The sequence below is a fragment of the Lithobates pipiens genome, unplaced genomic scaffold (assembly GCF_037356315.1).
Source record: "Lithobates pipiens isolate NorthernLeopardFrog02 unplaced genomic scaffold, aLitPip1_a1.2 Scaffold_19, whole genome shotgun sequence".
In the NCBI taxonomy this organism is placed as follows: domain Eukaryota; kingdom Metazoa; phylum Chordata; class Amphibia; order Anura; family Ranidae; genus Lithobates; species Lithobates pipiens.
In genome coordinates, this window is record NW_027507764.1 from 451,776,906 (window position 1) to 451,848,994 (window position 72,089).

General features: G+C 45.6%; 1 protein-coding gene across 1 annotated transcript; it reads right to left on the minus strand.

Annotated features, from left to right (window-relative positions):
* Positions 1 to 3,058: 3,058 nt before the first annotated feature.
* On the minus strand, positions 3,059 to 40,353 carry BPNT2 (3'(2'), 5'-bisphosphate nucleotidase 2). Its single transcript, XM_077492728.1, has 5 exons — positions 39,861 to 40,353; positions 25,030 to 25,186; positions 11,759 to 11,854; positions 9,738 to 9,899; positions 3,059 to 3,702 (listed from the first exon to the last, which is right to left on the minus strand). The coding sequence occupies exons 1-5, from the start codon at positions 40,233 to 40,235 to the stop codon at positions 3,422 to 3,424; spliced, it is 1,071 nt and encodes a 356-aa protein (XP_077348854.1). The 5' UTR covers positions 40,236 to 40,353; the 3' UTR covers positions 3,059 to 3,421.
* Between the last annotated feature and the right edge of the window lie 31,736 nt (positions 40,354 to 72,089).

The window sequence follows — 72,089 nt, forward strand, 5'->3', positions numbered from 1 at the left end:
GAAAGTCCCTTTCAAACTACATTTAGAAAGGTTTTTATTTTATTTTATTTTATTTTTTTAAAGCCACTGCCATATAGCTGGGTAAGGAAAGGTAAAAGCCATCTGAAAGACAGCTGATAGCAAAATTACGTAGGTAGCCAACATGGATAAAACAAACTTGAAGTTCAACAAAACTGTGTTCAAGAGTATGTCCAGGCATAAAAAATAAAAACATTGTAGTTGAGTTATGAGCGTGCACTTTTTTTGTCAAAGTGTAATTGAACAAATTAGAAGATGATTGGCTATCATGCACAGCTGAACCAGATTTTGCACTCTCCAGTTTTAGAGAATCAACCCCAATGTATGCAACTCTTTAAAACATGCACATTTCCTTGGGATTTAACCCTTTAAAGTGGAACTACACTCTCTTAATCATCACTGATTGCTACTAGCGTTAGTAGCTAGGAATATATTATACTTACTTGTTTTAAACGTGTATTTTTTTTTTTACATTTCTTCACTTACTTCCTGGTTTCCAGCAAAGCAAACCCTCCTGCCTGATCTAAGAGCGCATGGATTCTAGCAGGTAAATGCTACATGAATCATCTGCACTTGCTCAAATTGAACAGAGCCATAAGTGCTAGGGGGCAGAGGTGCTCAACCTGTGGCTCTCCAGCTGTTGGAGAGCCACAGGTTGAGCACCCCTGCTAGGGGGTATTCTCAAAGTGATTTTGCAGCAAAATAAAGCAGACACGGATAGATGGGTAAATGTGCTTAAAATATTTAAAATTAAATCGTGTTTTTGGTTTGTAGTGTTCAGATGCAGTTTAGTTCTATTTTAGGAAGAAGTTTCACATCACCAGGAGATAAAGTACATATAATGATTTGTCTTTTTTTCCTGTCCAAGGCTAGCTGTGGGGGAAGATTTGCTGTTGGGAAAAGCACCCTTCCTTAGCCAGCCAACCAACAACACAACTAGCAAAGAGATGGCTGCATTAACCACTTCCCACCCGCCCTATAACAGACTGACGTGCGCAAAGTGGTTAAGTTATCCTGACTGGACATCATATGACGTCCAGCAGGATAAGCTGCGCCCGCGGATCATTGGTGTGGTGTCAGTCTGACACATCACTGATCTCGGTAAGGAGCCTCTGATGTAGGCTGTTTACCAGGTAATTAGCGGTGTTCAATCACAGCGTAAACAGGAAAAGCCGTGTAGCGGCTTTTCTTCCACTCACGCTGACAGATACGAGTAGAGGAGAGCCGATCGGCTGCTCTCCTGACTGGGGGGGGCGGGGGTCTGCACTGATTATCAGCATAGCCCCCCCCCCCCCTCCTTAGTTTGGCCACATAGGGCCACCAGGGTTGTCAATCAGTGCCCATTAGAGGTGCCAAACAGTGCCCAGCAGTAATGCCTGCAAGTGCCTCCTCATCAGAGCCGCCTATCAGTGCCCATCAATGCCACCCATCAGTGCTGCATATCAGGGCAACCTATCTGTGCTGCATATTAATGCCTCTTAGTGCAGCCTCATCAGCGCCCATCAATGAAGGAAAAAAATGTACTTATTTACAAAATTTTACAGTCGAAACTCAAATACCACCAAAAGAAGGCTCTATTTGTTGGAAACAAAATGATAAAAAAAAAAAAAAAAAAAAAAAATATTGTTTGGGTGCAGTGTTGCAATTATCAAAGTGCAACAGCGCTAAAAGTTGAACATTTTTCTGGGCAAGAAGGGGGAATAGTGCCTGGTATTGAAGCGGTTAAACATACACAGCACTTTTCTCCATTTACAAGCACTTGCCTAGAACATTTTAATCTACAAGCCCCACTCCCCATGCATTCTTTGGGAGAAGATCATCTAGGGAAAGTGCTTGGAAACGGATGAAATTTGTCAAAGCAGCAGTCTCTTTGCTAGCTGTGTTGCTGGGGAGACCATGGAGGGAGGAGTGGTGCCATGTTTGACTTAACAGCTAGCCTTAGACAGCACATAGAAAGAAGTGAGAAAGTCCAACATGTACGTTGCCTCTTGGGGAATAGAACATTTGAATAATTTAAGTCAGACATATTAAAAAATGGTGCCAGCATAGACAAATGCAGATTTGCCAGAAAAAGCAGTGTACTCCTAACGTCCTACTGTGACAACTGAAAACTGCCTCTGTTAACCTCCCTGGCGGTATGATTCATTCTGGTTTTAGGTGCTGAAAGCGGTACAATTATTTTGCATGGAAATTTGGCATTTTATATTGTAGTTCTGTAATTCTTAGGAATAACTCTCTTAAATCTGTTCAAACCAGAGTCTAGCAGACATCCCGGGTATGATAAAGTTTATAATATAATAAAGAATAAAAATTATTCAATAATGTAATCAAATCCTAAAACACTGAAAAAAGGGACACTTTTTGGTTGCTATGGACAATCTCCAAATTCCAGGCAGAAAAAAAACTATAATATAAAAGTGCATTCAGCACTGTGTGAATCGAGCAGAGGACAGCGCTGGATCCAGGGGACAAGTTAAGTAACTTCTCCGTGTCCTCCCTGTATCCAGCGATGCGATCCCGAGTCTGGCTCGGGGTTACCGCTTATGATAGTAAAATCCCAACCCGAGCCAGACTTGGGATCACCGCCAGGGAGGTTAAGCAGAGCCACCTTTTAAGCCTCCAATAATTTAGACAAGAAAAGGTGCCAGAGAATACAGTTACATGTATACCCACACCTTCTTGAGAGCCCTGCTGGAGCCAAGTGTTCCAAGAAAATACAGATTTGCCCTTTTTATGTAATATCACCAATTCGAGAATTTAGAAAACAAAATCTTTACAAAAGAGATGACCCTAGCCGACTGCTGTTGCATTGGTTGGCAGAAGAGGTATGCCTACAGGTTTCAGCTCCGACATCTGCTGAATAATATAGGCAGCACTACAAAGCTTTTTTTTTTATTTTATTTTAAGAACACTTTTGAAATCCTTTTCTTATCCTAGCATTCTTCTATATCTCATGGAATTTCCTAAATATAGGATTTATTGAAAATTAATTTACAGTTGAGATACATGATTTGCTGTGGCAAAAAGCAGCAACGCACTGTGCTTTTTATTATTCTTTTTAATAATGTTACCGAGAAGGCTGGAGTGAAAAAAAGGTAATGTTTTACTTAAAATAAGATTTTAGCTTCCACCAATAGATCTTCAAAGCAGAATCTTAATAGATGAACACTTTGTTAAATCACACAATCTTCAAAATCAATACTACTTTTAAACACAGTCAATATTACAGTCTCTTGAACCAATTGTGGTCCTTTTGGCTTCTGAGCTGCACAAACTCAGAATTATACAGCAGAAAAATACTCAAGTCACCCGGTTTGGATACACCAAACTGTACCAAAAGTCAAACCATAGGACTCAAATTTCAGTTTTTGTAAACAAGTCTTAAAATATAGTGTTTGATCTGTTAGATTTTCTTTTCTTTATCATAGATTTTTGAAGCTAACTTTTCAACAAGTGCATTATGGTCCATCCCCATGCTAGCTAGTAATCCTCCTTCATTTCCATCTTGTCCAGTATAAATTATTTCTTCTCCTTTAAGGTTAGTCATCTGACCACCAAGTGCATTGAGTATAGCATTTCCTGCACAAATGTCCCACTTCTTGATATAGGTGACATGAATATACACATCAGCTGTTTCTTGTTTTTCATTCCCAGTTGCATCAAGCAAAGAGAGAACTTTATAACCTTGGAGGGGGGAAAAAAAAAGGGAGACAAATTATTCAAAATGCCAACATCTGTAAAAACAAACTAGACTGTTGAAGCGATCTTACCAGTGATGGATGGGACTTCAGAGATGACAATATGACTAACAAAAATTGAACTTACTTTTGTTAATATATAACCTCTTGCACTTGTTTTGTAGCTGCTCAGGCTACTCCATCACGTTTGGGGCATCAAAATTCTAAAAGGAACATATCAATGGCTTTAAAAGTTAAATAGGACTCTAACTTTGGTTCTCGAATTAACGATATCCAAAAGTTTTTAATAGCTTTCATAAATGCATCTTTATGTAAAGTCTTGGGGAAGACTAGAATGTTTGTCTGTATATGAAACTAAGGCTAGGAATTAAAATCCCTATAGAGCATCCTTCCTGGGTCCAGAGATCAGAACTGTAATTTTTTTCTTTTTTGCCCTTCGTGCATTCTATATGCACGATAGGTTAAAAACAAAAAAACACCTACGCAGCAGAGCTCCCGGCCCCACTAAAACTGACCTGGGCATCATCTCAATACAGCAATGTGCACAAGAGCCTCGGCTTTCTTAGGCCTCTTCCTTGTCATTCCTAGCCATTGGGTCCTGCTACTGTCAATCACAGCCAGTGAGCCCACGAGGAGGGGGCGAGGCCGAGCCGTGCTCAATGTGTGAATGGACACATGAAGCAGCAGCTCATGAGTCAGCCTGCTCAGGCGCTCCTATAGCAAGCTGCTTGTGTAACACTAAGAAAGGATAGGATAAGGCTTCAAACTCAATCTCCATGCAATAGTGATAGCAACAAGAAAGGACAGACCGGAATATACCTGAAAACAAAAAGGCAGTTTCTGCACAGCCAAGAGGACTAGGCAGAGGTCCCTAGGGCAGGGCTTGACAAATTTGCTTGGAATATATGAGCGGTCTTTGGAAACCCATTTATTACTGATTGAGTAAGTATAACTTTGGGGTAGCACCTATATTTTTTCTATAAAACTTTGCACATCCACGGCCTTCTCTAGGGGGCTTTGGATTTGTAGGGCAGCAGCAACCAAGTTTATAACCTTAGCACGGCTATTTATAGTATTTTTTATCAGTAAAGTTTAACAGTCATGAATGGGTTAACCATCCATGATAGCTGTGATCACTACTGATCTGTGATTGGCTACAGCTAATCAAATGGTACAGGGTGCTCCGATTGGCCCAGGTACCATGTGATCGCTGTGGGCTAATCACACCATAGGCAACACAGCTGTTATGAATGGAGAGAAAGCAATCATGTGATTGCATAGCGATCAGGATTACTGAGCCCTGGGGAATGTGATCCATGATCCACTGTGTCCGGCAGACACAGCAGTCTCAGCACATGATGTACATGATGTACATGATTGTGCCTGCACATGCCGACCCGCTACAATAGATGGTGGGTCAGCAAGTTTTTAAAGGGCCTGTTCCTTGTATTGTACCTCTAGGAAAGAGGAATGTTAATGCTTAAACCTTGACACTTCCTGCAACAACAAATACTGCTCTGTTCAAGAGAAATCACCCGCTAAAGTCCCCCACCCTTCACTGGTTCATGCTACTGACCTCCCACATCACTGGATTCCTGAGGAAATCCTAATGGTCTGACTCGCTTTAAGTTCTTCCTGAACCGCCACACTGCATCAGATCACGTACTAGTTATGTGATCTGGCACTTCAGGGTCTAGGGACGGCAATCCACTCCCGCTGTGTCAAATCAGGGGGAGCTGCAGAAGCAATGTCTGCCAGGACCCACCGATCATTCGGAAGACAGACAGAACATTCTGTGACAAGAGAAGGCAGTGATCTTGTCTTTCTGCCAAGCATCTCTGCCTTCCCACAGTACAAGCACCCCCCCCAGTTAGAAAAGCAATTGCAGGGAATACAGTTAGCCCTTTGATTGCCCCTGTTAACACCTTCAAAGCCAGTGTCATTAGTACAGTGACAGTGTATATTTTTTAGCACCGGTCGCTGTATTGGTGTCACTGAGCCCCAAAAAGTGTCAGGTGTCCGATTTGTCTGCTGGGCGTTTTATGGTCCTGCTCCCAAAACGGCCCTGCCCATTGAAATGAATGGAAAATGATGCCAAAGCACCTGCAAAGCGTTTCAGAGCGCCCAAACACAGGCGCTTTTAACCTTTTCTTCATCTGCAAGCGGGGGTTAAAAGTGCCCCGCTAGCGGCCAAAAAGCTTTGCAAAAACTAAGGTAAATTATCGCTAAAACTAGCGGCTCTCGTACGGTTCTCTTTTGTTTATTAATGTTAGAATAGAACTGTTGACAGTTTGCTCCCCTAGGGGTGAATAGGGTTCTTCTTGGAGGTTTACTAGCTAGAAACTGAATTTAAAGATATGAATTTGAAGGATTATTCACGATTATTGTACTGACTTAATGTATCAAAAATGCATTCGCTATACTATGTAACAGTAATGGTGTGAATCCTGTCATACTTTTCTTAATGTCTTTGTTATTTTATGTTCTGATAACAAAAAAAAAAACCTAGCGGCACTTTACTGCTAATGGGGCAGCTCTACAGTGTGAAAGGGGCCTTATGCTACAAAAAGTTTAACCACTTAACCGCTCATTGCCGATTAACGGCTTCAGGGTGGTTGTTTAACTCTGAGAGGCCGTTAATTAACAGCCTCCCAGAATTCTGCTTTTATGCGCCCCCTGGGGCGTGCACACGAGAGCATCCGTGACGGACGGGTCCAGTGGACCCGGCGCATCACGGTAAACGGCCGCTCATCACCGCCTTTTACCACGTGATCGATCCGTCAAATGACGGAGTGATCACTTGTAAACAAACAGGCATCATATTATGACGCCGGTTCCTCCCTCCCCCTCTCTGTACCGATCGGAGGGGAAAGATCGGTGTCAGCAGCGCTGTGGGCTGCATCTGCAGTGCCCACATCGCTGCTGACCGAATTGAACCCATCCATACCCCGCCAATACCCTGCAATACCCAGCCAGACGCGACCCCCCCCGCCCCCCACACCCTCCGGTGCGTCTACCAACTCACCAATACGATCAAAGTAAGAATCTTTTTCTTCTTATTTCAGGCTTCCCAGCCTAGAGGTGAGATGTGGGGTCCTATTTGCCCTCTCCAGATCTCACTGCAAAGAGGACCTGTCATCCCATATTCCTATTACAAGGGATGTTTACATTTCTTGTAATAGGAATAAAAGCGATCAAAAATGTATTTTTGGGAAAAAAAAAAAAAAGTAAAAAAAAAACAAAACAATTTAAAGCACCCCTGTCCCCATGTGCTCGCATGCAGAAGCGAACGCATACGTAAGCACCGCCCACATATGAAAACGGTGTTCAAACCACGCATGTGAGGTATCGCCGTGAACGCAAGAGCAATAATTATAACCCTAGACCTCCTCTGTAACTCAAAACATGTAACCAGTAAAAAAAATTTAAAGCGTCGCCTATGGGGATTTTTAAGTAGGGACGTTTGGCGCCATTCCACGGGCATGTGCAATTTTGAAGAGTGACATGTTCGATATCCATTTACTCAGCATAACTTCATCTTTCACTTTATGCAAAAATTGGGCTTCTGCAGAACCCGTACTTCCCCCATTCATTGGCCAACCTGGCATTAACGTGGAAACAGTTGATTTTACGCCACTTGATTTTTACTCACTGTTTTTCACCAAAGATCTCTATAGATATATTGTGGACCAAAGCAATTTGTACACTGGTCAACACATCGCCACTATTCCCCGGTCCGCCCTTGCCAGACATTGGAAACCAATTACGGTTTCCGAATTTAAGATCTTTGTGGGCCTCTCCCTCAACATGGGCATAACCAAAAAGAGTGGGTTGCGGTCATATTGGTCCACTGACCCAATTCACCATATGCACGTGTTCTCTGCTTCCATGTACAGGGCACGATACGAGCAGATTTTGCGGTTCATGCACTTCAGCGACAATGAACTCTGTCGTCCTCGTGGAGACCCTGCATACGACCTTAGAAAGCCTGAAGGCGGTGCTTGGTTTTCGGGGTCCTGTACGCAGCTAGGCTCCCAAAAAAAATCCCACATATGTGGTATCCCCGTACTCAGGAGAAGCAGCAGAATTTATTTTGGGATGTCATTTCACATATGCCCATGGCATGTGTGAGCAATATATCATTTAGTGACAACTTTGTGTAAAAAAAAAAAATAATAATAATAATAAGTTTGTAATTTTCCCGCAACTTGTGGCAAAATAGGAAATATTCCATGGACTCAACATGCCTCTCAGCAAATAGCTTGGGGTGTCTACTTTCTAAAATGGGGTCATTTGTGGAGGTTTTGTGCCATCTTGGCATTTTATGGCCTTCAAAACTTGAGGAGTGAAATCACAAATGTATGCCCTTAGAAATCCTGAAGGCGGTGCTTGGCTTTCGGGGCCCCGTACACGGCTAGGCTTCCAAAAAGTTGACCACATGTGGTATCCCCGTACTCAGGAGAAGCAGCAGAATGTATTTTGGGGTACAATGCCACATATAACCATGGCATGTGTGAGCAATATATCATTTAGTGTCATTATGCAATCGCTTGAGGCAAAAAAATAAAATATTCAATGGGCTCAACATGCCTCTTATCAATTTCCTTAGGGTGTCTACTTTCCAAAATGGGGTCACCTTAATGCATAGGATGCATTAAGGTGAACATGAGGGTTTACAACCCCTTTAAGTAAAAAAAAAAAAAAAAAGTATTTTTGGTATCTTGTGGTGGCTGTTTAGAGGATGCTTACTTTTGAATCTTAAATGGGAAGGAAGATTCGTTAAAAATTATACTGTATAAATGACTTCATTCCTTCATTTACTGGTCTTCTTCAACTATCTCAATGTTATGCTGGGCATAACTCACTTAGTGAAAGGGGCTCCTAAACAAAAAAAAAAAAAAAAAAAAAAAAATGGAAAAAACCCTAAAAACCATAGTGTCAAGGTGGTAGAACAAAAATCCTGAAAAATAAATAAATGTAAAAAAAAATTAAAAAAAAAAAAATATTCAGAAGAGTGCGGGAAAAGATCAAACCATTGTCAATGTTTGATACATTGTTAATACAATCATCAAGATAAGGTTAACAATAAGGCTTCCTTTTACACAATGGTGTTCCGGGTTGCAGGCGGAATAGCCGTGAATCACAGGACGCACTTGCAATCCCTGTTATTTTCACTGGCACTCGAATTGAGGTGCCGTTTTGCCGTGATTGACGTACAAATCGCAGTAAAATCATGCAGAACAGACTTGCGGGATGCCCCCCGAAAAAAAAGTTCCCCAGGCAACAGGCGGCCCGCAATTCTGTTCGAGCAATTTTACCACGATTGGTTGGGGTGTTGTGTGCCATTAAAAATAAACGGGGATCACAAGGGCGTCCCATGATTTGAGGCAATTCGGAATAGTGTGCAGAATTGCTGCGATTCCGCCTGCAATCCGGAACTTTATAGTGTGAACAGAGCTTACCAATTGCCGACCACTCGCCGCAGTTATACTGCTACAAGGTGGCTCAGCTGTGCAAATCCACTGCTATCCATCCCATTGGCCAGCCATCGGGGGAGTCAATCAGCGTGCCTGGCGGACTCGATGTCCGCCAGCCACCCACAATCGTTCCCGCAGTGACAGAACAGGGATCTGCCTGTGTAAACCAAGCAGATCTCCATTCTGACAGGGGAGATCACACAGATCCTGTCTTTCTGCTATGCAGGAAGACTGATCTGTGCGATGTCCTAGCGAGCCCTTCCTCCAAACAGTTAGAACACACAGTAAGGGAACACAGTTAACTCGTTGATCGCCCCTGATGTTAACCCCTTCCCTGCCAGTGTCATTAGTACAATAACAGTGCATATTTTTAGCACTGATTACTGTAGTAATGTCACTGGTTCCCAAAAAAAAAAAAAAAGTGTCCGATCTGTCCACCGCAATGTCGCAGTCCCGCTAAAAATCTGATTTTGTTTGGGTACAGCGTCGCACGACTGCACAATTTGTCAGTTTAAGCAGTTTAATGCAAGAGTTCTCTACAAACCTGATCCACCAGCAGATATGATTTTAGTATGGTTGCCAAAAGTTTGGAGAGTAACTTCTTTGACTTTTCCAGAATGGCTTCGAGACACAATGATTGTTGGACTTTTCTCATCATAACTTGCCCGCCTCTTCACATTTGATCCTCCATCTACCATTGCCCATGCTATGAAGGGAAAATAAAACCTTAATATTGAATGTTACTCTACAATGGTTGAGATGTACAGTAGAGCTGCACGATTCTGGCTAAAATAAGAATCAAGATTTTCTTTGCTTAGATCACGATTCTCTCAGAATTCACGCGGCGTATTATCTTTCACATTAAAACACACACACTATATATATATATATATATATATATATATATATATATATATATATATATACACACACACACACATACATACATACACATATATACATATTTATATATTATGTTTGGGGGTTCCAAGTAATTTTCTAGCAAAAAATATTGATTTTAACTTTTTTATTTTTCTATTTTAACAAGAAAGAAGTGTCAGAAAAAGATTTAGACTTTAAGTGGTTAAAATTCCTGCATTTGCAAGTGGTTGAAAGCTTGGCAGACTGCCCAGATTATTTGTTTACACAAGAAGTTCTTTCCCTTTGATCTTAAAAGTAAGTGTTAGTTACAATGTTTCAAGTTCTAAAATTGGCAGATTGCCCAGGATGCTTTCTTTTGACAGCTGAGTGAGCAGATAATCTCTCCACTTGTTTATATGAAAGAATCTCAGTTGAAGAGATCCTAAGGGGGGGATGAATCGAGATTGCGTTTTTTTAACGATTAATCATGCAGCTCTAATGTACAGATAGAGACAATAAATATAGCAATAACAGAAAAAGCGTATTTTTAATAAAACTCACATAATTACTTTTATATTATATTCTCCCGCGATGACGAGAGTGACGTCATTGGGGCTCCCATAGAATATAAAAAACAGTATTTAAAGCGGTAGTAAAATGATGAGCAGTTTTTATTTTTTGTACCCTGAAAGGGAACATCGTAATGTGCTAGTATCCATCGGATACTAGCACATTATGTTACACTTACCTTAAAACTAAGCCTTGCAGCACCACACTGTCATGGCTTCATTCTTCCTTCCAGGTTTGCGGACTCTGGCTGTGCGACTTACTGGAGCTGCGATGATGTCACTCTCATGCATGCGCGCAGGAGCCTGTACGCCTGCCAACCTTGACTCACTCAAGTGAATGGGGGTGCTTGTGCAGGGTCCAAGATGTTAAGCAGGTGGTCAGGAGAAGATACAATGCCTTCTCACTGGTGTCAAATGCTCTCTGAAGGACTCTTCATAGAGCATCACATGTGAACAAGTCCTTTGATTAGGGTCAATGTGACTGTGGCACTGATATACAGTAATATCAGAGCAGCCAGTCATTGTACATCATCTTTGCCACGGGGGGGGTAATTATTTTTACACTAGGATTGCATATACAGTCTAGATCACTGTATAAATAATCATATCTGACTATATTGTCTTTATCCATCCATTGAGTACTACTGTGGTGGCTATAAATGGCCACAGATATATGGCAGAATGCTGCTGTGATTGGACCTGTACCATGTGATAGCTGTGACCAATCACAGATAACAGTAGTAAAACAATGGCGCCATGAATGAGAGCTGCTGTTTACTACTGGTAATGTGATCGCTGGCATTGGTTACAGTGATTAAAAAAAAAAAAAAAAAAAACAGTACCAGGGCCAATCACAGCGGCCCCATACCACGATCTGTGCTGTGCCCAGTGGGCACAGCAATCACAAATCATGCCAATGCACACCCCCAAAGACGCGCATGACGTGAGCTCTGAGAACGTACCAGTACATTCTCCCAGAACGACACTTGTCCCGCCCAACAGGAAGCCGTTAAACATGTGAAGTGTACCATTTATTCAAATTATACCTACACTTGTACAATGCACAAAAGCATAGGTACATCTTGCTAGCTTTATATATGAAGGCAGAAAATAAATAAAAACACAAAAAACTTACCAGTATAACGTGTGAAAGGTTTATGTATTACTCCTATAACAGGCTTTCCATCCACAGCAACACATACCATAGTTGTAACATAGTTAACAAGGTTCTCTGGGGAAAAAAATAAAATAAAAAGTTAAAAAAAAAACTTTACCTAGAACTGTGAGCATGGTAAACTGTAATAGAAAAAAAAAAAAAAGCATTTATTTTTCTTCTTACTTTCACAAAAGCAGCTAAACTAAAAGGCATTGTAAAGTGATGATAATTACCTGTATCAAAATCCAGTTACACACGAGCAGAAAGAGACAATGAACTAAACTATCTAGTAATAGCACTCTAGCTATAAGCACAGCTTAATTCTGAATGTCAAGTTAAAAATGAGATATTTGCTTCAGTGACACAGATTAGAAAAATTTAAAGCAACACCCAAAGAAAACTAGACAATTATCGGTACCCAGTCTGCCATAGTCGGATGGCAGGAGGAGCCAGGAATGCTGGTGTGGGACTCCAGAAGACGAGGATCGGGGCTGCTCTGTGCAAATCCATTGCACAGAGCAGGTAAGTAGAATATATTCTGTTATATATAAAATAAAAATTGGTTTAAAAATCACATTAAAGTGTCATTAAACCAATTTTGTTGTTGTACTGGTTTATATTTAAATTAGTATATAAAGATTAGCAAATGCTCAACTTTATTACAATTCTATAAAAGTTATAAAAACCTGGATGATCCAGCCATTTCATTTCACTTTCCGATTTTCAGTGTTTTTGGATTGCCATTAGAAATATTAAAGAGGAACTGCAATCTGCTCACATAATTTGTAATAATAACATCTTTGCCATTTTGAAGCTTTCCTCCGACCACTTTGCATATTTTATATATGCTGCGATTCTATACTTGTCAAAATATTCTGCAAAAATCTCCCTCCACTAAGTCTGTCTGCATCCATTTTAACTGTGGGCAGCTGCCTGTTCACTTTATGCAGTGGTATAGTGGTTAGAACAATAGGGTCGCCGGTACAAGTTTGCATGTTCTCCCTGTGCCCGAGTGGGTTTCCTCCGGTTACTCCGGTTTCCTCCCACACTCCAAAGACATGCTGGTAAGTTAATTAGACCCAGTTTAAAAAAAATTGGGCCAAAAAAAAAAAAAATGTGTGTTTGTAAGCGCGTCGGGACCCTATGGGGCCAAGGACCGTGCTATGTCACAGATAGACACCGGCAGAAAAAAGCGCCCGAGTCGATTCAGTTCGCATAGGTAGCGCTATACAAGTCACTCATTCATTCCTGGATTTACAGACACACAGGAGGCCCATCTTCAGCTCTCATTGGCCCTCTAATGGCTCATCCTCCCTCCCTGCCTAGCAATCTCTCACGAGAGTGAGAGAGCTGTGCATAATGTCATAAGCCTAGGCGAATGACCAGACAAGAAAGAGGAAGTAGGCTGTATAAGGTATTTACAGGCAGAAAAATAAAATAAAAAAAAAGGTTTTACTATGCAAAGTTAAAACAACAAGGGCAGAAGATATACAGTGCCTTGCGAAAGTATTCGGCCCCCTTAAACTTTTCAATCTTTTGCCACATTTCAAGCTTCAAACATAAAGATATAAAATTTTAATTTTTTGTGAAGAATCACCAACAAGTGGGACACAATTGTGAAGTGGAACGAAATCTATTGGACAATTTAAACTTATTTAGCAAATAAAAAATGAAAAGTGGGGCATGCAAAATTATTCGGCCCCCTTGCGTTAATACTTTGTAGAGCCACCTTTTGCTGCGATTACAGCTGCAAGTCGCTTGGGGTATGTCTCTATCAGTTTTGCACACGAGAGACTAAAATTCTTGCCCATTCTTCCTTGCAAAACAGCTCGAGCTCAGTGAGGTTGGATGGAGAGCGTTTGTGAACAGCAGTTTTCAGCTCTTTCCACAGATTCTCGATTGGATTCAGGTCTGGACTTTGACTTGGCCATTCTAAAACCTTGATACGTTTATTTGTGAACCATTCCTTTGTAGATTTTGCTGTATGTTTGGGATCATTGTCTTATTGGAAGATAAATCTCCGTCCCAGTTTCAGGTCTTTTGCAGGCTCCAACAGGTTTTCATCCAGAATGGTCCTGTATTTGGCTGCATCCATCTTCCCCTCAATTTTAACCATCTTCCCTGCTGAAGAAAAGCAGGCCCAAACCATGATGCTGCCCCCACCATGTTTGACAGTGGGGATGGTGTGTTGAGGGTCATGAGCTGTGTTGCTTTTACGCCAAACATATCGTTTTGCATTGTGGGCAAAAAGTTGGATTTTGGTTTCATCTGACCAGAGCACCTTCTTCCACTTGTTTGGTGTGTCTCCCAGGTGGCTTGTGGCAAACTTTAGACGAGGCTTTTTATAGATATCTTTGAGAAATGGCTTTCTTCTTGCCACTCTTCCATAAAGGCCAGATTTGTGCAGTGTACGACTGATTGTTGTCCTATGGACTGACTCTCCCACCTCAGCTGTAGTTCTCTGCAGTTCATCCAGAGTGATCATGGGCCTCTTGGCTGCATCTCTGATCAGTCTTCTCCTTGTCTGAGCTGAAAGTTTAGAGGGACGGCCAGGTCTTGGTAGATTTGCAGTGGTCTGATACTCCTTCCATTTCAAAATGATCACTTGCACAGTGCTCCTTGGGATGTTTAAAGCTTGGGAAATCTTTTTGTATCCAAATCCAACTTTAAACTTCTCCACAAAAGTATTACGGACCTGCCTGGTGTGTTCCTTGGTCTTCATGATGCTCTCTGCGCTTTCAACAGAGCCCTGAGACTATCACAGAGCAGGTGCATTTATACAGAGACTTGATTACACACAGGTGGATTCTATTTATTACCATCAGTCATTTAGGACAACATTGGATCATTCAGAGATCCTCGCTGAACTTCTGGAGTGAGTTTGCTGCACTGAAAGTAAAGGGGCCGAATAATTTTGCACGCACCACTTTTCAGTTTTTTATTAGCTAAAAAAAGTTTAAAATATCCAATAGATTTCGTTCCACTTCATAATTGTGTCCCACTTGTTGGTGATTATTCACAAAAAAATTAAAATTTTATATCTGTGTTTGAAGCCTGAAATGTGGCAAAAGGTTGAAAAGTTCAAGGGGGCCGAATACTTTCGCAAGGCACTGTAATAGATGGAAAGATGAAAAAAATAAAAAAAATAAAAAATAGAAAAAAATACTGAAGGTCTGCTTCAATTATGTGAGTATTTAGAATGGTATGTGTAATTGTGTATGCAAGTTTAATGTCTCCTTAACCACTTGCCAACCGTGCTATAGCCGAAAGAAGGCCACAGCGCGGTCATCCAGTTTTGGGAGGGAGTCAATAGATATCCGCCCAGAACCCTGCCGCTTGCGACATGCCTCAGGCACGCTCTGACTGCTGAGTCCTACGGACACAGTTGATCGCAGATTAGGGTAAAGGGCCAATAACGACCCTTTACCATGTGATCAGCTGTATCCAATCACAGCTGATCACATGTAAAAAGACTTGCTGGTTATGGGCAGTCCTTCCCTCCCGTGCTGTTTCTGTGGGAGGAAAGGATAGACGTTAACCGGTAAGCCTGTCAGCCCTTATAAAATTTTACAAATAAAAGAAACTGAAGAAAAAAACGTTTTTTTTTGTTTGTTTGTTTAGCAAAAAATAACAAAAACCAATGGTGATTAAAAACCATCAAAAGAAAACTATTTGTATGAAAAAAAAAATGATAAAAATGTAATTTGGGTGTTGCATGACTGCGCAATTGTCAAAGGGCGACAGCGCTGAATGCTGAAAACTGGCCTGGGCAGGAAGGGGACGAAAGTGCCTGGTGTTGAAGTGGTTAACTGCTTGCCAACCAGCCGCCGCAGTTTTACTGAGGCAGAATGACACAGCAGGACGAAACGACGTTATGTTAAGTGGCTTTGCCTTTTGGCCACTAGGCGCCCGACCCTGATGCGAGTGCCTGGTGGGCGTGATGATCGCCGGTCTCCCGCGATTGCTCGTGACAGAGCGAGATCAGGGATCTGTGTGTGAAAACACAAAGATCCCGGTTCTTTCAGGGGAGAGGAGACAGATCGTGTGTTCATACTACGTATGAACACCGATCACGGTCTCCTCCTAGTCAGTCCCATCCCCCCCACAGTTAAAACACAGACTAGGGAACACAATTAACCCCTTCCCTGCCAGTGACATTTACACAGTAATCAGTGCATTTTTATAGCACTGATCGCTGTATAATTGTCAACGGTTTCAAAAATGTGTCTGCCATAATCTCGCAGTCCCGATAAAAACCGCCATTACAAGTGGAAAAAAAATAATAAAATAAAAATGCAATAAATCTATCCCCTATTTTGTAAACGCTATAACTTTTGTGCAAACCATCAATATTATTGTGATTATTTTTACCAAAAATATGTAGAATACACATCGGTCTAAACTGAGGAACAAATTAGTTTTTTGATAAAAAATGTGAGATATTTATTATAAATTAATGTGGCAAAAAGTAAAAGATAATAGAATTTTCATAACAGCTTACCTGTAAAATCCTTTTCTTTAGAAGTACATCACGGACACATGTGGGTTATAGCCAACCTTTAGGAAGTTGCCTTCCTATATAACCCCTCCCATAACGGGAGCATCTCAGTTTTGTAGCAAAGCAATATACGTGTATACTATAAAGAGGGGCGGGATCACTGTGTCCCCTGATGTACTTCAAAAGAAAAGGCTTTTACAGTTAAGCTGTTATAAAAATCCTATTTTCTTTAATCGTATATCACGGGACACAGAGCCATAGTAATTACTATGTGGGATGTCCCAGAGCAATGCCAATTGAGGGGAGGGAGACGCAACAAAAGTAGGGCAGCATGAAATCAGAGGACTTATACTGCTGCCTGCAGTACACTGCGCCCAAAGGCGACATCCTCATGTCTTTTTAAATCCACCTGATAGAACCTGATAAATGTATGGATAGAAGGCCAAAGTTGCGGCCTTGCAGATTTGAGCCACGGAGGCTTGGCGATGCGCTGCCCACGAAGCACTAACAGCCCTAGAGGAGTGCGTTTTGATTTGAGAGGGTAGAAACTACCTCTATATACCATAAGCAAGAACGATTACTTGTCGAATCCATTTTGAATAGTAGATTTCCATGCTGCCTGTCCTCTTTTAGGACCTTCGGGCAATAAAAAAAATAAAAATAAAAAAATCCGTTTTCCGAATCTTTGTAAGTAGACTGCTCTCACCACATCATCAAGAGAATGTAGTGATTTTTCTTCAATAGAACAGGGTTCTGGAAAAAATGAAGATAGACTAATATCCTGGTTTAGATAAAAACCTGATACTACCTTCGGTAAAAAATTAGGATGAGGACACCATACTACCTTATCCTTGTGAACAACAACAATATGACTCTTTACAAGAAAAGGCAGCCAATTCTGATACCCTTCTTGCAGCAGATATGGTTACTAGAAAAAAAATAGTTTCCTTGTCAAAAAAAGGACCAAAGGGAATATGTCGTATCGATCCAAAAAAATAAAAATAAAGCTGTTTTGTAATGCCACCAAAAACTAAATTAAAGTCCCAAGGGTTCAGGGGTGACCTACCCAGGGATTAAGCTGTGTTACCCCCTGAATAAAAGTTATGAACCAAAGAAAGCAAAGCAAGTGGTCGCTGAAATAATACCGATAAGGCCGAGACCTGTCCTTAGAAAGATAAGTCTATTGTATGGATTCTGAAAAAATCCTTTTGGGCGCGAAGCATCCCACTCCCTCATCAGTGCCTCTCAGTGTCCGCCTGTGTCATGAGTAGAGACCTCTAGTTCTCCAATATAGACGAGTGTATTGCTCCCATGGTTCAGAGAAGCAGGATCTCCCAGTCTATGGATAGAAGGGATGGGCTCCGACGTGTTCGCACACTACACGTACAGAGCCCGCCAGGAAGTCGACGCAACGCTGCGCTAATCACAGGCAATGAGACACTGTCCCGATCTCTGCAGCTGCACATCGGGGAAATGTCTCAATGCCTGTGATTAGCGCAGCGCTGTGCCGACTTCCTGGTGGGCTCTGCGCGTGGAGTGTACGAACACGCCAGAGCTCATCCTTAATGGATAGTGTAGGACCCACTAATCATGGGGTACTTTGTCGCAGTAAGTGGGCTTAACCACCATATAGCAATATGGTGTGACCAAATCCCCATATTTTTTGATAGTGTCTAGGTGTTTTAAATAAGCCTTGCAGGAGGTAAATGTCTATTTTACATGTGTGCACTGTAATATTTTGTTCTGTCCTTAGAAAGCACTCAAGGCCATCTTTATTTCTCACTCCATCTGCAGAAAGTCAAGGATTCTACCTTTGACCTATTTCCTGGGGTGCAACCCCTGGTTTCACACCAGGAGACATATGCTTACCAAACTCTATAATATATAAATTATGGAGGCTGGCTCCCTTGCATTAATCAAGATAGAAACCACTGAACCTGACAGCCCATGTTTCTTCAGAGTGTGGGTCTCAATAGCCCAAGCGTTAAATTTAGCATTTGTAAAGTAGTATGGAATACTGGACCTTGAGAAAGAAGGTCTGGCAGTGCTGGTAGGGTCTATGGGTCCCCTACTGTCATCTTTACGATCCCTGCATACCAAGATTTCCTGGGCCCCACTGGAGTCCACAAGAATCATTGATTACCCTTCCTGCTTGATCCTGCGAAGAAGTCGCGGATGCAAGCAGAATAGGAGGGAATGCATAAATCAGCGAGAACCGATTCCACAGGAATAGCAAAGCATCTGTTGCGCATGCTAGTGGATCCTTTGTTTTTGACACAAAGTTGGCGATTTCTTTGTTGAACCTGGACGTAAACAGATCTATGTCTGGGATCCCCCATCTGACATATTGACAGGAAGATATTGGGTGAAGGAACCATTTTCCCAGGAACAACTTGCGATTCAAGTAGTCCGCCTGCCAATTTTCTATTCCTAGAATGAAGACCGCCGACAGGCAAAGTACATTGTTTTCTGCCCAAGATAGGATACGATTCACCTTCTTGTGCCCCCTTGGTGATAAATATAGTTTGCACAGGTTAGCGCAATTCCCTTTTTTTTCTTATCCGATTTTGTGTATATTTGGTGTACATTAGAGTTGCAGCTTCCAAGAGACCCTGTGTTTTGGGTTGTTAGGTATTTTGTTCTATCCCGTAGCGCAGTTTTCCTTCTTTTCTTGATAAATATAGGCCATTGCTGTGGCAGAGTCAGATTGAATCCTGGAAGGACAATACCATAAACTGAACATTCAGGCCCTCTGAATCAAGTGCTCTGCCTCAATTTCTAAAATGATAATTGGCAAGGTCATTTCTGATTTGGGCCACTTCCATGGTAACTGAAGGAAGGATTTTCCTCTTTGCAGATTTTTGGATATTAACCATAAACTGAGGCTCCGGCGTACCCAGCTTACAGTACCTGGTATTTCCAGGTGGTCCAACTGGGTGCTAACCAGGCCCGACCCTGCTTAGCCTTTAAGATCAGACGAGATTGGGCACTTTTAGGGTGATTTGGAGTCAGACACATTGGGAATCTAGAGCTTGAACCCTTTGTTCCAAGTCGATAGGATAATGTTTTGCAGCAGTCTCGAATGAAACTGAGCATAAGGAATGGCCTCGAATGAAGCCACCATCTTTCCTAACAACCTCATGCAAAGTTGAATAGAAGAATTCATCTTGTTTTGACCACAAATCAGTTCCTTTATGGTAAGAATACCCTTTTCTAGGCATACCTATGATCAGACCCTGATCTTAGCCCTTTTCATGGTTTTAAAAAAAGATTTCTCCTAGGCTGAGAAACCAACCCAGATATTCCAGGTATTTGAATGTGGTGACCATACTTTGGTCTATCAAGAACAGATCGTCCAGATAAACCATAATAGTTATACCTTGGGCCCTTAATCTGGCTAGAAGAGGGGCCAGAACCTTTGTAAGCACTCAAGGTGCAGTAGCTAGACCGGAAAGCAGAGCTACACACTGAAAATTAAGTTTTTCCACCTTGAAAAGTAGATATTACTAGTAAGTGAGGAAATAAGCATATGGAGGTATGCATCTTTGACGTCGATTGATGCCAAAAGTTCTCCTCCTTGTAGGATGAGATAACAGATTGGATTGAATCCATGCGAAAAAAAGAGTGGTTATATTCAGGAATAGAATTTTGATATTTGGGATCCAGAATGTCCATTTGGATTTAACCAAACTCCAACCTCTGCTCTTACATGGGGGCCACCATGATCACTTTTTCCCAAAAGATGGTCCAATGCTTGAGAGAAATACTTTTTTCTCTGGATCCTTAGGAATGTTTGATCTGAGAAAAACAAGGAGACGGGAACTCTTGGAACTCCAGTTTGTACCTTGGAGCTATTGAGGAAGTCCCCCATTCATCTTGACACTCTTACTGCCAGACCCTTGAGAACTGCAGAAGAATTCCCCCTATTGAGCTAGCAGGGACGCCTCCTCATAAGGAGGCTTCAGTATCTTGTAGGTTTCCTCCCCCAAGACCTCTTTTGTCCCTGGAGTTAACCCTAAGGATTACCTTTTGAACCTGAAAGTGGAAGCTGTCGTGACTGCCTGGAGGCTGATGCCCCAGGCACAGAAGAAGCTTTAAAAATGGAAATACATTTACTCCTTTTCTTAAAGTGGTTGTAAACTCTCCCCCACAACTTTGTCCCCTGTAAATCAGCATAAACAACATTAATGAACACTGCTTGTAGATATCTTCTTACTTGCTTAGTATTGTTGTAATCCTTTTTGTTCTTTAGAATGACGTCACTGAGCATGCCCAGGTCTCCCCTGATTTACGGCACACTCTGTGTACTTGTCTCTCTATTATCAGGATTTCCTACGGCACACAACACTGAAATCCCAGGAGACTGGGAGCTTCCTCCTACACTCCATGTGCCCATGTTACATCACATGCAGTGTAAACCAGGGCATGGGACAGCATTACTGCAGTCTTATCAGCTGAAGCTAAGACAAGACTGACAGAGGCAAACACTAGGTAATCGGCAGAAGTAAATACTATGAAATAAAACAAGTCAGCTATGAACAAGGAAGCAGGGTTTCCATAGAAATGTTGGATTGAGAAGGAGGCTTGGTTAACAGTACAGGAAGTGCTCAATGTAAGGGTGGAAATGCACTCCACTGTGGACTCAGAAAACAATACTTAAGATGGCGCTGCCTAACCCCTGGAAACAAGTTTTTTTAAAAGTTTCTTTAAACAGTAATATGCGATTTGAGCTGGATTACAGTGGCTATAGTTTGATAATTACTTATTATAATGGAAAGAAGCAGAGTGGGAGAGTTTACTTCATCTTTAAATGGCAAAAGGGGTACTTTTTGCACTAGATTTTCTTTGGCTGTATTATCCAAAACATCCCCATATAGCTGTTTTACTGCAAAAGGAAGACTAGCCAGGAGCTTCTGCATGATGCTTAGCGAACTGCGCAAGGCCTGAAGGATAGAATCTCTCAAAGCAACTATTGCAAACATAAAGCTGCCAGACTCTGGGCCTGCTGAGCAGGATAACCTTGAACCTTGAACACCTGCTTTTCAACAATTAAGCAATTACTGTCAGTGCAGGCTGACATTCAATCTGCCAGAGAAAATAATGTATTTATTTATTTTATTTTTTTATAAGAAATCCAACTTTTTATCCATTGGATTCCTAAGCATTTGAGCATTGCTTGCTGGAAAAGTCAAACTTATTCACAGAGAATATAACAGTGTTTATTGCTGGAATACCCTACTTAGTGAATTTCATCCACCATAGGACAAAGTGTGAAAACTTTAGGAAGGAAAAATGACGCTTATCTGGGTGATCCTCTCAGATACAAAAAAAGCTTTTCCAACAATGAATGGAAAGAAAAAAAATAAAATAAAAATAAAAAAATAAAAAGCAGCATGCATAGCTTGAGGAGGCTTTAGCGAACCCAAACACTCAGTTAAGGGTACATAAATGTGGAGAGGACCATTCAGCAAGAAAATTGCACCATCAATCTTAAGATTAAAACAGCTGATTCTCCCGCATTTGACACCTCAGAAGAGGTGTCCCCTGAGGGAAACCTCTTCTACGGTCCCCTGAGGGAATTAGTCTTCTCCCTCCCTAGTTCCTCAGCTTGAGGGTCCTGTGCAATGGAAGCGAACCTGTCGCATACTGGAATGCAATTAAAGTCGCTAAACCTTTTTTATTTTTTTAAACCTATCATGGCTGAGGGAGAAAAAAAAATATATATATATTTTTAGGAAAATAAACAGGGGCTGCAGTGTTGAAAACAGCTGCAAACATTTAATAGCCACAATGCTCACTCTAACCAGCCACCCTCTCTCAGGGGAGAATGCCATTTGTAGAAATGAGTAGGCTTTCCAGAGCTTGAGGGAGACCCTTTTAGCTCTGTTTCTTCCAAACCTTCTGACCTTAGCCCGATGCAAAAAGCAGAGGTACTGCCAGAAGAAATCGCATCCACTACTTGAGAAATAGTTCAGCCACTGCCATTAATGCTCAGCCTGATGCAAATAGTAAAATGTGTCAAAATGCCTATGTCACCAAAACTGCTCATACTCCTCTTTGCCCTTATGTCTCTGACAATTTTGCAACCAGCACAAATGGATTTGTTTTCATTTATTTTTATTTTTTTTTTAAACACACTCCCGCATTGGAGGACATCAATGCCACGCTAACCCCCGCCCCCTCTTTCAAAAAAATGTTTTTTCCGTGCAAGCACGGGCCTCCGATTCAACGGGATCGGCTTGTGAGAGAGGGATGGCGTGGAGGAGACCTGGAAGCTGCCGCCGAGTAAGGGCGGTGAAAGAAAACGGCATTGCCGATCATTTTCAGTTCTCCCTTATACTCAGCCTCATGAAGAGGGGAAGAGTTCAGCCCAGGTAGGGGTGTCTGGAGGAAGCAAAACCCCCAAACTTACCGGCGGTTTGCATGCTGGCTGGAGGAAAAAAAAAGTCTGCTGCTTCTGTGACACAGCGTGATCTCTGAGAAAAGCATGAGACGTACGTGCTTCATACAGCCCCCAGTGGTGACACTTAGGCATGACAACATTTACTTCAAAGGAGACATTTCATAAGAAAATTCCTTAGAAAACTCCACTTTTCCCGCCGCAGGGTTTTCTGTGGTAAAACCAACAGACCCAATCTTCACCCTTCACGGTGGGTCCAGTTAAACCTTCAGGAACTGGGGAACCCACAATCCTGGACCTGTTATAGCACCCCAACAGTAAAACTTTATGGTCTAAATACCAAAAAGTACTGGATCCCGAGGTCCAGCTCTCTAAAAAGAAGCGTTTACAAGCAAAGACCTTGTTTCTTCAGACACAAGGCCCAGGTACCAATCAATTTGGCCTAAGACACTTTGACTGGATCGGGCTGCATAACTAGCCCCAAGCAAGGATTGCTCCAGTGGAGCCAAGCACATCTTCACTCGTGACAAACACCTTAAACACTGGCGAAAAAACTGAGATACTCCCGATATGGAAGGGGTTTATTTAGGGAGGCAGCTTACCATTTAGGGTGTGCCAGTGTCCAGCACCTGGAGGTGGACTATAACCCACATAGTAATTACTACAACTCTGTGTCCCATAATGTATGATTAAAGAAATTGCATTTTTTTTTTTTTTTAATTGTTCTTTTGTTTATAGAGCAAAAAATAAAAACCACAGAGACGATCAAATACCACCAAAAAAGAAAGCTCAGTATGTGGAGGGGGGAGGAGAGTACATTTTCTTTGGGTTCAGTGTCGCACAACCACGCAGTTAAAGTAACGCAGTGCCGTATCACCAAAAAATAGGCATGCCAGCCAAATTACCATGGCTGAAGCGTTTAAGCATGCACAAAAGTAATTGCCTATATCCACCCCCCCTTGCTTAATCATGAATAAATTGCAATTAACCATATATTTTGGAAAGCAGAGTTAAATTTCACTTGTTACACCCACCCCCGATCACTGCCAGACCTGTTAAATCAAGAAATCACTTAAATAGAAGCTGTCCGACAAAGTGAAGCACGCTAAAGAAATACAAGAACAGATGAGAAACAATGTAATTGACATGCCTCATCAGTCTGGAAAGGGTTACAAAGCCATTTCTAAGGCTTTGGGACTTGAGCAATCTAGCGTAAAACAAAACACAGCATTTCATAAAAAGAACATCATACCAATAGTCAAACATGGTGGTAGTAGTGTGATGATCTGGGAATGCTTTGCAGCTTCAACACCTGGATGACTTGACATAATGGATGGAACCAAGAATTCTGAGCTCTACCAGAAAACAGGAAACATACCAACAAGTACACCTCTGAATGGCTCAAAAAATGAAATTAAAGGTTTGGGAGTGGCTTAATCAAAGTTTGGACTTAAAGTGGTTGTAAACCCTTACAGACCACTTTGACCTACAGGTAAGCCTAGATTAAGGCTTACCTGTAGGTCCAAGAAATATCTCCTAAACCTACACGGTTTAGGAGATATTTGCAAAAAGACAGCCACCGCTGTCTACAGCACATGCACTGTAGACAGCGGCGCACAGGCGCACTGAGCATGTCGCTGCTAACGGTGATATGCTGTTGGTGGTGGCTCCCGTGCGCATGCACGGGAGTGACGTCATCACTGCTCCAGCCACTCACAGCGCCGGATCAGCGATACCCGGAAGAAGATAGACGCTACGTGCTACAGGGGATAGCAGTGACATCGCTGGCTCTTGTGTCAGGCAAGTGACACATAATGGGCTACTATGCAATGCATAGTAGCCCATTATGCTTTACCTTTGCAGGGAGACAAAGAGGAAGTAACCCCATCAGGGTTTACTTCCTCTTTAAATCTGATTGAGGTGTTGTGGCATGAACTTAAACAGGCCGTTCATGCTGGAAAACCCTCCAATGTGGCCAAATTAAAACAATTCTGCAAAAAGTGGGCCAAAATTCCTCCACAGCAATGTGAAAAAGTCATTGCCAGTTATTGCAAACGCTTGATTGAAGTTGTTGCCACCAAGGGTGGGTTACGGAGCAATTTTTCACATAAGGCCAGGCAGATTTGGACAGATTTTGTCCCTTAATAAATAAATCCTTATTTAAAAACTGCATTTTGGATTTAATCAGGTTATCTTTGTGCAATATTAAAATTTGTTTGATGATCTGAATCATTTAAAAGTGACAAATATGCAAAAAAATAAATACTTTTCACAGCGCTGTAGATATAAGTGGAATATCCTAATTTTATCTGCTGAAAAGCAGCCAGCTGATGACTTAAAAAACATGTATACCTGTATACTCATGTGTTGCATCCAGTGGATCTATCCATACAGTAATACTTTCTGTGGGAACTAATTTTGCATTCTGGATCTTATCTTTAATATCATCTGGCATTTTCTGATCCCAACTGATTGACTCAGTTTCCTCAAGATGTTCTTCAGTATTCACCTGAAAAAAAAATTAACATTTGAATAGCTTTCCTCAGTTTAAATGTACACACAGACATTTGTTCTGTATCACAATGTGTCTAAGAATTGTACCCTACCATAATAGTTTAGCTCATCACAAGGACAGAGTGCTATTAAACTAGTAAGAACCCCTGACCACATCCGCTGGAAAGGTTTACCCACTTCCAGAATGGTTCACACCGATATGCTTTGAAGAGGGATATTGTTATGGCAGAGCTAGCTGCCATAATCCTGGTATCCTCTTCATCAGTTAGCGGTCCGGTTTTCGATAAAAGTGGTCTCTGCAGTGGATTCCATTGCAGGGCGGAAAGGACATCAAAATCTCACTTCCGCCTACAGCTCTTAACCACTTACAGACCGGACCATTTTGCTGGTCAAAGACCAGACCACTTTTTGCGATTTCAGCACTGCGTTGCTTTAACTGGCAATTGTGCGGTCGTGCGATGTGGCTCCCAAACAAAATTGACATCCTTTTTTTTTTCCCCCCACAAATAGAGCTTTCTTTTGGTAGTATTTGATCACCCCTGCGATTTTTATTTTTTGTGCTATAAACAAAAATAGAGCAACAATTTTGAAAAAAAAAAAACTTATTATTTTTTGTTATAATAAATATCCCCCAAAAATATATAAAAAAACATTTTTTTTCCCCCCCCTCAGTTTAGGCCGATACGTATTCTTCTACATATTTTTGGTAAAAAATAAATATATATATATATATATACACACACACACAATTGGTTTGCGCAAAAGCATGTCATTGCGCAAACCCCATAATAGGTGGTCAATGCTCTTTGGTAAGGGCACATCCTTTTTTTTTTTTTTTTTGGGTGGTGGCCACACGGTGGAGGAAGTTGGTGACGTAACATTCAAAATGTTCACTACTGTGTCACGTTTGGGACTCTTGGACTTGTTTATATAATTTTACTGTTTATTTAATTTAAGCGCAACATACTTGTTCACCTCATTTTTGTGTAACTATCTCACTTGATTGTTGCAGCTGCAATTTTTGATTTGCTTATCATAAGCGCAGTTCATTTTCAATTTTTTACCATAATATTATATGTGCATTGAACTTCTATTATGCATGATTTTCACCTATAAAATCCACCCTTGTGTAGACATCCAAAAGCCCTAAAGACTGCTGTTGATCACTGCCATCTTGGATGCAATCTCAGCAGACTCAGAGCCACCACTGGTTTAGCTCTCTATAGTATTCCTTCACTCATCCCCAGGAGCTACAGTCAAAGGCTACAATCAAGGTGAATATCTCCTAAACCGTAAAAGTTTGGGAGATATTCATTTTACCTACAGGTAAGCCTTATTATAGGCTTACCTGTAGGTAAAAATGTGCAAACGGGGTATACAACCACTAAGTTGGTGAGAGGGTATCTTTAAATAATTAATTGTTACGAATCTTAGCAATAAAAGTAAAAAATAAATAAATAAAAGTTTCTAAAAAGATAAACTGTCCAATGGTCTTATTATAGAGGGCCCTGCCATATTCTTGATCAGCAGAGAAGGCTGGAGCAGGTCTGCCAAGGGGGAGATGAACAAGGTAAATATTCTTCTCTATTGCATCCCTCTAGACCGGGGGTGCCAAACCACTGGCCCACGGTGCCCTCTGATGTGGCCCGTCACCTCCTGCACTGGGATGGCAGGTCAGCAAGCCCAGATCGTGGGTTCCCACTAGCAGTACCAGCCCTGAAGGACAGTCAACAGCAGCCGCCAGAAGCCATACCCGCCTGTGAGACAGCTGCAGCCAGTGATACCTGCAGGAATTCTGACAAAGAAGTAAAGATTGAGTTCAGTTGAGGTGTAGGTAAAACTCAGTGCATCAGTGTGAAAGCAGCCTAATGTCTCGTACACACGATCAAACAATCTGGTGAAAAAGTCCGGTGGACACGCCGTGTGTGGGCTCCGGCGGACTTTTTTTTACCCAACAGTCCGGCGGACTAAAAAAGTATTTTTGCACTCCAATCTGTCCGCCGGACTCGCATTTCGGCGGACAATCCGGCCGTGTGTGTGCGCCAGTCTGCCGTTACTTTTGAAATGAACGGACTTTTCCCACTCATTTTGAGTGCATCTCCAGGTAGCCGGGGCCAGCGAAGGAGGCGTCGCTGGCCCCGTCACCTGGTATGGACTTAAAGGGGAATCCCTACGCCGAAAAATCAGCGTGGGGGTCCCCCCCCAGGTCCATATCAGACCCTTATCCGAGTACGCTACCCGGCCGGCCAGGAAAGGGGGTGGGGGACAAGTGAGCGCCCCCCCCCCCTCCGGAGCCGTACCAGGCCGCGTGCCCTCAACATGGGGGGTTGCCTTGGGGAAGGGGGGGGGGGGTCGCGCAGCCCCACCCCAAAGCACCTTGTCCCCATGTTGATGAGGACAGGGACAGAGGAGGCTGGGACTGTGACATCATAATGGGCGGGGACATCATCCGGTGATGTCCCTATATAAGTCGCCGCACGCCGCGTCCCCATCATTGTTGTACCCGGAGAGAGCGACGAGGCAACATCTCCAGAACAGATGAACAGAAGGCCAGAAGACCAGGCCACCACTTGTAAAAGAGCTAGAAGGCGGCGCGGTGGCCTGGCAAGAAGACCCCCGAAGAAGGAAGAAGACACCCAGAGCTGTACAATAAAACTATTTTAACCCTTGTGGGGTTTTTTTTACTTTTTTTTCCACAGGTGAATGGGTAGGGGTACATTGTACCCCATACTCATTCACATAGGGTGGGGGGCAAGTATCCGGGGACCCCTTATTAAAGGGGGCTCCCGGATTCCGATAAGCCCCCCACCCGCAGACCCCGACAACCAATGGCCAGGGTTGTCGGGAAGAGGCCCTTGTCCTCATCAACATGGGGACAAGGTGTTTTGGGGTGGGGGGGCCTGGTACGGCTCAGGAAGGGGGGGCACTCGCTCGTCCCCACCCCCTTTCCTGGACGGCCAGCGTGCTCAGATAAGGGTCTGATATGGACCTGGGGGGACCCCCACGCCGATTTTTCAGCGTAGGGGTTCCCCTTTAAGTTCATACCAGGTGACAGGGCCAGCGACGCCTCCTTCGGCAATTTGAGCGGACTTTCCTTCGCGTGTGTGGGCGAGTCCGTTCATTTCAAAAGTACGGCAGATAGTCTGGCGGACTTAGTACGCCATATTAGTCCGCTGAAAAAGTGCCGTGTGTGGGTAAGTAGCTCGTTCGGAAAGTCCGGCGGAAAGTCTGCTACGTGTGTACGCGGCATTAGTCTCCTTTCACACGGTCAGTCAGATCGGTTCTGCCCATCTCGATTTTCAGGTAGACCCAAACTGAACCTTCTTTCATCTCTATAGAGCGGCAGATGTAAAACGGACTTGTGTGCTTTTACACCCACCTATTTCCAAAAAATTTAAGGGGATCTGTCCCCTTCTGTCTGGGTGGATTGGAGGACACAGTAGAGTAGAGCGGGTCGTGTCCGTGTATGCTCTGCATATGTAGAGTGGATACGGACCGTCATCTGCTGCTGTGCTCATTGTGGCCCGCAACCGGTTACTAGGTCGCTAAAGTATCCCTCAAGAGTTTGGGCACCCCTGCTCTAGTCTAAAAAAGCATTATATCCAGAATACACAGTGGAGGTGTGTGTGTGTGTGTGTGTGTGTGTGTGTGTGTGTGTGTGTGTGTGTGTGGACTGCAGAAGACAACTCCCCTGCTGCTGGAGAGGGGCCCAAGTGGACCTATTGGTTTAGAGGGGAAAAAGCCCCACACCCATATCAACCAACTGTTCTTTACAGCCCTCCTTATCCCAACATGGGAGCTGGGGGGAGGCGTTACACATACTGCAGCTAAAATGTACAACCTTGCATTCGGCAAACCTCACCACCGCCAAATTCGATCCATTAAGGCCTCTTTCACGTGAACGACCCGCTCAGGTCTGCCTGTCAGTTTTTTTTAGGCGGACCTGAATGGATGCTCCATAGACCTCCATGGAACGTCAGATGTCAGTGGTGAAATGTGTGACGGAGGGAAAAAAAAACTACTTTTCCATCCGTCTGAGGATTGGATGACGGCGAACTCTGCGGTCCGTCATCATCCGATCTTCCATAGGGAAGAGCAGCGCTCTAACAGGTCCGTCCCTGCACAGAGACGGACCTGTCATCTTCCTGCTGAGCGGGAATCGATAGAGCGATCCCCGCTGAGCAAGTGGATGTCCACGGTGCAGATTATCATGGATCCTTCCCGTGTGAAATGAATGGGACTGCAACACAACCACACGCATGTGTAATGTGGCCTTTCAATGGTTAAAAACATGACAAGTCACCTCCAAACTGTCTTTCAAATGCCTCTGAAAAACAATCCACCACAGATGGCTTTTCAGAGGGGTGGCAATGACAGCTGCAAGTGTAAATGAGCCCTAAACAGCCGCCACTATGGTGCCCTGCGGGTAAACGATCAAGAAAAACACTGTAAAAAGGTCACTAAAGGAAACTGCAAAGAAGATAAATAACTGGATTCTTGAGCTTGAAACCTTTCTGCTTGAGGCTATGTTTCCACTATTGAAATTTTTTGCCGCAATGTGGACCTCAAGTCGGATCAAAGTGGGGCCAATGTAGTGCAGGGACTACTTTGAAATCTCTGCGTCTTGAAGTCGCACAGATATAAATGGTATGCATCTTTCTAAAACCTGACTGACTAAAAAACAAAACAAAAAAAAACACTGCAATTTACATAAAGAAACTTTGTAAGTAAATTCCATCCATGATTAAGCCATTTATTGACAGAGAAACAGTTTAGCTTCACAGCAAACAGAGAAGTTGGCACTGTTGACTTCCTTATGAAATGGTTAGTGAACTGGTTCTCATCACCCTCTTGCTTCAATACTTTAGCGTTATTGACGTACAGCGATTTATAGTCAAAAACAAAACAATTAGCATGGCAGCCAGGAAACTAACATTTTCAGAAGTCGTTAGAAACGGGAGGCTCTACATGACAGGTTTCCTAAAAGAACATGGGTCCGTTTTTTATTCTCTACATTACAGCAACAGTGCTTATGTGACCCAATGCTAAACCAGCCATCCAATAGGCATAAATATTCAGAATGGAGGTCTATCTTTATCAAATCTTTTCCATTGTTGAAGGAAGTATATGTTCCATAGCTCCTTAAAACTGAACTCCAGGATAATGAAATATTATCCAAATACAAAAGCCATGCATATTCTTACTGGAATCCAGGTGTGCCTTGGGTATTGCCGAGCATCCTATAATAAAGACCGGTCACTGCTGCTCTCTCCTTGTGCAGGATGACTGGTCTCGTCTCCGCCCCCTCCTGTCGTTTTCTGCAGGCAACCTGTAGTGAGTGGGGCCTGTTGGGTGCCTCCCAAAATTCTACTCTGAACAAGCTATGTACAGCACAGTGATGATTTCACTGCTGCTTTTACAAGGTAATATCCAGGTTTGTAATGCATTTAGTGCATTAGTCCTTGGTGACTACTAAGGAATATATTTCAAATTAAACCTTGAGGCCGATATTGCTGAAGTCTGCTTTTGAAAATGCAAAATACGGAACTTCTTGCTTTAATAATTTGAAAAAAAATAAATAAAAGTAATTTGATATGCCAACCTCCCGGCTTTAACCGCCTCAATACCAGGCACTTTTACCCCCTTCCTGCCCAGGCCAATTTTCAGCTTTCAGAGCTGTAGCACTTTGAATGACAATTGCGCAGTCATGCAATACTCTACCCATATAAATTTTTAATAATTTTCTTCCCACAAATAGAGCTTTCTTGGTGGTATGTAACCACTGCTGTTTTTTTTTGTTTTTTTTGTTTTGCTTTGTTTTGTAAGTGTAAAAATAAGTAAATAAAAAAAAAAGTGTTCTCTTAGTTTCGGTCAGTAAGTTTTGTAAATAAGCATCGTAATTTTTCTCCTTCGCTGATGTGCGCAGATAAGGCTGCATTGATGGGAACACTGATGAGGGGGTCCCTAATATGCCACACTGATGGGTACTAATAGGCAGCAAAGATGGGCACCAATTTGTGGCACTGGGGGGGGGGCTTTACTGTGATCAGTGCCCCGATTAGTGGCACCTCTTTGCAGGGGACACAGGTAATCGGCTCTCCTTGCCACACACTGTTCGTGTGAGACGATGAGAGCCGATTACCGGCACTTTCATATTTACATGTGACTGTCTGTAATTGGACACAAACGATCACATGGTTAAAGAGCCTCTTCACAGAGATCGGGGTCGCGCCATGTCCCAGCAACAAACACAGCGTGGCCACAACAGCCATGAAAGTGGCCGTTCTATGGTTAACCACTTAAGCCCCGGACCATTTTGCTGCCAAAGACCAGAGCACTTTTTGCGATTCGGCACTGCGTCGCTTTACCGGCAATTTGCGCAGTCATGCGACGTGGCTCCCAAACAAAATTGACATCCTTTTCCCCCCCACAAATAGAGCTTTCTTTTGGTGGTATCTGCGGTTATTTTTTGTGCCATAAACAAAAAAAAAAAAAAGAACAATTTTGAAAAAAAAAAAAGTACCAGTTACTTACCGGTAACTGTCTTTCTGGGAAATCTTCCAGGACGGCACACCTGAGAGATGAGAGGCTCCTCCCTACAGGAAACACAATCAATCGACAGCTGTTTTAAGTCCCCACCCTTCCCCTTGATCCTCAGTTTGTAGAGAAGTAACTCCTGAACCAGGTTCACAAGGGAAATCATTCCTCATAGGTACTCACCTTCTAGTGTTCTAGAATTTTCCCTCCTCCAACGGGCGGGAAGTAGGCCTGCCGTCCTGGAAGATTTCCCAGAAAGACAGTTACCGGTAAGTAACTGGTACTTTTCTCAAGTCATCTTCCAGGACGGCACACCTGAGAGGATAAACAAGTACCTCAGGCCTACCTTAGGGTGGGGCCACTGCAAAACCCTCTTGGCGAACCTTGGCTCTGCAGTGAGCTTTACCTCCACTCCATACGCTCATATGCTTGATGAAGGCATGTTAGCTGGATCATGCGGCTGATCTGCAGGTCTGCTCCACAGATGTTCCTGCCTTTTCCGCTTCAGATGCAGTATCTAGGTGAAATGGGCTCTTAAAAATGGAATCAGAAAACATGTTAAACTTGTAGGTTAGCAATGTTGCCTATCTCACACATCTAACAACCATGGCCTATTATGCCTGTAGGTGCTACTTAGAACCACTAAAAAGATAAATAAGAGACCTGTGTAAGACAAGGACACTACATTAATCAATAAGAGGGCCTGTCTTAACACTATCCTGTTGAGGGAAATAAAACTGCTTCCTTTTCATCTTTATGTCAGCAAAAGACTAAAGGGAAGCCTACTTAAGGGAAATAGATTAGCAGAAGCTTGAACCCTGGGTTTAAGGCACGCCCAATCTATGTCCTTACTTACGCCTGAGAGCCTTCTTCAGGAGATTAAAGTCCCTAGCAGGAGTAGACTACCCATATTGCTATGTCTAGTTTTGCTAAAAGGGCAAAATGAAGGCCATGCACCGAGCCGAAACCTATTCGATCGGGTATACATCTTTATACTTCATCCTCAGGCCCTAATACTCCTCTGAACAGAACTCTCCAAGTTCTTACTAAACAGGGCGATTCATTATCCCCTTCCTCCAGTGTCCCATAACCCTACAGGGCTTCAACCCTAGGAAATGGTTCTGGCATCCCTGAATGCAAGTGGTCAAGGTTTTCTGACATGTGGCAGCTGCAGCCCGAACTCCTGGCCCCTCCATGGAAAAGAAGGCTGAAATACAAAAAGGTGATACATGCATTAATAATATCACAAATAAAATGATCATAGATTGTGGGCACGGCACAATAGATTTAGACAGAAAGGACACAAGCATAGACAACAATGTTGTGTGCCTGAGTGTGACTAGCTAAACCAATATATCAAATATGGGAAGAGACCCAAATCTGAACCTCAACGTAGACAAACAGTCCTCATAGTCTGGTTTTCTGATGTGCTGCCAAGACGTAAAAACATTAAGACTCAAGCAAACCCTAAATGCTGCGTATTTCTTTAGTGCAGCTAGCTAGGTCATAACTGATATATAAATACGGAAAGGACAGGAACCCCCTTTACTGTTGTGCTTTACCTATGTACAGCAAAACAAGGCTATAAAGACAGAAAGACCCAAACTTCTATGTTGTGTATTTCTGACAAACCACCACAGTTATAAGATTAATATGAACACCAACTCCCGTGTTGTGCATCTTTGCTATGCCACAGGGAAAAATATGGAACACAAGACAATCCTTTCTGTCATGCACTTCTGTAGTGTAGTTCAGATAGAACCAACACTGAGAAAGGACACAAGCAACCTGCAGCATTGTGTTTTTCTGAAACAGAAAGCACCAACAAGCTTCAATCTTGAGTATTTCTGCTGTGCAACAACATAAAAGCAGACACTGAGGAAAAAGACAGACAGCCTTTACAGCTGCAATCTTTCTGGTCTGCTGCAAAATAAAACAATAACGCCATGATGAGTATTCCTGCTGTGTAGCAAAACCTCAATCAGAAGGGACAGATAAGTTTAGGGTTCCCACACCCGTGCGACCCAACCTGCGACTTGGGACTGCAAGACGCATGAGAAGTCATATACTATGGCTTCCAATGGGTACCATTTGTGTCTGTGCGACACCAGCAGTCCCTGATTCCTGGATCCACAGACCTCAAGATTACACAGGTCGCAGGGAAAAAAAAACAAATAGCAATTTTCAGGTCGAACAAGTAAGGGGTCCCCAATGCTGTGACTCCCTGGAGGATTGCAGCCAACAAACCCCTGCTGTGTATCCCTAAGATGCAGAAAGGTAGATCCATGAGAAACACTGCTTAGCCTGATATACAAACGATAAGGCAGTAAATATAGGACATACAGGACACAAACATTCAATCTTTGTGTATGTCTGATGTGTAGTAATATACCAATACTGAGCAGAGAGGCCACCATCCTCAATGTGTCTCTCAGCTGAGCAGCAAAAACAAAATCAGAAAAAGACAAGCAACCTTCACTGCTGTGTCCTTTCTGATATGCAGCCAATAAGGCAGTATATGCAAGACATAAAAGGACAGACAACCTTCAATCTTGTATATGTCTGATGTGCAACAATATAACAATTCTGAATAGAGATAGCACATCCATATTGAAGCGATTTGGCCTTGCGACTCAACATGTCAAATCGCATGGCTAAAATCAGCACAACACCACTTTGTGGTGCTACATGGATTACCAAAGGCAGTATATGTACTACACCTGGCAGGGGTTCAATTTGTATTTCTACTATGTAGCCCAACAAATTCGAACCATCAATTTTCACTGCTGCCTTTCTGAAAAGGCAGTAATACAGGACACAAAACCTCACAGACCTTAATGCTGTATAAATTGATGTGCAACAATAAAACACTATGAATAGAGATAGCACATCCATATTGAAATGATTTGTCATGCGACTCAACATGTCAAATCGCATGTTTAAACTCGGCAGCCATTGCTGTTAATAGCACTGTCTGAATCAGCACAGCGCCACGCAAATCAGGACCATCAGACTTCACTGCTGCCTTTCTGATAAGTAACCAACAAGGCAGTAAAACAGGACACAAAGCCCCAAAGACAGACCTCAATCTTGTGTATGTCTGATGTGCAGCAATATAACCATTATGAGCAGAGATGTCACCAGACTCAATGATGTGCATTTCTGCTGTGCAACACAAAACCAGAAAGTACAGACCACCTTCACTGTTGTATTTTTCTGATCTGTAGCCAAACAAAGCAGTACCTTTAGTATATAAAGGACAGCAAACAAGCTTCAGTGCAGTGCATTTCTGATGTACAGCAATATAGCCCTTATAAGCAGAGATGTCACAAATCTCAATGTGTATTTCTGCTGTGCCACAAAAACATCCCAGCAAGGACAAACCTTCACTACTGAGGTCTACTGGTGTGCAGCCAATGAGGAGTCATGGTCTATCCCTTTATGAAATAACCAACAGGCAATTTATTTCATAGGCATAGCCTGGGCTGTAGATACTAAGCCTTCACCACCAGAGAAGGAACAGATCCTAAAATGGTTGGACACCCTACTATTAGTAGTAGTTGTTGTTGTCCTACCTTACCTCCATAGACTGAGCAAACGCTAGCCAGCACATATCCAGGTGGTGCTGATTAGCAACTAAAGTCTCAATGAGCCCAGCCCTAGAGACCAATTTAAGACCTCTCTAGAAGAGGTGGTTACCAGTTTAGCCTGGGAGGTAAATAGCTATTTGCAGGCTTCAAACAATTAATTATGTAGCTCTTGCATAGGTTTGCACAGAAAATCCTCAATTAAAAGGATGTAGGGAGCGATCTATGGTGAATCGCCTTTAGATCTGCCACTGCGTGGATTGTAGCCCAAACCAATAAAAAAAGTTTCTTCTTACATCCTACACTATAATATAAACACAGTGTAAAGGTGGAGTGGGAGGTTGGAGCTTATGAAAGTTAACTATAGCAGGCAACCCCCAAAAGGAGGATCTGTGACAAGGGAACCCCTACTGTGCCACACAGTAGCTTGGTCTCTGCCCATCCTTGAATGTTAGGTCAGCTTTTAAACATTGTGAAGCAACTTCAGATTCCTAGCAGCTGGGCTAATAGGGCCGGTAACCTAGTGCACCTGCTGACCAGGGGAGCTTCTGAATCCACCAACCACTGCCCAATTAATAACCTGTTCAGTGGTATACCTGGCCTGTAAGTAACTTTGTATCTACCAGGTCCCCTCTGTACGCTATATTCATCCCTACTAAATGTACCACAACTGGGCATGTAGGGAGAGGCTGGCAACCTACTGCTGCAATAACCACAGTGTCTCTGCTGTAAGAGGGAGCTGTGGCTGGTGGTTTTAGCAGTGGCGTCTGCGCTATTTGTATCCCGACCCCAAGTTCTGCACTGCACCAGTCAGTATATACACGGGGAAGGGGGAGCAATGGCCTACCTACCTCTTTCTCATCTGAGGTGGTTTAGGCACACTCGTTCCTCTGCACCACCTGTCCACCATACAGCTTCTCTGATGTAAGAGGGAGCTGCGGCTGGTGTTTTTAGCAGAAGCTTAAGGGCTATTTGAATCCAGACCCCAGGTGAGATCTCAAATGCCCAGGAACCCTCTGGCTGGAATTGGGGATTTTGCAGCTAAATTCCCACGGCAAAAGGAAAGTAAAGTACTCACCGTTGTCTTCCTCTTTTTGCCACAACCAGCGGGCTTGCTTTTCCATCCTTATGGTCCACACGCAAGGAGGATAGCCGCCAAAGTGCTCCCCCCCCCCAACTGCTGTCCCCATAGGGAGGTGCCAGGTTAGGCTGTGTCCTGCACTGTACCAGTCAGTCTATATACATGGGGGGGGGGGCAATGCCTTCCATTCCTCATTCCCATCTTCATATCTGAGGTGGTTAAGGCAGACATCCACCGTAGTAAACTGGTGCCTCCTCGCTCTAGAGAAAGGAGGATGTGGGCGCCTGCTCCTACTGACTCTCAGCCTTCCCTCCTGGGTAAGAACGCCGCTGCCATTTTCCCAAAGTTTGAAAATGACGCGGGTGCTTGTTGCCACGCCCTCTCCGGCAGCCCACGCGAGCTACCGGGGACCCAGGAGTCGGGGACAAGCCCCCTGGAAAGAACCGATGGCCAGCACCCCCGTCTGAACAGCCACCTGTACAGGTAAGGAGGGGGAGACAGGATAATGGCCCCTGAAGTTCTGGGTACACCACTGTACCCAGGGTCCTTCAGCTCTCAGGGGGGCTCTTCCAATTTCTGCTGCCCGCCCTGAGGAAAAGATAGGGGAACCCCCCAGGAAGGACAAGAATATCCTACCAGACCCAGAGGCTTCCCAGGCTTGTGGTCCGGCTCCCAGGGGGAGACCACCAGCCCCAGGCTTCGGGTCATTTGGAAAAAAACAAACAGTTTCGCTGTGTAGGGAGAAACACAATCAAAAACTGAGGATCAAGGGGAAGGGTGGGGACTTAAAACAGCTGTCGATTGATTGTGTTTCCTGTAGGGAGGAGCCTCTCATCTCTCAGGTGTGCCGTCCTGGAAGATGACTTGAGAAAAAAAGATTATTTTTTACATTTTGCTATAATAAATATCCCCTAGAAATATATTTGAAAAAAAACATTTTTTTTCCTCAGTTTAGGCCAATACATATTATTCTACATATTTTTGGTAAAAAAAAAAAAAAAAAAAAACACACTACGCAATAAATCTCCTTTGATTGGTTTGCGCGAAAGTTACAGCGTTTACATATTTTTTTTTTTTATTTTTTTTACTAGTAATGGCGTTGATCAGCGATTTTTATTGTGACTGCGACATTATGGTGGACACATCGGACATTGACATTTTTTGGGACCATTGTCATTTATACAGCCATAAGTGCTATACAAATGCACCGATTTCTGTGAAAATGACACTGGCAGTGAAGAGGTTAACCACTAGGGGGCAGTGTAGGGGTTAAGTATGTCCTGGGGAGTGATTCTAACTGTTCTTCCTCTCCGTGAGGCGTCGTGGGTATCCCTGTGCACATCGAGTCTGCGGGACCTGCGACCCAACTCACGGAAGTCCCGGCGCATGCCGGCAAATTGAAAGGGACGTACAGGTATGCCCCATTTGCCCAGCTGTGCCATTCTGCCGAAGTACGTCGGCGTGCACCGGTCAGGAAATGGTTAAACTAGACAGACTTGTCTTTTATATACAAGTAGGATTACTTTAGCTAAAAAGTGCCATAGAAGGTGCTCCTCTTATTAAATGTTTGTACTTCATTTAGGCCTCATGGTCACTGTTGCTGGTAAACGGATGTTTATGAGCAATTGGGCATGTTTTGTCTTCTGCCCCTGAACTCTCCTCATATCAGTATTTGTACATAGGGCATTGTATAGCAGTTGAGTTTAAAGGCCTTTTTTGGAAAGCAAAAAAAAAAAATTGGGGGAGTTCAGATGCTGCATTTAGACTCGCGTTTAGCTGCATTTCATTTAAAGCGGAGGTCCATCCTAAAGTGGACCTTCTGCTCATTGGAATCCTCCCCCCCTCCGGTGCCACAATTGGCACCTTTCAGGGGGGAGGGGGGTGCAGGTACCTGTACAGTACAGGTATCTGCACCCACTTCCAGCATAGCTATCTGCGGAAAGGGGCGTAGATTCTGCAGAATCTACGCCCCTTTCCGAAAGTCCCCCGCTGCCTGCTGAGAAACACACGGATCCCAGAGACAGCGGGACCATCCTTATTGCGCAGCGCGACTCGCGCATGCTCAGTAGGGAACCGGGAAATGAAGCCGAAAGGCTCCACTTCCTGATTCCCATACCCAAGATGGCGGCGGCAGCACCCCAGAGACGATCGAGAGATCGACTTCGGGTGCCGACATCGCGGGCGCGCTGGGCGGGTAAGTGTCCTTATTTTAAAAGTCAGCAGCTGCAGTATTTGTAGCTGCTGGCTTTAAAAAAAAAAAAAAAATGGCGGAACTCCCGGCGGACTCCCGCTTTAAAGGCGTTTTTGATTTTTGTCTATTTAGAGAAAAAATATTTAAAAAATTTCACACGCTTCTAACCGCCAATGCGGCAAAACAGACGTTTTAAACATGGGTTACTTATCTGTCAAGTTAAATCGTTCAGGAGAGGTTGTAAAAACGTTCCGCGTACAGGAAGCCTTAGTGGTTTAATAAACGACATGGTGTCACACCTCTTGTGTACACAGCACTGACCTCTCCAGCACAAGATACACACAGGAGTGTGTTAGAAGGCTCAGAACCTGTGTACCCAACTACAGTCAGTGACAGATGGCCTGACAATGGCCATAAATATGTAACTTTTCTAGTAGTCTCAAACGACAAAAACAGAGGACAACCTATGACTGTTGCTGCCAGCATAGTGACAAAAAAAAAAAAAAAAAAAAAAAAAAAGGTGCTATTTTTATCATCTCACTCTTTTGTGATCAGACTGGTTGGACCTGCTCCTCTGTGTATGGCCAGTATTAGAGCTGAGGTGGCAGGCTATGAGTGCATGTTGGTGGCATTAGGCTAATGTCTGTTTAATTCACAGATCATTCAAAATTCAAAGAGCGTCCAGTAGTGCACATAATAGCTGGTGGGGGGGGGCACAGGTCACTGCAGACCTGTTATTGAAGTGAACAGGGCTCGGCGGCCGTGGTGAGCTGTTCACAGGTGGCAGGTCAGCAGAAGAATCCTGCTGCTGTCATTATACAGTAGAGCTGGCATACTCCTAGTGCCCCCCAATATACAGGATCAAACACATTGTGCACCCCCTCCATATACAGGATCAGAGGCAGTGCACTCCCCAATATACAGGGACAGACATTGTGGTTCCCCCCTGCCATTATATAAAAAAAAGCCAGTGCCCCCTGCCATTATATAGGAACAGCCACTGTGCCCCCACCAAACCAATATATAGAAAAAGCCACTGTGATCCCCCCCTCCACCTTATATAGAGGATCGGACGGTGTGGTGCCCCACTATCAACATCACACATTGTGCGCCCCCCCCAATTATACAGGAGTAGACGCAGCACCCCATTTCCATGATAAGATATTATACCCCAATACACAGGAGCACAGTGTCCCCCCCCCCATACACACAACACATTGGGGGTGTCCCCCCCATACACACAACACATTGGGGTGCACCGGTGTGGACTGACCTGCACCCCGGGGAATGTGTTCTTGATGAGGCTGGCCATCCTCCGGTTGGAGAGGAGATCCCCCCGGGTCATCTTGTCCTCCGCCCCCTCTCGGGTCTTCCCCTTGGAGTTCTCGTTCAGCTTGTTGCTCTCCCGTACCGTCCTCACCTCCACCCCGCCCAGCTCCGCCGCCTGGACCGCCGCCGCCAGCAGATCCCGCAGATCCACCTGACCACCCTCTCCTCCTCCGCCGCTGCCACCGGCCCGATCCCCCAATATGAAGGCCGACAGGCGCCATGTCAGCAGCCCCGAATAGACGTGATAGAGGACACCGAGCCCCAGCAGGCAGAACACCCCGATGCCCAGCGGGGACAGGCGGATGCCCATAGGTGCCATATGTGAGCGGAGCACAGGAGATCAGCAGTTCATTCTACACCCGGCCACAGATCCGCCGACACCCGGCCACTGCCACCCTACCGGCAACACTACATCCGGGTCACCGGAGGGGGAGGAGCCTGGGAGGATTGCCAGCCGGTGTTGTAAAATTTCATGCGACCCGTGATTTTCGCTCACCCCGTCACTTCCGGTGAGGCTACGTCATTCGCACAGCTGACGGCGGGCCTTTACTGCGCATGTGTCAATCCCCTGCCCTTAACAGCGCATGCGCTGTAGATTTATTCTCACGGTGGAGAAAAATTATAGCCTCGAGTGGGCGGAGACTTGCGGGTGGGCGGGCGGAGCTGAACAGATGCTCAGGACGTCAGCAGCAGCCCCGCCCACCCTAATAACATGCCTCTGAATATTAAGTGGTGGTGAAAAATCACACTCAAGTGGGCGGAGATTTTCTCCAGGCGGAGGCTTCAGGAAAATGTCTCCGGAATCAGGGACAGGTGTGAATAGAGACGAGTCCTGGAAGATGCTGATAAAAGGGACATTGGTGGAATGGAAGGGGTTTGGAGAGGAGGTGGGCAGGGGAGCTGTTTTGGTCTAAAGCAGCAAAAGAATCACAACTCCCAGCAGGTGAGGGGGGGCTGAGTTCTGGAGCTTGTGGGCTTTGCTGGGACTTTGTAGTTCAGTTCTAGGTGGAGGAAGGATACACAGAGCATGCTGGGATATGTAGTGCTCCGGTGTGGGGGAGGGGACATGGTGGGATATGTAGTGCTCCGGTGTGGGGGGACGGGACATGCTGCGATATGTAGTGCTCTGGTGTGGGGGAGGGGGACATGCTGGGATATGTAGTGCTCTGGTGTGGGGGAGGGGACATGCTGGGATATGTAGTGCTCCGGTGTGGGGGAGGGGACATGCTGGGATATGTAGTGCTCCGGTGTGGGGGGACGGGACATGCTGCGATATGTAGTGCTCCGGTGTGGGGGAGGGGACATGCTGGGATATGTAGTGCTCTGGTTTAGGGGAGGGGACATGCTGGGATATGTAGTGCTCCGGTGTGGGGGAGGGGACATGCTGGGATATGTAGTGCTCCGGTGTGGGGGGACGGGACATGCTGCGATATGTAGTGCTCCGGTGTGGGGGAGGGGACATGCTGGGATATGTAGTGCTCTGGTGTGGGGGAGGGGACATGCTGGGATATGTAGTGCTCCGGTGTGGGGGAGGGGACATGCTGGGATATGTAGTGCTCCGGTGTGGGGGGATGGGACATGCTGCGATATGTAGTACTCCGGTATGTATGGGGTCACTGGCCTCCATATTCTGGGGTGTGGGGTCACCGGTGGAGCTGGCCTCCATATTCTGGGGTGTGGGGTCACTGGCCTCCATATTCTGGGGTGTGGGGTCACCGGTGGAGCTGGCCTCCATATTCTGGGGTGTGGGGTCACTGGCCTCCATATTCTGGGGTGTGGGGTCACCGGCCTCCATATTCTGGGGTGTGGGGTCACCGGCCTCCATATTCTGCACTGTGGGGTCACCGGCCCCCATATTCTGCACTGTGGGGTCACCGCTGGAGCCGGCCTCCATATTCTGGGGTATGGGGTCACTGGCCTCCATATTCTGGGGTGTGGGGTCACCGGTGGAGCTGGCCCATATTCTGGGGTGTGGGGTCACTGGCCTCCATATTCTGGGGTGTGGGGTCACTGGCCTCCATATTCTGCACTGTGGGGTCACCGGCCCCCATATTCTGCACTATGGGGTCACCGCTGGAGCCGGCCTCCATATTCTGGGGTGTGGGGTCACCGGCCCCCATATTGTGCACTGTGGGGTCACCGCTGGAGCCAGCCTCCATATTCTGGGGTGTGGGGTCACTGGCCTCCATATTCTGGGGTGTGGGGTCACCGGTGGAGCTGGCCTCCATATTCTGGGGTGTGGGGTCACCGGCCCCCATATTGTGCACTGTGGGGTCACCGCTGGAGCCAGCCTCCATATTCTGGGGTGTGGGGTCACTGGCCTCCATATTCTGGGGTGTGGGGTCACCGGTGGAGCTGGCCTCCATATTCTGGGGTGTGGGGTCACTGGCCTCCATATTCTGGGGTGTGGGGTCACTGGCCTCCATATTCTGGGGTGTGGGGTCACCGGCCTCCATATTCTGCACTGTGGGGTCACCGGCCCCCATATTCTGCACTGTGGGGTCACCGCTGGAGCCGGCCTCCATATTCTGGGGTATGGGGTCACTGGCCTCCATATTCTGGGGTGTGGGGTCACCGGTGGAGCCGGCCTCCATATTCTGGGGTGTGGGGTCACCGGCCCCCATATTGTGCACTGTGGGGTCACAAATTATAAGATCAAAAACAGGCAGTGGTAAAAAAAAAAAAAAAAAATCTTATAGTAAGTGCATATAGTGGCTCTCCTACTCCTAATATATTCATTGTGGCCAAAATTGGTGTGTTTCTTGCGTAGGACCGCTGAGCCTTGTTGTTCACAGCTTGAAGCCATGATTTTTCTTCACCAGTGAAGAAAATCTTGGGGTGGGCGGGGACGTTCTCACCATCTGTTCAGCTCCGCCCGCCCACCCGCAAGTCTCCGCCCACTCGAGGCTATAATTTTTCTCCACCGTGAGAATAAATCTACAGCGCATGCGCTGTTAAGGGCAGGGGATTGACACATGCGCAGTAAAGGCCCGCCGTCAGCTGTGCGAATGACGTAGCCTCACCGGAAGTGACGGGGTGAGCGAAAATCACGGGTCGCATGAAATTTTACAACACCGGTGTAGTGTCACAGTTTGATGCCTATCACAGGATGGTGCGGAAGTGACGTTGTTGCGTACTGCGCATGCGCGATGCGCTCCAAACGCTCGCGCCGTGCGTTCCAACATAGTTTCGGCAATACAGTTCAGCGAAACCATCACATAATGTTACGGAAGTGATGTTACACACAACACAAACACGGGCCACGTTGTTGCGTACTGCGCATGCGCGATGCGTTCCAAACACTTGCGCCGTGCGTTCCAACATAGTTTCGGCAATACAGTTCAGCGAAACCATCACATAATGTTACGGAAGTGAAGTTACACACAACACAAACACTGGGCCGTTCGTTACAACACTAATACTTCCCTTGTTACCTAGTAGGTTTTGCATTGCTGGGACTTGTAGTGCCTATCCTGAGCTACATGCTTCAATGTTCAGTGTCCTCATCCCTATCCCCATGCTTCAATGTTCAGTGTCCATCCTTATCCCCGTGCTTCAATGTTCAGTGTCCTCATCCTTATCCCCGAGCTTCAATGTTCAGTGTCCATCCTTATCCCCGTGCTTCAATGTTCAGTGTCCTCATCCCTATCCGCGAGCTTCAATGTTCAGTGTCCTCATCCTTATCCCTGAGCTTCAATGTTCAGTGTCCTCATCCCTATCCCCCTGCTTCAATGTTCAGTGTCCTCATCCCTATCCGCGAGCTTCAATGTTCAGTGTCCTCATCCTTATCCCCCTGCTTCAATGTTCAGGGTCCTCATCCTTATCCCCGAGCTTCAATGTTCAGTGTCCTCATCCCTATCCCCCTGCTTCAATGTTCAGTGTCCTCATCCCTATCCGCGAGCTTCAATGTTCAGTGTCCTCATCCTTATCCCCCTGCTTCAATGTTCAGGGTCCTCATCCTTATCCCCGAGCTTCAATGTTCAGTGTCCTCATCCCTATCCCCCTGCTTCAATGTTCAGTGTCCTCATCCCTATCCGCGAGCTTCAATGTTCAGTGTCCTCATCCCTATCCGCGAGCTTCAATGTTCAGTGTCCTCATCCTTATCCCCGAGCTTCAATGTTCAGTGTCCTCATCCCTATCCCCCTGCTTCAATGTTCAGTGTCCTCATCCCTATCCACGAGCTTCAATGTTCAGTGTCCTCATCCTTATCCCCCTGCTTCGATGAGGACACTGAACATCGAAGCATGGGGATAAGGATGAGGACACTGAACATTGAAGCTTGCGGATAGGGATGAGGACACTGAACATTGAAGCACAGGGATAAGGATGGACACTGAACATTGAAGCTCGGGGATAGGGATGAGGACACTGAACATTGAAGCAGGGGGATAGGGATGAGGACACTGAACATTGAAGCTCGGGGATAAGGATGAGGACACTGAACATTGAAGCAGGGGGATAGGGATGAGGACACTGAACATTGAAGCTCGGGGATAAGGATGAGGACACTGAACATTGAAGCTCGGGGATAGGGATGAGGACACTGAACATTGAAGCTCGGGGATAGGGATGAGGACACTGAACATTGAAGCATGGGGATAGGGATGAGGACACTGAACATTGAAGCTCGGGGATAAGGATGAGGACACTGAACATTGAAGCAGGGGGATAGGGATGAGGACACTGAACATTGAAGCAGGGGGATAGGGATGAGGACACTGAACATTGAAGCTCGGGGATAAGGATGAGGACACTGAACATTGAAGCTCGCGGATAGGGATGAGGACACTGAACATTGAAGCAGGGGGATAGGGATGAGGACACTGAACATTGAAGCTCAGGGATAAGGATGAGGACACTGAACATTGAAGCACAGGGATAAGGATGAGGACACTGAACATTTAAAGCTTGCGGATAGGGATGAGGACACTGAACATTGAAGCACAGGGATAAGGATGAGGACACTGAACATTGAAGCTTGCGGATCGGGATGAGGACACTGAACATTGAAGCATGGGGATAGGGATGAGGACACTGAACATTGAAGCACAGGGATAAGGATGAGGACACTGAACATTGAAGCTCGCGGATAGGGATGAGGACACTGAACATTGAAGCATGGGGATAGGGATGAGGACACTGAACATTGAAGCACAGGGATAAGGATGAGGACACTGAACATTGAAGCTCGCGGATAGGGATGAGGACACTGAACATTGAAGCACGGGGATAAGGATGGACACTGAACATTGAAGCTCGGGGATAAGGATGAGGACACTGAACATTGAAGCACGGGGATAAGGATGGACACTGAACATTGAAGCATGGGGATAGGGATGAGGACACTGAACATTGAAGCATGTAGCTCAGGATAGGCACTACAAGTCCCAGCAATGCAAAACCTACTAGGTAACAAGGGAAGTATTAGTGTTGTAACGAACGGCCCAGTGTTTGTGTTGTGTGTAACTTCACTTCCGTAACATTATGTGATGGTTTCGCTGAACTGTATTGCCGAAACTATGTTGGAACGCACGGCGCAAGTGTTTGGAACGCATCCCGCATGCGCAGTACGCAACAACGTGGCCCGTGTTTGTGTTGTGTGTAACGTCACTTCCGTAACATTATGTGATGGTTTCGCTGAACTGTATTGCCGAAACTATGTTGGAACGCACGGCGCGAGCGTTTGGAGCGCATCGCGCATGCGCAGTACGCAACAACGTCACTTCCGCACCATCCTGTGATAGGCATCAAACTGTGACACTACACCGGGCGCTTCCTTACACACATGTCACTGACCTGTCCACCCCGCCCCCTGTCATTGGCCACACCTCCTCATGTCATTGGTGTGTGACTGTGTTCATTTTTATAATCAGTAGTGGGGTGACATTGATGTGTTTTTTTTTTTTTTTTTTTGTAAAAATCCATTTATTCCAAAATCAAATATTAAAGTAGAACTATAGGCAAAAGTTTTTTTTTCGTTTTGGATAGAGTAAGAGAGGGTTATTATATCTCCTGTCAGATTTTTTTTTCACTGTCTGTCTCTCAATTGTGAGATGTCCCTTTACTTCCTATCCCATAGCCAAACAGGAAGTCATAGGAAATCCATGCAAAATAAAGGAATTGTTGGACCCCCGGGTCACCAGAACTAGTGTCCCCATTGGAAGGTTCCCCCTCTATTTAATGGGGACAGCACAAAACCTGGGATACAGGATGAGGCCACATAGAGAGGGTGGATCTCTGTATTGGGGACACAGGCAGCAATAAAAACTGACAGGGGTTCTAATCCCTCTCCACCCTATTCAAAACAAAAAAAAATTGCCTTTAACTAGTTAATTATGACCGCCTGCCACAAGTTGTACCACGGCAAGTTGGTTCACCTGCATGAACCGCCCTCTATGTACGTCGGGCACATACATGGCAATTCACGCGCGGAGGAGTCAACCAACGGGTCTTGATGTCCGCAGGCCACCCGCAATTGCTCCAGAAACAGGCAGAACTGGGATCTGTCAGTGTAAACAAACAGATCCCCGTTCTGTCAGGGGAATAGAGAGAGATCATCTGTTCCTAGTGATCAGGAACAGTGATCTCTCTCCTCCTCCAGTCAGCCCAACCCAAATATAGTTATAACACACTCAGGGAACAAGTAACTCCTTGATCTCCCCCTAGTGTTAACCCCTTCTGTGCAAGTGACATATATACAGTAATCAGTGGCTATTTGTAGCTCTGAACGCTGTATAAATGTCAATGGTCCCAAATGTCGCAGTCTTAATAAAAATCGCAGATCGCAGCCATTACTAGTAAAAAAAAAATAATAATAATAAAAAATGCCATAAATCTGTAGTGCCGGCTCCTGAAGAGCACGCGCTATGTGTTTTTGTCATTTAACTTTACCCTTGAACCGCAGTTTGGTTTTGGGTTCAATTATCCTAAATTGAGACCTCAGCACCAGTCTAGCTGGACTGCCGGGTGTTCTGCCTGACCATAGGTGGTGCTTTCATCATGGCAGGGTGCAGAACGCAGTCTAGTTGGGTGCATTAAAGTTACTCTCTCTCGGAACCAGCCCAGTGGGAGTGTCACTCTTGCTGTGCTTCCTGGGAGAGGGTACTTAAGGTGCGGACGTCACGTGTTTCGGGGGTTCCGGTCCAGAAGTATGTTCTGACTGATTGGTCCTGGTCCTCCTGACCAGCCCCCAGGACTCTCATGGCCTGGGGTGCGGATCCACCCGATCACACGTCTCAGAGCTGGCTAGCCCAAGGCAAGGAAGCTGAGGTGGTCCGGAGCTGTCTTGGTTAGTGGAGAGGCCCAGCAACTGTGAAGTTATCCAGGGGAGGACTTTTCGGGAGAAGGCCACGCAAGGGTTGGCTTCTCAACAAGAGTCTGGACAAGTTGAAGGACCCAAGTGAATCTAATCTCGTGTGGTATCGCCGGACCGTCTGCAAGATACTGGTACCATACGAGGGTTCTACAAACTTTCAGTTTCACTAAAGTGTTCTATAGCAAAGTCTGTGGCAGAGACTTGTTCTTGATTTAAACACCTTGTTGGCTGCTAGGCCTGGTGAGAGAAGGACTATCCAATAATGGTGAAGATCCAGTTTTGAATTGCTATTCTCTAGATTTTCTACTGGTGAGAGACTTTTCCTATTGAAGTTATAGATAAGAGTACATGGACTTTTCTACCTAAACCCTCCAACCTTATGTTGAGAGACTGTGTTGTTAACTATTTTTCGCAAATAAAAATCCCTTTAAGTGGATCTTGCGTCAGTCTCTACAGTTCTTGGGCCATCTACCTTGGGAAACCCCTAGACGCGCACAAGGTGAAGAAGGTAACAGTAAACAGGGGCGGACTGACCATTTGGCCACTCGGGCACTGTCCGAGGGCCCCTGGGCCACTAGGGGGCCCCATCAGGGTTGCCAGCCTCAGTAAAACCAGGGACAGTATGTAAAAATCTGTGTTTATTTTACATCTGTCTCTGAAATGTCCCTTACCGATAGGGATGAGCTTCGTGTTCGAGTCGAACGCATGTTCGACTCGAACATCGGTCGTTCGTGCGTTCGCCGAATTCCGAACGTTTGGGCCGTTCGCGGCAAAATTAGTGTGGCCCACAATGCACTGCGATGGCGCAATGCATTGCTGTCTCACGATTGGCCAAGCATGCACTGTGACCCCGCATGCTTGGCCAATCGCAGCGCCAGTAGCGGGAAGAGCAATGGTTGGTCACAGGCATCCTGCCTGCGGCCAATCATAGCTCAGACAGTGTAGTGCACGCCCCACACTATATAAAGCTGCCTTTCAGGCGGCCTCGTGTAGTGTTTGTTAGCATCTGAAGCAGTGGGTGTTCTGTGTACCTTCAACACAGTTACACACCAATCGTTTTTGGCTGATTTACTATTTTGCTCTTGTGTAGTGGTTACTGTCTGTGCCCTGACCGCAGTATACACCACTATATTCACCTCACCTATATAGCTAGTGATCTAGCTTTAATAATAGAGCTTGCAGTCAGTAGTGTTAGTGCGTGCTGTCTGCGTGCTCTGTACCCAGTACATACCACTATATACACCTACATAGCTGTTCTCTATTTGAGCCCGATTGTCATTTGCTGGAGTTATTGGAAGTTGTGTGTGCCTCCAGCACAGCACAGTATACAGCTGTATATGCCCCTTTAACTCTGCTGTTTTCTTGTTATTGTCTGCGTGCCCTGACCGCAGTATACACCGTGATATTCACCTCACCTATATAGCTAGTGGTCCATCTTTAACAATAGAGCTTGCAGTCAGCAGTGTCACTCAGGAGATAGTGCGTGCTGTGTGCCTGCTCTGTACCCAGTACATACCGCTATTATCCACCTACATAGCTGTTCTCTATTTGGGCCCGATTGACATCTGCTGGAGTTATTGGAAGTTGTGTGTGCCTCCAGCACAGCACAGTATACAGCTGTATATACCCCTTTAACTCTGCTGTTTTCTTGTTATTGTCTGCGTGCCCTGACCGCAGTATACACCGTGATATTCACCTCACCTATATAGCTAGTGGTCCATCTTTAACAATAGAGCTTGCAGTCAGCAGTGTCACTCAGGAGATAGTGCGTGCTGTGTGCCTGCTCTGTACCCAGTACATACCGCTATTATCCACCTACATAGCTGTTCTCTATTTGGGCCCGATTGACATCTGCTGGAGTTATTGGAAGTTGTGTGTGCCTCCAGCACAGCACAGTATACAGCTGTATATACCCCTTTAACTCTGCTGTTTTCTTGTTATTGTCTGCGTGCCCTGACCGCAGTATACACCGTGATATTCACCTCACCTATATAGCTAGTGGTCCATCTTTAACAATAGAGCTTGCAGTCAGCAGTGTCACTCAGGAGATAGTGCGTGCTGTGTGCCTGCTCTGTACCCAGTACATACCGCTATTATCCACCTACATAGCTGTTCTGTATTTGGGCCCGATTGGCATCTGCTGGAGTTATTGGAAGTTGTGTGTGCTTCCAGCACAGCACAGTATACATCTGTATATACCCCTTTAACTCTGCTGTTCTATAAAAAAGGCATCTGCAGGAGTTAGTGGGTGTTGTGTGCCTCCAGCACAATATAAACTACCCAACTACTGTTTTACCCAACTCCCTTCAGGCCATTACCATGTCTGGAAGGCCAGCAAGGAGAGGCAGACAGGCGCGAGCCGATAAAAGAGGGCAAGCAGGCTCTGTGTCTAGAGACAACAGTGCTGGTCGGGGACGCGGTGCATTGTCATCAGCACGTGGCCATGGGACATGCTTGTCCTTCTTTTCTGCAGCTGGACATGTTGAACCGCAACATGCCAACGACTTGGTAGAGTGGATGACCAAGCCCTCTTCATCCTCCTCATCCTCTCTCACCCAGTCTCAGGGTAGTAGAAAAGCAGCTGCCAACACATCGTCGTCCCTCCTCTCAATGTCATCATCAGTGACTCCTTCCCTAGACCCACCACGTCCTCCTGAGGAGTCTCCTGAACTCTTTGAGCACAGTGTTGGGTACATGCTCCAGGAGGATGCCCAGTGTTTGGTGGGCTCTGATGATGACACTCAGCTAGAGGAAGGCAGTAGCGTGAGCACAGAGAGAGGGGATGCTCAAGAAGGACAGCAATCTGGCAGTAATGTTCCACAAGCTGCAGCATACTGCCAGGTTTGCTACAGCGATGAAGAGGGAGGGGATGATGAGGGCACTGACTCCACATGGGTGCCTGGAAGGAGGGAGGAGGAGGAGGAGGAGGAGGAGGAGGAGGCACATGTCCAACGAGGCAGGATGCCCTCCGGGGGCCAGCTTAGGGGCAGCACACCGACTGAATCACACCGCAGAGCTCCGCCTGTGCAGAGCGCTTCCTCTGCGCAGAGCGCTTCCTCTGCGCGTTATTCTAAAAGTTCTTTGGTGTGGGCCTTTTTTGAGACGAGTGCATCAGATCGCACCGCTGCTATTTGCAACATATGTCTCAAGCGTATCTCACGTGGCCAAAACATCAGCCGCTTGGGCACCACATGCTTGACCAGACATATGTTGACCTGCCATGCAGCTCGTTGGCAAGCATACCTCAAAGACCCACACCAAAGAACAAAGCGGACCTCTCCTTGCTCCTCATCAGCTGGCATCTCCAACCCCACTAGACCTTCAGTCCTCTCTGAAACCTGCTCTGAGAGGAATGAAGGTGTAGAATTAGGTGTGTCACAGCCAAGTGCTTCCGGGAACTCTGCTAGTGGTACATCCACGTCCGATTATAGCAGACAAATGTCCCTGCCCCAGCTGCTGGACCGGCGGAAGAAATTTACTCCCAGCCATCCACATGCCCAGCGGTTGAATGCTAGCTTGGCTAAATTGCTAGCACTTCAACTGCTGCCTTTTCAGTTGGTAGATTCGGCCCCCTTCCGTGAGTTTGTACAATGTGCGGTTCCTCAGTGGCAGGTCCCCAAACGCCACTTTTTCTCACGGAAGGCAATTCCGGCTCTCTACCGGCATGTGGAAGGCAATGTCCTTGCCTCGCTGGACAGGGCGGTCAGCGGTAAGGTGCATATTACCGCTGACTCATGGTCCAGCAGGCATGGACAGGGACGTTACCTGTCTTTCACGGCCCATTGGGTCACTCTTCTGGCTGCTGGGAAGGATGCAGGACAAGGTGCAGTAGTATTGGAGGTTGTTCCGCCACCACGCCTCCAAAATGCTACTATTGGTTGTGACACACCTCTCTCCTCCACCCCCTCCTCTTCTTCTTCCTCCACGGCCTCTTCCAGTGCTCTGTCCTCAGAACCAGCGGTGCTCCGTAGGCGTTGCAGGGGCTACGCAAGTACGCAGGCAAAACGATGCCATGCCGTGCTTGCGCTGGTTTGTTTGGGGGACAGGAGCCACACTGGGGCGGATGTTTTGTCAGCTCTGCAGGGGCAGGCCGAGAGGTGGTTGACGCCACGCCAGCTTAAGCCAGGAATGGTGGTTTGCGACAATGGCACCAACCTCCTCTCCGCCCTCCGACAGGGACAACTGACCCATGTGCCCTGTGTAGCTCACGTCCTTAACCTGGTGGTGCAGCGGTTCTTGGGCAGGTACCCCGGCTTACAGGATGTCCTGAAACAGGCCAGGAGAGTCTGTGTGCATTTCCGCCGATCATTTAATGCCTGTGCTCGGCTGGCTGAGCTCCAAAAGGAGTTGAACCTGCCCAAGAACCGCCTTATATGTGACATGCCCACCAGATGGAACTCAACATTGGCCATGCTGCAGCGGCTGCACACGCAGCAGAGGGCCATCAATGAGTACCTGTGCGACTACGGCACCAGGACAGGGTCAGGAGAGCTTGGTTTTTTCTCACCACGCCAGTGGGGCATGATCAGGGATGCATGCACTGTCCTGTCACCGTTTGAGGAGGCCACAAGGATGGTGAGCAGTGACAGTGCATGCATCAGTGACACTATACCTCTTGTCCACCTCTTGGAGCATACGCTGCGTGGAATAATGGACAGGGCACTTGAGGCAGAACAGAGGCAGGAAGAGGAGGACTTCCTTGCCTCTCAAGGCCCCCTTTATCCAGACAGTGTTCCTGCTGTGCCACCCATCACACAGGAAGAGGGTGAGGAGGAGGAAGAGGAGGAGGAGGATGATTGTGTCAGCATGGAGGTGGAGGCTGGCACTCAGCATCAGCAGCAGCAGTCTTATAGGGATGATTTACAGTCCCAAGAAACACGTGGACTTGTACGTGGCTGGGAGGAGGTAGCTGCGGATCATGTTGTCCTTAGTGACCCAGAGGACTCCGGACCGAATGCCTCAGCTAACCTACGCTGCATGGCCTCCCTGATCCTGCAAAGCCTGCGGAAGGATCCTCGTATTCTTCGGATCAAGGAGAGGGACCATTACTGGCTGGCCACTCTCCTTGATCCACGGTACAAGGGTAAGGTTGCCGACCTTATCTTGCCATCGCAGAGGGAGCAGAGGATGAGACATCTCCGGGAGGCCTTGCAGAAAGCTCTGTGCAACGCGTTCCCAGAGACTGGGAGGTCACAAACTCCTGGTCCTGGACAACGTGTTGCTGAGGCATCAGTCAGAAGGAGCGGTGGAGAAGGTGGCCGTCTGACTGATGCGTTCAGACAATTTTTTAGTCCGCAGCCCCAAGGTATGATTGGTTCCAGCACCCATCGCCAGCGTCTAATTTACATGGTGCAGGAATACCTAGGGGCAAGGTCAGACTTGGACACCTTTCCCACTGAAAATCCTCTGGCTTACTGGGTCTTGAGGATGGATCACTGGCCAGAGCTTGCACAGTATGCAATTGAGCTCCTGGCCTGTCCTGCATCCAGCGTTCTTTCGGAACGCACCTTCAGTGCTGCTGGTGGCTTCGTTACCGATCACAGGGTGCGCCTGTCCACCGAATCAGTTGATCGACTGACCTTCATCAAGATGAATCAGTCTTGGATCACCCACAGCTACCAAGCACCTGAAGCTGATGTAACCGAATAATTTTTTTTGAAATACCACATCCCTTCAAGACTGCCTATGCTGATGCTGAGTGACTGTCCTGTTATGTTGATTGTCTATCCTCTTCCTCCTCCGCTGATATGTTGGAAGAACATTTTTGGTTCTGGGTGATGCCAGCAGCCCAATTTTTCTGCCCCTGTTTAACAGGGGTGTTTAAGTACAATTTTTGATGCAATGCTTTGCAGCAGGGCTAATTCCTGCAAAAAAACTAGAGTGTATGGCAGAGGTTGCAGTGTGATGGCACCAGTGCCTAAGGCCCAATTTTTCTGCCCCTGTTTAACAGGGGCGTTTAAGTACAATTTTTGATGCAATGCTTTGCAGCAGGGCTAATTCCTGCAATAAAACTAGAGTGTATGGCAGAGGTTGCAGTGTGATGGCACCAGTGCCTAAGGCCCAATTTTTCTGCCCCTGTTTAACAGGGGCGTTTAAGTACAATTTTTGATGCAATGCTTTGCAGCAGGGCTAATTCCTGCAATAAAACTAGAGTGTATGGCAGAGGTTGCAGTGTGATGGCACCAGTGCCTAAGGCCCAATTTTTCTGCCCCTGTTTAACAGGGGCGTTTAAGTACAATTTTTGATGCAATGCTTTGCAGCAGGGCTAATTCCTGCAATAAAACTAGAGTGTATGGCAGAGGTTGCAGTGTGATGGCACCAGTACCTAAGGCCCAATTTTTCTGCCCCTGTTTAACAGGGACATGTAATTACAATTCTTGATATAATATTTCACAGGAGGGCCCCTTCCTGTGCCCACCCAGAGTAACTGTGAGGACTTATAGTGTTGTGGCACCAGCACCACAACCACCAAAGGTCAATTTTTCTACCACTGTTCAACAATGGCATGTAATTACAATTCTTGATATAATCGTTCACAGCAGGGCGCTCCAGCGGCCACCAAGAGTCACTTTGAGGGCTTACAATGTTGTTGCAAAACCAACACCTTGTTCCGCCATTTCTGCAGAGCATATAGGGCAGGCCCCTACTTTCAAACATCCAATTTACAAACATCTCCTACTTGCAAACGGAAGGAGACAACAGCAAGTGAGATGAAAAAAGATGGACGACAAAACAAATTATACAGGGGTGATAACCCTTCCCTATGTTTTCCAAAAAGCTTAAAGATATTTTTTTTGACTGGAGCTACACTTTAAAAATGTACCGCTTGAAAATGACAAACAGATTCAACTTAACACAACAAACCTACACAGTCCCTGTCTTGTTTGCACCGCCTGTATACTGCTGTTCTGAGTATATAGGGCCTGGGGGCCACACGCATTTCCTTTTTTTAATATGGGTACGGGGTTCCCCTTAATATGCGTACAAGACCCAAATAGGCTGGTAATGGGCAGGGAGGGCTACCCATGCCATTTTTCTGAATGATTTTCAACCATATTACAGGAACCAGATATAACATTAAAACCGCAAGCAGTTTTAAATGGTGTTATTTCCGTTTAATGTCATTTTGTGCAGGGACTGTTCTAAACACGGGAAACACGTGGCACTTCACAGGCATACTATAGACACCCCCCAGGCACCATATTTAAAGGAATATTTCACTTTTTTTTTTCACTTTAATCGTCATTAAAATCAGTGCTCCCGCCAAAACGGTAGTTTTTAAAACTTTTTTTTGCAGTGACCCATGTCCCCTGAGGCAGGAGGCAGATCGCCAAACCCTTTTTAGCACACTATCTTGCATATTAGCCGTTAAAATTAGCACTTTCCAATTCGAATGTTCGAGTCCCATAGACTTCAATGGGGTTCTAACGTTCGTGCCGAACGCGGGGGTCGTTCGCAAGTTCTGGTGCGAACCGAACCGGGGGGTGTTCGGCTCATCCCTACTTACCGACATCCTTTTTGTCTAAAAATCCTGAGATTATAGCTGCCCCACCTCTCCAGTACCTTCTCAGCCAATCGAAACATGTCTGTGTATACTGTGTGTACATGTATGTGTATACTGTGTAATTGTATACTGTGTGTGTGTATACTGTGTGGCCCCATAATCTCTGATTGCCTGGGGTCCCATAATCTCCTATTGCCCGGGGGCACCGTGAGTTGTCAATCCGCCCCTGATGGTAAGCCCAATAAAATCAGCCGCTCCTTCGGGAGTCAGTGCTACAAATCTATCCCATAGTTTGTAGATGCTATAACTTTTGTGCAAACCAATCAATATACGCTTATTGCAATTTCTTTTTACCAAAAATTTGTAGCAGAATACATATTGGCCTAAACTGAAGAAGAAAGTTTTGTTTTTTTACATTTCTTTTGGATATTGTTTATATAGCAAAAGTAAAAAATACTGGGCTTTTTTTGTTTCTAGTGCAAAAGATAAAAACCGCAGAGGTGATCAAATACTTGTTCATTCAAATGTAAGTTCACCTTTACGGAAAAATCTGTAAGGTGAACTTACACGGGACCCTAACCTCGATCCCCCACCCCCAGTCCCGCTGACCTGCATGGCAGGAATCGCCCGTTCTGAGCCCCGGTATAGCCGCCTCACAGCTCCGGGGCTTAGAAATCCTCTCAGCCTTCTCTCTTCTTCTTCCCTGCTCAGAGGCTCCCTAACAAGCGATAAATGCACCAAAGAAGCTCCAGAATTTTTTGCAGTGCGTCGGGACCCTACAGGTTAGAGGACCGCATAAAAGCTACAGATGGATGGCAAGAAAGCTCCCTGAGGCAATTCAGTTCGCATAGGTAGTGCTATACAAGTCATTCATTCATTCATTCAGAATTTTTTGCAGCGTGGAGCATGACACATTTTTTCATTGTATGTTTTGCCACGTTTGTAGCATGCTTGCCGCTCTGCAAAATGCATGTCTGCTAACCTCACTTTGAGTGCCATTAACAATTAATGGCAACGCAAGCAAAAAAGTGAGTCTGTAGCGTGTTTGAGAAATACTTGGCAAAACACACAATTTCTGTGCCCCGGGAACGCCAAGTGTGAAACAGCCAAAGGCTGATGTCACAGAATGCATCAAAAACACATATATGGTTTTAATGAGATTCCGGTGCGTTTTCTGACTCCCAGCATGCACTTGTGAAACATGGACATGTTACTCAAAAAGGCTCAAAAAATGCAACCACAGTGCGTTTTTGAAACAATTTCCATTCATTTCAATGGGGAGTTAAGAGGGAGAATGAGAATCTGCTGCTGTTGAAAAGGTACTGTTATAATCAAGCTAAATCATATATTTATATGCTATATCTTATAACATAATAACCTTGTTTTGGACACGTTTTCACATTTGACTGGTAGGGTGTAGGTCCTCGGGTCTGCCATGAATGTCTTAGGAGGGGGTGGACATGGACTTCTGGCTTGGTTCGCCCTCTCTCATGGGGTCTCCCTTTGGGGGAGCCTCACCTAGTAATTGGGTGGGTCTGTTTCGGCACACCTTCCAAAGAATGAGGGTCCTTCTGGTTTCGGCCAGATGGACCAAGTGAAAGTACAGTACCTCAGTCCCCATCTGGAGCCTAACACCCCAGGAGATCAGGGTTAGGGTTCTACTCCTTTGGAGGACTAGTGTACACCCTGTGCACGTTTTGTGTTTCACATTTTATGTGTGCACTTTTTTTTGCATCGGGTGGAGTTTTTGGAGTGTGTTCACACACCACGGGCTTTAAAAAAAACAAAAAACTTTTTATTATTTATCTATTTACTACGAAATTACTGGTTTGAGTTATAACTTCAAACTTCAGTAATTTCTCCATTTCAGTACAGTTTTTAAAAAATATAGTAAATATAGTAAATTACCTTAAAAATAATATATAATAATTATTTATATATTACTTATTGTAATTAACCCCTTGCCACCCAGGCCAATTCTGATACTTCTCTCCTACATGTAATAATCATAATGTTTTTGCTAGATAATTACCAAACATTATATATATTGTTTTAGCAGACACCCTAGGGAATAAAATGGTGCTTGTTGCAACTTTTTATGCTACACTGTATTTGCGCAGCAATTTTTCAAATGTGTTTAAAAAACAAAAAAAAACTTTCATAAATCAAAAAAAAAAAAAAAACACTAAAGATAACCACATTTTTTGGGATAATGTGAAAGATAATGTTACGCCAAGTAAATAGATATCTAACATGTCACACTTTAAAATTGCGCACACTTGTGGAATGGCCCCAAACTTCAGTACTTAAAAATCCCCATAGGCAACGCTTTACATTTTTGTAGCGCCAGTACTCCTAATGAGTACTTGCTATGTGTTCAAATTTCATTTTTGCCCAAGACTGTAGTGAGTTTTGGGGTTAATTGTGTTAAATTGTACTGTGGCATCAATTTGGCTGGGCTGTATAGAAGTTCTGCCTGGTCATAGGTAGGGTTGCACACCTGTGGGAGGCTATAGAACGCAGTCTGGTTGGATGCATTGGGTACCAATCTTTATCTTGGAGCCAATCAGTGGGCACGTTTGTCTCACTACGTAATCCGGGAAAGGGTACTTAACCGCTGAAGGACCGCCTCACGCCGATATACATCGGCAGAATGGCACGGCTGGGCAAAAGCACGTACAGGTGTGTTGCCCTTTAAGTGCCCAGCTGTGGGTCGCGCGCGCGCCACCAGTGGTGCACTCGTGACCCGGTCCTGAGCTCCGTGACTGTGGCAGTGGGACCCGCGGACCCGATCGCCACCGGTGTCTCGCGATCGGGTCACAGAGCTGAAGAACGAGGAGAGGTCTGTGTAAACAAACCTCTCCTCGGGCTTCCTAGTGAGGCTGTCACTGATCGTCTGTTCCCTGTTATAGGGAAAGACTATCAGTGACATCACACGCCAAGCCACGTCCCCCTACAGTAAAAAAAAAACACACACATTTAACCCCTACACTGCCCCTAGTAGTTAACCCCTTCACTGCCAGTGACATTTTTACAGTAATACGTGCATTTTTAATCGCACTGATCACTGTATTAATGCCAGTGGTCCCAAAAATGTGTCAAAATTGTCCGACATGTACGCCATAATCTCACAGTCACAATAAAAATCGCTGATCGCCGCCATTACTAGTAAAAAAAAAAATATATTAATAAAAATGCCATAAAACTATCCCCAATTTTGTAGAATCTATAACTTTTGCGCAAACCAATCAATAAACGCTTATTGCGTTTTTTTTTACCAAATATTTGTAGAAAAATACGTATCGGCCTAAACTGAGGAAAGAAAATATTTTTTTATATATTTTTGGGGAATATTTATTATAGCAAAAAGTAAAGATTTTTTGTTTATAGCGCAAAAAATAAAAACCGCAGAGGTGATCAAATCCCACCAAAAGAAATCTCTGTTTGTGGGAAAAAAAGGACTCCAATTTTGTTTAGGAGCCACGTCGCACGACCGCGCAATTGTCAGTTAAAGCGACACAGTGCCGAATCGCAAAAAGGGGCTTGGTCCTTTAGCTGCAAAAATGGTTCTGGGCTTAAGTGGTTAAGGTGCCAAAGTCACGTGGTCCTGGGTTCCGGTCCAGAAGTTGTTACTGACTCCGTGGTCCTGGTCCTCCTGACCAGCCCCCATCAGTTTCCGAGCCTCGGAACTGGCTAGTTTGAGGCACATAACTGGAAGGAGGATTCTAAGTTGTTCCGGTGCCCTCTCAGGTTTGGAGAGGCCCAGCAACTCGGCACGTGACCGGGGGAGACTCTTCAGTGAGAGAGCCACGCATAAGGCTGGCTGCTCAGTGGGAGCCTGGAAGCTGAGCTGCCATGGACATTGATTGAATCCACAATTCTTCCAGTATCGCCGGACCTGCTGGAAGATTCTGGTACAGTAAGAAAAGTTCCTTCTTCTACCCTTCCAGTTGTAACTAAGTTCCCAACTTTCCAACCAAGTCTGTGTGAGAGACTTTGAAAAGCTAGAATTACCTGTTAGCTGCTAAACCTAAAACTTAAGGATTTATCCAACAATTAGGGAATCCAGTTGCGAGCGTCTATTCCCTGGATTGTGTACAGAGAGAGAGACTGTTATCAAAGTGCAAAATAAAAATCCTAACAAGGAATTCAAGTGTCGGTCTTGTGGAGATTTGAATAGGTTAAACTTGTAGCGAGCTAGGAGTGCTGCATTGTTCACATTTTTTGTCTGATACCAGATACGTCAAGCCTCAAAATTGTGCAAACTCTTGACACAGCAAAAAACGATAGTACCCAAAACTGTCTATAGGTGACATTTTAAGCACTTGCCTCCTGACCACTTTCACCCTCTTCCTGCCCATACCAATTTTCAGCTTTCAGCGCTGTCACATTTTGAATAACAATTGTGCAGGCATACAACACTGTACTCAAACAAAATTTTTATCATTTTTTTTTCACACAAATAGAGCTTTCTTTTGGTGGTATTTAATCACCACTGGGTTTTGAATTTTTTGCTAAACAAACGAAAATAGAATGAACATTTTTCTTAGTTTCTGTTATAAAATTTTGTAAATAAGTAATTGTTCTCTTGCACTGATATGCGCTGATGAAGCTGCACTGATATGCAGCACTGATAGGCAGCCCTGATAGGCAGCACTTATGGGCACTGATAGGCAGCATGGATAGGGGGCACTGATGGGTGGCAGTGATGGGCACTGACAGGCGTCACTGAAAATCATTTCCCCAATGAGGAATGCTGCTTAGCGGCTCTCCTCTCCTCACACGCTGTCAGCACGAAGAGAGGAATGGCGATAACCGTCATTTCCTGTTTGGTCTGTGATCAGTTGTGTTTGGACACAGCTGATCAAATGGTAAAGAGCCTACGTCATAGGCCAGTGATGGCGAACCTTGGCACTCCAGATGTTTTGGAATTACATTTCCCATGATGCTCATGCACTCTGCAGTGTAGTTGAGCATCATGGGAAATGTAGTTCCAAAACATCTGGGGTGCCAAGGTTCGCCATCACTGTCATAGGCTATTTACAGTGATCAGTGATGCGCTGTGTCCAAGAGAGGCCCCCAGGCACGCATGCACGGCAAGAATGGGAGGACGTCATATGATGTCCTCCTAGAACGCAAGTGCTCCCGCCCGTCTGTCATTTCACTATATGGCGGGTGGGAAGAAGTTTAAAGTTTTTATCAGGGTTGCACCGATACTGTTTTTACTGATGAGTACAAGTACTGATACTTTTGGTGAAGCACTCACCGATACCTAGTACTGATAGCTTTGCAGTGCGATTTCAGCCCAAAATTAAATGGGCTCAGATCGCACTACAAAGAATCACAAATGATTTGAACAGGAATGCAATGTGATTCCTGTCCGAATCGTGTGTGTTTTACAGCATGGCTCCTGTGTGAACCCAGGCTGAAGTCACTATTAAACGTCTAGGTCCACACAGGAGCGATGGGGGAAACCGTATGCAATTTGGACATAAATCACACCACTTTCCTGTTCAAATTGCAAGCAATTCTTTGCAGTGTGATTTGAGCCCATTTATTTAGTATGGGCTCAAATGGCACCGCAAAGTTATCTGTTTCAGATAACGGATTATTTGCACGAGTTCGGCAAATTCTCAGTATCGGCACTGCTACTGATACCAGTGTAATAAAGTCCCAAGCCCCTCAAGGCCTAATGGGGACCTCCAGAGTTGGGACAGCTGACATCCTTCCATGTAGAGTGGGTTGCAAGGCATTGTGGGTGTAATACAAGATAAAAGGGTGGGTGCCAGACACTTTTATAATGCAAAGAGAGATTTATTGTCTCTTAAACAGAACGGCAGGAGAGAGGGTTAGGGCCAGGACACCCTTAAGTAGATGCAATTTTAATTGGCAGACTCCGAGACTTCTATAGGCAGACAGCCATACAGGTGAAGGCCTCCAGCCGGACACCACTTCTGTATAGGTAGGACCACTGTCTCCCATGGCAACAAGCTTGTAGTAGTTACTTAACAAGCTCCCGGTCTCTCTCACTAGACTTCAGATCCACTAGCCACTGCATCCTCTGAGCTCTTCCACTGGTAGCACTCAGTATCTTCCTCAAGCGTCAGCTCTGCTTCCCTGCTGTTCCCCTGGCTTGGCACTCACAGATACTCTTCAAGCTTCACCCCTGCGGACACACTAGGTCCCTGACTTGGCACTCACTGATGCTCTACGAGCATCACCTCTGCTGTCCTGCTGGGTCCCTGACTTGGCACTTGCTGAAGTTTTCCCACTTCTTCACCATCACTGGCTGGCAAGAAGTCTTCTCTGCTACTGGCCTCAGCTTACTCCCAGAAGACTCCAGTAACAAGGTGGATGGTCCCTTAGTGGCAACAGCTTCCCCTCTACCTCTGACCACAACGGCTTCCCTGGCCAGCAGAAACATTACTTCTCATTGGACTACAAGCCCCCAGTCCCAACCCTACGCTGCTTTTAATGCTTCTGGATAGGCCCTCAGACAGCCTAGCAGCCAGATGTCCCTGGGATATGCCTCAGCTTTCGGGCTTGGTGGCCCGGGGCAGTACAACACACGTCCACCCAGACAGCCATCCAGGTGGCACAGACCCCGATCACCTGACTCCACCCAAAAAAATAGGCTCTTCCAGCAGGCCAAGGGACGCAAGAAAATCTCTGCCCATTGGCTGAGATACCCCATTCATTCATAATCTTTCCTTGCTATACCCTGATTTTATCCAATGTCACCAGCTACCCAGCCATCTAGTGACAGAAAAGAGAAGTGCAGCAATTCCAGAATTAAGGGGAAATCAATTGATCTCCTAACAATTGGCCAAGACAACTATCGCCTGGCCACTAAATTTAATAGCAGCCCTGCCTAAACATCAGGGTGCTACACCAGTATCGGAGCAGTCTTAGTTTTTATAGCTTATCAGTTGAGAGGTAATGATTGCCCTAGAATTAGTGCTCTTACTCCCCCATGTGTGGCAATACCCAATATGTGTGGCACAATGGTTGCTTTTATATGCACACTCACCCAACACACACATTTGCATTTGTTTTTGCATGTACGAGGGGACAGGGGTCTAACATTTTGGAGCGCTGAGCATTTCTTTGATTAAACTTTAATTATTTCAAAACATTTATTGTTTCGGTTTCAAGTTGACTCCATTGCTATCATACAGAGAGGGCACTTTACAGTACAGGTAGAAGTGATCAGCAGCTTTACAGTCACCTATATACTTCTATAAAAAAATGTTGGCTGCTATAGTGGTTGGGAGTCTATCTACTGTATATGCCGGTGCTGCTATGAACTTACAGTTAGGCTCCGTTCGCACCTAAGCATATTGCAGCGACACCTGCTGCACCGCAGATTTTTTTTAGATTTTTTTTTGTTTTTGTGGTGCGTTTTTTGAGTGGCACTATTCATTTGAGAGGGCTTCCCTCTGCTCAAAAAACTCTTCATAGAAGCTCATGTATCAAATGATGGCACAGTGCCAAGCACGTTTGGCATTGTGTTTTTTGCTGTGTTTTTCATGCATTATGTCGTACGACAATCACGACGGCAAAATCACTACACATTTTAAGTGCCATTAGGAAAAAATGGCATTGCAGACACATTCCGCGTTGTGCTGCAATTCTGGAATTCCAGAACGTTCAGGTGTGAACAGAGCCTAAGGCAGCAGAAAAAGTGTCAATTTTTCTTACTTGGTCCTTTTTAACTTGTTTAAGCAGAACTCCACCCAAAAGGGTAAGTCCTGCTTTAAGTCCTCCTCTACTGCCACATTTTGCATGTCATTTTTTTTTTCAGGGGATGAGAGGGAGTGGCAAGCCTGGGCGATCGAACATAAGTTCTCCTTCCCCCTCCCTCCCTGCAGTCTTTTGGGACACATCACAGGTCCCAGAAGACTAAAGGGGCCATTCAAAAAGTGAAGCATGGCTCACGCATGTGCAGTGGGCAGCAAGCTGTGAGGCCACAAACAGCACAGCCAGCTGCCCACAATTATGATGCCAGCGCTGGCTAGTGAAGCCTTGGTGAAGACAGCACTGGATCCCTAGACAGGTAGGTATCCTTTTATGAAAAGTCAGCAGCTACAGGATTTTCAGCTGCGGATGTTTATTTATTTTTTTCCAGAGTGAACCTCCTCTTTAAAGAGGAGGTCCAACCCCTCCCCCCTCCAAGAAAACCTGCTGGTTTTAATATATGGACACTTACCTGTCCAGGGACCTTGCAATGTTGGCACCCCAGCCAATCTTCGGATCGGCTGTCGGGTGCAGCCGCCACCATTCTTGGTAAGGGAACCCGGCAGTGAAGCCTTTCAGCTTCACAACCGATTTCCTACTGCACATGCGTGAAGCTCGCTGCACCTTTTAATTGGTCCAGTGACAGAGGAAGGAGGAGGAGGCCAAACTTACAGGAGATCGGGCCGTGACCCAGTCACCCGGAAGTGGGGACCGATACCTGTCAAAAACAGGTCCCTGTTCCCCCCTCCCCCATAAAAGGTGCCAAATGTGACGCCGGGGGGGGGGGGGGGGTCGGATAAGTGGAAGTTCCGCTTTTGAGTGGAACTCCGCTTTTGGTATACTGGTAAACTGGAAGTGTTTTGTTATATCTATTTGGTAAGTGCAAAAATAACTATTGGCTGCAAGCAACAGCTCTGGCTCTTGCTGATACTTTGCTCGCTCTCTGTGTGTGCTGCATTCCTTTCAGTTATACTGTTCTTGTTCTGATGTAATAGAGCAAGCCAGGGCTGTCAACCTAAAACAGGAAGTGTGCTACTGGCAAATAACAGGATAAAAATATAAAGGGATTAAAAGCTTGAATAAACAAACTTAACCACTTTCAGACCGGACCATTTTGCTGGTAAATGACCAGAGGTCTTTTTACAATTTGGCACTGCGCTGCTTTAACTGGTAATTGCGCGGTCATGCAATGTTGTACCCAAACAAAATTTGCGTCCTTTTCTTCCCACAAATAGAGCTTTCTTTTGATGGTATTTGATTGCCTCTGCGATTTTTATTTTTTGCGATATAAACGTAAAAAGACCGCAAATTTTGAAAAAAAATGATATTTTCTACTTTTTGTTATTAGAAAAATCCAATAAACTCAATTTTAGTCATACATTTAGGCCAAAATGTATTCAGCCACATGTCTTTGGTAAAAAAAAAGTCAATAACTGTATATTTATTGGTTTGCGCAAAAGTTGTCACATCTACAAACTAAGGTACGTTTTCTGGAATTTACGCAGCTTTTAGTTTACGACTGCCTATCTCATTTCTTGAGGTGCTAAAATGGCAGGGCAGTACAAAACCCCCCCAAATGACCCCATTTTGGAAAGTAGACCCCCTAAGGAAATTGATAAGTGGCATGTTGAGCCCATTGAATATTTTATTTTTTTGCCTCAAGCGATTGAATAATGACAAAAAAATTATTTTTTTTTTTTTTACACAAAGTTGTCACTAAATGATATATTGCTCACACATGCTATGGGCATATGTGAAATGACACCCCAAAATAAATTCTGATGCTTCTCCTGAGTACGGGGATACCACATATGTGGGACTTTTTGGGAGCTTAGCCGCATACGGGGCCCCGAAAACCAAGCACCGCCTTCAGGCTTTCTAAGGGCGTAAATTTTTGATTTCACTTCTCACTACCTATTAGGCCTCTTTCACACTGACGTCCCGTTCAGGCCCGCCTGTCAGTTTTTCAGGCGGACCTGAACGGGTGCTCCATACAGGTCTATGGAGCGTCGGATGTCAGCGGTGACATGTCCGCTGACATCCGACCCGCTCCGATCCGAAAAAGTGTAACGGAGGAAAAAGCTATTTTTCCATCCGTCTGCGGATCGGATCGGGTGACGACAGGCACTGCGGTCCGTCGTCATCCGATCTCCCATAGGGGAGAGCGGCGCTGTGACAGATCCGTCCCTGCGCAGTGTGCAGAGACGGACCGGTCATCTCCCTGCTCAGCGGGGATCGACGGAGTGATCCCCGCTGAGCAAACGGATATCCACGGGGCGGATCAGAACTGATCCGCCCCGTGTGAAAGGACCCTTACAGTTTTGAAGGCCATAAAATGCCAAGATGGCACAAAACCCCCACAAATGACCCCTTTTTAGAAAGTCGACACCCCAAGCTATTTGCCGAGAGGCATGTTGAGTCCATGGAATATTTTATATTTTGCCACAAGTTGCGGGAAAATTACAAACTTTAATTTTTTTTTATTTTTTTTTCACAAAGTTGTCACTAAATGATATATTGCTCACACATGCCATGGGCATATGTGAAATGACACCCCAAAATAAATTCTGCTGCTTCTCCTGAGTACGGGGATACCACATGTGTGGGATTTTTTGGGAGCCTAGCCGCGTACGGGGCCCCGAAAGCCAAGAACTGCCTTCAGGTTTTCTAAGGGCGTAAATATTTGACTTCACTCCTCACTACCTATTACAGTTTTGAAGGCCATAAAATGGCAAGATGGCACAAAACCCCCACAAATGACCCCATTTTAGAAAGTAGACACCCCAAGCTATTTGCTGAGAGGCATGTTGAGTCCATGGAATATTTTATATTTTGCCACAAGTTGCGGGAAAATGACAAACTTTTTTTTTTTTTTTTTTCTCACAAAGTTGTCACTAAATGATATATTGCTCACGCATGCCATGGGCATATGTGACATGACACCCCAAAATAAATTCTGCTGCTTCTCCTGAGTACGGGGATACCACATATGTGGGACTTTTTGGGAGCCTAGCCGCGTACGGGGCCCCGAAAACCAAGCACCGCCTTCAGGCTTTCTAAGGGCGTTACAGTTTTGAAGGCCATAAAATGCCAAGATGGCACAAACCCCCCCCAAATGACCCCATTTTGGAAAGTAGACACCCCTAAATTTAGGGGTACACTAGTGAGACTAGGTAATAAATGGCGGGTGCCCTGAAACTATAAAAAAATAACTAACCAACCAGCGTCACCTGTAACAGTTATATGGTGATCACTGGTGAAAGGGTTAACTAGGGGGCAATCAGGGGGCTTTATGCGGTAGTATATGGGGGTCCCTGGCGCTATAAAAAGCTGCGGCGAACCTAAATACCTACCTGCCTAACTAGCGTCACCTGTGACACTAATACATCGATCAGAAAAACGATCGCTTATTAGGCTGGGTTCACACTGGAGCGATGCGGGAACGCCACGAATCCGCGGCGGGTTCCCGCATCGCATGCCTCCCGGCGGCAGTTCACACTGCCCTATGCGAACTGCTGGGAGTGTCAGTGAAATGTTAATGACACCCCCAGATCAGTTCGCATATCGCAGTGCGATCTGCAAACTCGGATCGCATGGTGTGAACACCCATGCGATCCGATTCTGCTGCGGACCAAAAAAAGGGTCCCGTGCGAATTTGCGGCGGGTGCGGCGCGAATTCAGCCATACTATCTGTATGGCTGAACTCGAATCGCACAGAGATCGGATGTGATTTGCACTGCAGTGTGGTGCGAATTACATTCGTTCTCATAAACCGCTGCAATGTGAACCCAGCCTTAGTGACACTGGCGACGGGGGGTGATCACGGGGTTAAACCTTTATTGGGGGGGTTAGGGGGGTACATTAGAACTAAAGGGGGCTAACCCTAACTGCCCTAACAGTTATTACAGTCACAAATGACACCAATGCAAAAAAAAAAAAATATGACATGGTGTCACTGTGACTGGGGGGCAGGGGTAATTGGGGGGGTGATCGGGGGGGTGTGAGTGTGCCTGGCATGTTCTACTGTGTAGTTTCGTGTTGGTGCAACTCACCGATCCTCTCTCCTCGGTGTCGGAACGAAAAATACCGACACGGAGGAGAGATTACATCACTTCCTCTCCTGTGTTTACATTACAGGAGAGGAAGTGATGTCACGGAGCATTTTCATTGGTCGGGAGCGATCGCGAGGGGGTGGCCATGAATGAATGGCCGCCCCCTCATCCCGGATCGCTCCCGAACGAATACCAACCGCCGCAGGCACCGGGGGGGGCCCGATCGGGCCCCCCACCCGCGGGAAGGCAGGGACGTACAGGTACGCCCATATGCCTGCCCGTGCCATTCTGTCGACGTACATCGTCGTGCGGCGGTCGTCAAGTGGTTAATGCAGCTGCCACGTCCAAGGGCTTTTAAGCTGCAATATATTATATTTTTGGTTGTGGATTTAGATACGCTTTAAAACTAACCTGTTGATTTAACTTGCACAAGCAAATTACAGACTTGTTTAAAGCCCATCTCCGGGGAAAGCAAATAATGCCCATTTTCAGTGGCGCTGACCCTGTGCTGCAAGGGGTAAATGCTTATTTAGGTTTGCAGGGCCGGAAAAAAAAGTTTTACTTACCTGATCCTGTCAGCGGCAGGAACGGCCCGTCTATTAAGGGTGCATGGGTGCTGCCCCCCCCCCTTCCCCAATCGATGCGTCTAGCCCCCATGCATGACGCTGTATGCATGTATTCTAATGGGGGGTGGTTTAAAGCACATAATTAGTGGCAGAGGCTCTAATAGACTCAAAATAGGGTGGGCTCGGGGTGCAGAGTACTGCGAACCGAGCCCACCCAGTTGTATTACAAAAGCAAATAAATATTCGCAATCGTCACACTGATCCTTCTCCCGGCCAATCAGGAAGCAGGTCTGAAACCCCTCACCTGATTGGATTGGACACCTAGGAGGAGGAGGGATGAGACGCATGGTGGGAACCCCTCCGTGATGCAGAGGAGGAGAAGACCCAATGTAAGCTGCAAGCCCCGTCCGCAACCTAGATCGATCGACCAACACCGCTCGTGCGGGGGGGGGGGGGGGGTTTAGTGACTGCGACATTATAGTGGACACATCGGACACTTTTGATACTATTTTGGGACCGTTGTCATTTGTACAGCGATCAGTGCTATAAAATGCACTAATTACTGTGTAAATGACACTGGCAGGGAAGGAGTTGAACACTAGGGGTCAATCAAAGGGTTAAGTGTTTTCTAGGGAGTGATTCTAACTGTGGGGAGGATGGGCTACCACTCACATGACAGCGATCACTGCTCCCAATGACAGGGAGCAGTAGATCCCTGTCATGTCACTAGGCAGAACAGGGAAATGCCTTGTTGTATCGAGTCATGGAGACGGACGCACCCACAATGCCGCGATTTAAAGGGGACATACCTGTAAGCCCATTTGCCCAGCCATGCCATTGTGCCGACATACATCATTGTGCGCTGGTCGGCATGTGGTTAAAGAGACACTGGGGGAATTCAATAATGCACGAAAACACTGCAAAGTTTTGGTAACAGTTCCGACATGTACAACAGTTTCATGTGGTTCTTATTTGGGTCTCTGTCACAATGGGAGGTATATTAAACAGGAGTGTGCAATATCTGGTGCAGCTCTACAAAGAAACCAAGGTTTCATGTTCCATTGTCAAAGTTTAACAAGCTGAAGTTAGAAGCTGATTGGCTGCCATGCACAGCTGCACCAGATTCCGAGTGCTCCAGTTTTAGTAAATCTTCCCCAATGTGTCATTCTGGCTGCAAAAAAAATCTGAAATAATTACTTTCAGTTCACAGATAACAAAACGGGAGGGAGCTAAGACCAACTCTGCCAGAAGTCTGTCAAGCAAAATAGGTGAGTTGGAAGCTTTGGTGCGTGAAGAGAAGTATGATTTAATTGGTATTGCAGCATCTTTGCTTCATTCTTCGAATGACTGGGCTATTATTATTCCTGGCTATGCCCTCTTTTGGAGAGACACGATAAAAAGGAAAGATGTGGTTTCTGTCTCTATGAGACAAGAAGTGATTTCAAAGTAAGTGTGAAAGAGGGCATAGTTGACAGAGAGTGTGATGAGTCTGAAGCATTATGGGTGGAACTATACATGGATGTACATACTACAAAGGTTATCATCGGAGTTTGTTATGGCCACCCAATGTTAATGAGGAGGTGGAGACTCAGCTCCTTACACAGAAAGAAAGTGCTGCAAGGGCTGAGACAGTGATAATAATGAGTGACTTTAACTGCCCAGAAATTTCTGAAGCAGAGTAACACACAGGTTACTCGGCTCAGTTATCACAGGACACAGGAGCGATCTTGCCCACTGTGTCCAATTCAGACAAGGAAGGGGTCGCTAAATGACATATTCACCTAGCCCATTCCTCCGCTCTCCATCCTGACAGATTACCCTCAGCCGGCGGGGGACAAGGGGGGCGGAGGAGAAAGGACCAGTGCTGGTGCGTCCATAAGCACCACCCCCTCTTTCCAGCCACCCCCTCTATGACCAATGGATAGATTCATGCATTGCATGAATCTATCCATGGCCACCACTGCCACCCCCTATTCAGGCACCTGGCCCCTTTTTGGACACCGGGAGCCTGAATTACAGCAATGGGGGGTGTTTTTGAAGCACCTGATTAGAGCCATAGGCGCTCGCAGTTCACCCAGGTGTGTTAGAATAGCAAATTAATTTTCGCTGTCCTAACACTGAACCGCCTCTCTGCCAAACAGGTGCTCGGGTCTGTTACCCGTCACCTGATTGGCTGAAATGAAAGGCGCTATGATTGTACGCCGGACGGGAGGAGAGGACTGCAGAAGACACATGGAGGACACCGCTCGGAGGACACCGCTCACCGCAGGCGGGGGGGGGGTCACATTGGTGGCATTGGATGGCACAGTGCAGCATTGGATAGGCACAGTGGCAGCCTTCGATGGGCACAGTGGCAGCATTTAATGGGCACAGTGGCAGCATGTAATGGCACAGTGGCAGCTTTGATGGGCACAGTGGCAGCATTTAATGGGCAAAGTGGCAGCATTTAATGGGCAAAGTTGCATCGTTTGATGGGCACAGTAGCAGCATTTGATGGGCACAGTGGCAGTGTTTGATGAGCACAGTTGCAGCCTTTGATGGGCACAGTGGTGGCATTTTTTGGGCACAATGGTAGCATTTTATGGGCACTAGTAACCACTGAACCGGACAGGGAGTGAGGGGGGGCAGGATGACACAGAGGGGGGTGGAGGAGAAAAGGGGGGGGCGGAGAAGGACAGGGGATCAGAGGAGCAGGGGCAAGCACACAGGGAACAGCAGGGAATGATTGCTGTGGCACACCAATCTCCCTGTAAAGATTTTTTGCTGACAGCCACTGGAGGGAGAGAAGGAGACGTGGCTGTCAGCTAAAAATCTATATAGCTGTTCCCCACCGCACCAATCATTCCCGGGATATCAGGAGGCGCTTGCAGGTGTGCAGGAGCTGCAAAGGAAATGCAGTAGACTTGGGATATCTGCTATGCAGTGGAATAACATCCTTACAGGATGTCTCCAACTTACAAGCTGACCTCAATGCACAGTTTAATTGGGCAACTATGTGTAAAATTGGGTTTAATGGCGATAAATAGGGATGAGCCAAACACCTCCGTCTCGGTTTGCAGCAGAACTTGTGAACAGGCAAAAAATTTGTTTGAACACCGTTAAAGTCTATGGGACACGAATGTGAAAAATCCCCAAAATGCTCATTTTAAAGGCTTCTATCCAAGTTATTGCCATAAAAAGTGTTTTGGGACCCGGGCCCTGCCCAAGGGGACATGTATCAATGCAAAAAAAAGTTTTAAAAAATGGCAGTTTTTTCGGGAGCAGTGATTTTAATAATGCTGTGAAGGTGAAACAATAAAAATGAAATATTCCTTTAAATATCGTGCCTGGGAGGTATCTATAGTATGCCTGTAAAGTGGCGCAGTTTTCCCATGTTTAGAACAATACCACAGCAAAATGACATTCCTAAAGGAAAAAAAGTCATTTAAAAACTTTTGCGGCTGTAATGTATCATTGGGTCCTGGCAATATAGATGAAAATCATTGAAAAAAACGGCATGGGTCCCCCTTAGTCCATTACCAGCCCCTTTGGGTCTGGTATGGATATTAAGGGCAACCCCGCACCCAAATGTATAAAAAAAGTATATATACTATGAACAGCAGTATATATACTATACAGCCTGCCCTATATACTCTACAGAAAATTGGGCCGGAGGTGTTGGTGGTACCATAACATTGTAAGCCCTCACAGTTAACCTTGTTGGACGCAGACACGGGCCCTGCTATGAAATATTATAATAAGAATTGTAATTACATGCCCCTGTTATCCAGGGACAGAAAAATTGGGCCTTGGGTGGTGGTGTCACAAAACTGCAACCTCTCACAGATACTCTTGTTGGGCACAGGAACGGGCCCTGCGTTGAAATATTATATCAAAAATTGTAATTACATGCCCCTTGTCAGGTCACCTTGAGGCCAGGTGACAGATGCACCCTGTAGGGATTAGGAATGCACCGCAAGGTTGTGGACCCTACGGCTGACTGCTGCGGACGGGGGTCAAGATGATAGGAAGGCAGGGCCGCCAGAACACCAAGATGGATCCCACCGGGGTTAGAGCGTACGATTCCCTGGGGTGCGGAGTCTAAGAGCCAGCAGGTGTTCACCAGAGCCTCGAGTGGTGAGGATGGACTTGGCTGCAACTGGCTCCAGGTTGCGACCCCCAGCTCACACCCACAGTAGGCAACAGGAGGATAGGGATGGTGAGGGACAAAGCCAAGGTCGGGGCCACAAGCAGACAAGAATAGTCAGGGACACGCCAAAAGATCAGGATCACAGGCAAACAGGGATAGTCAACACGCCAAAGTCGGTAACGGAAAAACAGCAGAGCACACGGCAGGTAACAGGAAGCTAACACACAAAGGTTGATCAACAGGGCTTGCCTGCAGTGCATAGGTTAATATAGAGTTCTCTGATAGGAGCTAGGTTGGAGCCATGCCAGAGGATGGATTATAAAAGCAGTCTGGTGAGGGTCGGCTGCTCTCTAGAAATGAACACATGGAGACAGGTAAGCAGACGAACTCTATTGCATAACCATGACAGTACCCCCCCTCTTACGAGGCCTCCCCCTTCCCCGCCTGGGACCAGGTTTAGAGGGGAACTTCAAATGAAACTTCTTCAACAGACGAGGTGCAAAGACCTCGGAAGCCGAAATCCACAACCTCTCCTGAGGACCAAAACCTTTCCAGTACTGGAGAATGCCTCTACAGAGTCGGGAATCCAAATCGTACTCCTAATCATCCTTAGAGACCGGTGCTACGGTAGAGAGAGGACAAGAGAACTTATTGAGGACTAAAGGCTTCAGAAGGGCAACATGGAAGGAGTTAGAGATTTTGTGGCTTTTGGGAATCTGGAGCTTGAAACAAACTGGATTCAGTTTAGAAATGATGGTGTACGGACCAATGAATCTTAGGGAAAATTTGAGAGAAGGAATCCGGAGTTTGATGTTCCTGGTGGAGAGCCAGACTTTGTCTCCTGGCTGAAGAGAAGGTGGCTTACGCCTG

Coding starts and splice junctions, on each gene's coding strand:
- BPNT2 (XM_077492728.1), bottom strand. CDS start 40,235: ATGGCACCTATGGGCATCCGCCTGTCCCCGCTGGGCATCGGGGTGTTC. Junction 9,900..11,758: donor ACCTTTCACACGTTATACTG/GTAAGTTTTTTG, acceptor TTCCCTTCATAG/CATGGGCAATGGTAGATGGA. Junction 3,703..9,737: donor CATATCTGCTGGTGGATCAG/GTTTGTAGAGAA, acceptor CCCCCCTCCAAG/GTTATAAAGTTCTCTCTTTG.